The sequence below is a fragment of the Peromyscus leucopus genome, chromosome 3 (assembly GCF_004664715.2).
Source record: "Peromyscus leucopus breed LL Stock chromosome 3, UCI_PerLeu_2.1, whole genome shotgun sequence".
Classification (NCBI taxonomy): Eukaryota; Metazoa; Chordata; class Mammalia; order Rodentia; family Cricetidae; genus Peromyscus; species Peromyscus leucopus.
Window position 1 is genome coordinate 97,967,755 of NC_051065.1, and position 72,089 is coordinate 98,039,843.

Genomic DNA, 72,089 nt, shown 5'->3' on the forward strand with positions numbered 1-72,089 from the left:
CACCCATAGGGTAGCCAGCTCAGCCTAGGACTTCCACCTAGCTTCCTCTAGATCCCCGCTGGTCTTCCCTGAGACTCCAGGATCTCTAAGGTTTAGGATTTTTAGTTTCCTTTTGGATTTCTTAGACTCCTTATATGTATGTTTTGTATGTTTTGGTTTTCACAAGGAGTGTGTCTTGATTTATTCTTTGACAATTTCATGCATATATATATATATATATATATATATATATATATATATATATATATATTGATCATATATGCAGTCCATTGCCTTCCCAACCCCAGGGAACCCATTCCTCTTCGCAGCAGGTTCCCCCTCTACTTGTGACTTTCCTTTTGTTTCTTGTGACCCTCTGAGTTTAATTAGGGCTGTTTGCATGAGTATGGGCAGGGCCTTATTTCCTGACACTGCTCCATCAACTTTACAGTGGCTGCCCTCCTGAAGAAGGTGAATCTGACCGACACAGCGGCCATTAACTGCCAACAGCCCCTTGGGCTGGAGTGGGCATAGGCTGGGGTGGTTCACGAGCCCTCCACATCCACGCTATGTTCTGTTTTAGCCACAATAGTGTCCTTACAAGTCATGTTAGGGACTGTGAGGTCAATGCAGCAGAGAGTGTGATCAGCAGGAAAGTAGCCTTTGTGTGTGTGTGTGTGTGTGTGTGTGTGTGTGTGTGTGTGTGTGTGTGTTTGTCTGCTGTTTTTTTGTCATCTGCAGATGCCTGGGATACATCCGTCTCAGGAGGCCTGCAGTAGAAGAGGAAGGTTTTGTGGATGAAGCCGGGATAGGAATAAAACAGTGGCTAGTGGACCACATGTTTTAACAGGTGTCCTGAATTAAGGAGCCAGGGATCTGCCAGCATGTCCTTCCCATGCCGCCCGCAATGCTGGAAAGGTTGGATGGGGTTCGGTTGGGATTTTTCAGACATGTGGTGGTGAGGCTGGAAATCTTTCCATGCCCATTGTGGTATGGATTTTGTGGTTGTCTTCAATTCCATACAACTGTTTCCTGCCATTCTCTCTCTCTCTCTCTCTCTCTCTCTCTCTCTCTCTCTCTCTCTCTCTCTCTCTCTGTGTGTGTGTGTGTGTGTGTGTGTGTTCCGTCAGGGAGAAGAGAGGTTAGCGTTGGGTGACTTTCTCAATCATACTATGTCTTCTTATAAGACACAGGGCCTCTTGTGTCTAAACTGAACCTGGAGTTTACTGGTTTCCGCTAGGCTTGCTGGCTAATAAGCCCAGGAACTTCCTGTCTCTGCCTCCCCGGTGCTGGGATTACAGGTGCATACTGCCATGCTGACTGTTTCTTTTAGTATTTATTTATTTTTATTTTATGCATATTAGAGTTTGTCTGTATTAATGTATGTGCATGCAGTGCCCACAGAAGCCAGAAGAGGGGATCGGATCTGTTGGAACTGGAGTTCCTCACCCGGTCTCAGTGTCTTGACTTCTTTTTCATCTTCAACACATTCTGCTTTCTCTGCCTGCTTCTTCTTCCAGCCCAAACTGGTCCCCTTTGTAGTCAAGGATTTTCTAACCTGAGGCGTGTGTGTGTGTGTGTGTGTGTGTGTGTGTGTGTGTGTGTGTGTGCGCGCGCGCGCGTGTGCAGTGGGTGTAGAGATTAGGATCTCGGTCTTGCTAGCAGCACTTCTAAGTGAGCACACTAAGATCTTCAACTTCTTATCCTCTCGCCTCCTTCTCCAAAGTGCGGGACCAAGAGCACCATCTTGCCCAGTTTATATGGTGCTGGCAACCGAACCAGGGATTCATACGTGCCAGGCAAGCGTTCTACCAACTGAGCTAGATCCCAAGCAGGTCATTCATGATGTGAACATCTTGGTAATGATTTCCAGCATGTGAGCTCCCTTTCACAGTACCAGATGTGAATATTTTTGGAAATTCTCACTCCCTTTCTGATGCTGTGCCTCACTCATATAGGCCCTACTGGAATGGAAATATCTGCCCTCAGGCTGGTTCCAGGAACCTTATGTCCATGGACAGAGCCCAGAGGTGGTGGAAAGCCTGGGTGTTCCACTGGTTTATCAGACAGATTGTAGCTTCTGGTCTTCAGTTTGTTTCGGGGGAAGGGACATGGTCTCAAGTAGCCCATGCTGGCCTTGAACTTGCTATGTAGCCAGGGATAACTTTGAACTTTGCTCCTCCTGCCTCTACTTCCTGAGTGCTGGGACTATAGGTGTGTGCTACCACGCTTGGTTAGTGCTGTGTTGGAAGTAGAGCCTGGAGCTTTCTGTGTATGAGGCAAGCATAATTACAGTTATGAAGTGTCAATGAAAATAATTTTATGGCCGGGGGTCATCACAACATGATGAACTGGATTAGAGGGTCACAGTATTAGGGAGGTTGAGAACCACTGCTCTCGGTACTCATCTCCGGTTGTGGGAACCTATGACTAGATATCTGCTCTCCACACTTACACTGGAGGTCTTTGGATTGCTGGTTCTGGTGTCTCCTTCTTGGCTCTTCCGGCTGATGATTGTGTCTTGGGTGTGACAGTGCCATGTGAGCTGCCTGTGTGTTATGTTTCGGGGCCTGCAGAAATAAACCGAAGCCAAAGAGAAGTCTGGGACCCTCCAGCGCCTCGGTGGAGGGTTACATCAAACATCTTCAGTCACTTTCTTCCCATTCTGGAGACTTCACATAATTAAAAACATCCCCAGCCAAACACTAAATAAATTTTACACATGCTGCTTGAATTACTTCGCACTCTCATCCCAGGGTGGCTTTCTCGGAGATTAATTTTTCATTGAAATGATTCCTTGGGGTAGGCTGAAGCCAGAAATTGTGGAAACTCAAACATTTGCTTTATACGCCGAAACTTCAGGGTAGGGCTGCTTTGTGAATCTTTTGGGGATGGGCGGAGAGGATGCTCACTTGGAAAAAGTAGAAGCACTCTTAACAGAGCCCGTGCGGCATGAGCCCCGGACTGTGTTTCTATCGGTTCAGATATAAAACTGGGGGAATGTGGCTCTAGATGCTATATCGTATGACGTGGGGACATAGCAGTTATAATTTTTGCTTATTGAGCAGTGCTGTGGTTTGGATGTGGCGTGCTCCCCGAAGGCTAATGTGTCGGAGCATTGGCCTGCAGTGTGGGAATGGGGGAGGTGATGGCACCCTTGGGAGGGGGGCCTTGTGTGTGTGTGGGGCTTTACATCATTGGTGGTGAGCATTCATGGTCTTTCCTGTTGCTGTGACAAACACCCGATACAAACAACTGAGGGAAGGGAACGTTGGTTTTACGTCACACTCTGAGGGTGTGATCCATCATGGCGGGGACAGCATGGAGGCAGGGGAATAAGATGGCATGGCACCACCGTCAGGAAGGAGAGAGAGGTGAACTCCGGTGCTCAGCTCTCTCTCCCTTTTGTCCAGGCTAGACTCCAGCCCATGCTCACACCGAGAGTGGGTCGCCCCTCCTCAGGTAAGCCTTTCTGTCAGCATTCTCATAGACACACCCAGAGGTGTTTCCTATGTGACTCCAAATCCCGTCAAGTTGATGAAGATTGATCATTACAAGGTGTGACTTTGGAAGAGTTTAATGTCGTTCTCGGGGGACCCCATTCAGTTCCAAGAAGCTCTTCAGCTTTCTGTCTGGCCATGTGACCTCTTCCACGGGTCTGTTCCTCCCCTGTAGTGCCATCCTCCATGAAGTGACTTAGCTAAGAGGACCCCACTAGGGTTGGTCACATACTCTTTTGGCTTTCATTCTCCAAAACTATGAGCACCAGCCTTGTGAATATGGTAGATCACATTAATTGGATTTTCAATAGCAAACAAGTCTTGCATCTTTAGAATAAGCCCCACACTATCATGTCATAAAAAGTCATGAGAAAAACCCCTCAGTTGCTGTTAATCCTGTTTGCTGATACTGTGTTAAGGACCTTTATGTTTCTATGCTCTAGGTTTTTGTTTGTTTGTTTGTTTTCTGTTTTATCTTTCTTCAGGTTGGATATTAGGATCATGCCAGTTTGGTGAAATGCACTGGGGAGTAGACTCCTCTCTTTTTACTTAGAATATATATTAATTATTCTGGAAGTGGTAGAATATTAGAGCAAAACAATCTGGATCTGAAGATCAGAGGGTGGGGCTGGGGTTAGTTAAACTAGTAATTCACTTTTTTTCTTTTCTTTTTCTCAAGTGTGTGTGTGTGTGTGTGTGTGTGTGTGTGTGTGTGTGTGTGTGTGTGTGTTTCTGGGCTTTGAACATAGGACCCCACACATGGTAGGAAAATATTATCCCATTGAACTATATCTTTGTTTTTTCACTTTTTATTCTGAGATGGGGTCTCACTTAGCTGCCCGAAATGACTGCCCAGACTGTGGCTTAGGCAGGCCTTGAACATCCCATGCTGCTGCCCCCAGCCTCTTGAGTAACTGGGAATATCGGCCCACCGTGGAATTCAGTTTATTCAGTTACAGCATTGCTTGAATCATCTCTGTCTCGATGCGGGAGCTGAGATGGGAGTCTGTGCTTTACTCTGGGGGCAATAGCCCAGAAGTTCAGAGCCCTGGGGTTGACCTGCAGCCTCTGTTACTTTTCCACTGGTCTTCGTGGAAGAACTTTCTCCATGCCTTGATTTTCCTGTTTGAAAAATAGCAACAATCACGCCTACATCATGGGCAGAAACATTCAGCCAATTCAAGGGAAGGCCTTGGCGATGCCTGCTGAGAACATAATTAGTAATTGGTACCCTGAGCACTGCCTCTAATGGAGCCTTTATGGCTTTCCCTACTGCTACTCCATTGTTGGAATTAATTACTCTTCCCCACTGCCCCTCTAGCACTTAATTTACATTGCTCTTATGCTTCTTTCTTGTTGTGTCTCAGGCAGTTAGACTGAAGATTTCTCCCCAGGCCACATTCATTCAGTCCATCATTCGTTCAGAGGAAGTCCTCCGAGTTGGGCAAAGAGGTGAACAAATGTGGACCGTTCCTCGGCATTCTCAGTCCCTGGGAGCAGCAAACTGCTTAGCTAAATAAACGGTTCCATGGGCCTTTATTAATATTTACTGACATAAGATTGGCAGGCTATCTACCTTGGGACAGGAAGGCAGTCTGCTCCCTTTTAGGCTGAAAGGCATTTGGATTAGAAACTTCAGTGAGCTCTTCCTATTGGAGACCCCTATCTAGTCCCAGGTGAAGCATCAGGCTGTTAGATCCCTGTCAGAGTGGCACTGGAACTTCTGAGCGTGGGGGGCCATCATGTTGAGTCTGCCTTGAGCCAGACCAGGTCAAGCCAGTTCTGTTAACTCAGAGCTTTCGTTTCGAAGTCCTCTTCAGTCTCTCAGGGGTTACAGACATGCTCCTGAGGGTCCAGACAGTGTCTATTCTGCTTGTAAGCCTGGAAATCTTGCCCCGCCCCACATTTTGTTTCCAGTCATGTGACAGCATTTGTGGTCAAGTGCTAGGCACTATGATCACCACTGTTGGGAAATGGTGAGGCTTGAGACCCTGACAGTCAATCTCCTTCCTCAACAGTCTCTGGCAACACAGACTTGATGGTGTCACCAAGGCTGCCTAAGGATACTTGCAAGATACGCTGGTCATAAAGCCAACTTTCATGGGCCGCGAATTGCATGTGGAAATCAATGGAAAGTGTAAATGTTTGTGAAGATGCTTGTCCGGGAACGTGTGATGGTTTATGTTGACTGTCAAGGAGACAATGTCTAGAGTCACCCAAGGGATAAGCTTCCAGATGCACAGATTAGATTAGGCTGTGGGTATGCCTGTGTGGGGGCATCTAGATTAAATAAAGCGGGGACACCCATCCTAAATGTGTGTGGCACCATTCCTGCGGGCTGGAGTCCTAGAACTGAAGGAAAAAGAGAACATGACAGCCCTGGTGCTCACGGCTGTCTGCATCCTGACTGCAAGCTGCTGAACAGCTGCCCCAGGCTGCCGCCGCCGAGGGCTCCCACCATGCTGGACCGCACCCACAAACCATGAGCCGGAACCTCCAGCTGTTTTTGTCACAGCAACAGGAACCAAGGTAGAAAGGAAGAAGAGCAGGTGCCAAGGATCTGTAGGGGAGGTGGACCAGAGACAGGGCCAGTTACGTGTGAGGGCAATTAAGTAAGTTTGTAGCAGATAAGGGAAATAGATGAAAAGATGGATAGAGGGAGTGAATGACTGGAAAGAACAGGAAAACGTTGGAGAAAGACGTACATATGCCCATGCAAATAGATACGTCCACATACATTTGCGTATGTGAGTACTCACATCTGTGCGTCATGTACATATACATACATGTCTCTGCATTTACATACACATACACACATGTACAGGTGGAAGAAAGTATGATGGGAGAGAGTGGGGAAGTCTGAGAGAGAATTATGTACACATACGTCATTTCTCTCTATTATTCCAGCCTTCTGCCTGTGTGTCCACCTGTTGTTAATATGTAAAGATGAAGAGGCGTGAAAAGAGGGAAAATAAGAGTGAGTCATTGTGGGAGTGTGACCCATAGGAAGGAGGAAGTGATCGGATAGACAGTGCTGGTGTCAGTTCTCTAGGCCAGCAGGAAGGCTGGGGTGCCACCAGGAGTCGGGGAGGAGGGTGGGACTATGGGGTGTATGGGAGCTCAAGTGTCAGGGAGTTGTCCCTGCTTCCTCAGGAGAGCTGGGAGGATGATACAGACTGCAGATGCTTTTGTTTTTGTAAGTGCTGAGTGTTAGACAGGAGACCCGGCAGGTGCGGGGAGAGAGGGGGGGGTCAGATAGGTCCTGGTGAGAACTGTGGGGTACAGTTGTAGTAGCCAGGCTGTGTGGAGAGAATCGCTGAGCCTGGGATGATGTGCCAGATGAAGACAAAGAAGAAAGGGGGCGGGGCGGGGGCGGGGCGGGGGCGGGGCTCCCTGAGAGGTTGGTGAACACAGGCGCTTTGACTCCGTCCTGGGGAAGCAGGTTCCCGTGGAAAAATGTGATTTCCCAGGGAATCTCTCATCCAGCAGCCACTGAGCGTCAGCTCTGCTCAGTTATGGGTGACTCTGGGGGATGAAGACACTTCTCTGCCCCTAAGTGTTTCACAGCACAGGACTCAGGGCTGAGGAAGCCCCTCAAGGGACGGGCGGGGTCCGGGAGTGTCACTGGGAATGACGACTTGCTGCTGGAGGGGCAGAGGTCAGCAGATGGTATGTCTCATGGGTCACCGCGAGGGCTCATGAGTGCTACAGAGAAAGTTCAGATTTCTGTTGGCTTGGTTATTTCTCTGGGACCATGAGCATCTCCCACAGCCAAGGTCTGGGGACTGTGCCCCAGCTCCAAGTGCTGACCCTGTGTGTGTGTGTGTGTGTGTGTGTGTGTGTGTGTGTGTGTGTGTGTGTATGTGAGCTGAGTTGCAATCACTGACCAAACAATGCAAGGAAGGAATCCCCATCTTGACTCACTGTTTCAGAGGTTTTGGTCCAGGCGTGGCTGGCCTCTTGCACCTGGCAGATGAGAAATCTAGCTGAGAACCACCAATGCAAGTGACCCCGTGTGCCTGGACAGAGCATCATGGTGGCAGGGGTGTGCGGTGGAGGCTGCTTTCCTCCTGGTAGGCAGGAATCAAAGAAAGTAATATAGGAAAGGCCAGGGGGCAAGATAAAACCCCAAGGACAGGTCCCCAATGATCTGCATCCTCCAACTAGGATCCACTTTTTACGTTCTCCCACCTCCAAGCGGTCTACTTAGATTTTGAATCTATCGGGATTAATCCGTGTACCAGTCAGAGTTCTCAATAGGAGCAGACTCACTGGGGTGGATGTATATGTGTATATGAACTTAAGTCAGTTACTGTGAAAATAGTAACAGTAGCTGAGTCATACCTGAGAGCTGTAACCCTCTCTGTGTTTACTCAGTCCTCGAGCGTGGTGTGGCCCCTGGACTGACTGCCTCACACTGGGGAGGCCAACAACCTGTAGTCATTCAGTCCCCAAGGCTGGGTGCCTTAGCAACCCCAGTTTGTCACTGAAAACCTGAAAGGTTCCTGGAGAAGCTGTTGGTCCTTAAGACTTATCACGGAAGGCTGGAAACGCTGGTTCTGGTATCATCGGCAGCAATAACAGGGTAAATTAATTCAGTAGCCAGAGGGATCCTGTCTTAGGGTTTCTATTGTAAGGAGAAACCACGGCCACTGCAACTCTTATAAAGGAAAACATTGAATTGGGTGGCTCTCTTATAGGTTCAGAGGTTCAGTCCATTAACATCATGGTGGCACATGGTGGCATGCAGGCAGACATGGTGCTGGCTGCATCTTGATCAGAAGGCAACAGGAAGTAGACTAAGACACTGGGTGGTATCTTGAGCATATGAGACATCAAAGCCCACCTCTACAGTGACACACTTCTTCCAAGTAATGCCATTCCCTATGAGCTTATGGGGGCCAACTACATTCAAACTACCACAGTGCCTAAGTGAGCCCAAGGGGAAATCTCTTCCTTCTGCCACACCCTCAATCTGCACTGCTATCAGAAGATACTGTTTACAGTCAGGGCAGGTCTTCCCAAGTCAACTAAGGCAATCGGGATAATCCACCAGTTGAGGCTCCCTACTCAGGTGATTCTAGAGTTGACATTAAAACCAACCACAATAATCCACTTGTGAAGACAGGGATCTCATTATCAAACCATTTCCTAAAAGCCCATGGCAACCGAACTGCTTTACCATGAGCCTATGGGATCTTTTATATTCAGACCATAATGGCCAGTCCTTGATTGTTTTCATGAGTGTGGACCCGTGAACCTTACAGACCTGCTTTTGCATGTAGCTACAGGAATTCATGCAGAATTACTGATCCACAGGTGGAAGGGGGTTATTGCACACTGCCAGCAAGAATGTAAGCCAGTTGGGCCACTGAAGAAATCACTGTGGAGGTTTCTCAAAAACTAGACAGAGAGCCAGGTGCTGGTGGCGCCCGCCTTTAATCTCAGCACTCAGGAGGCAGAGGCAGGTGAATTTCAGTGAGTTTGAGGCCAGCCTGGTCTACAGAGTGAGTTCCAGGATAGCCAGAACTGTTACACAGAGAAACCCTGCCCCCCCTCTCAAAACAAACAAACAAACAAACAAAAAACAACTAGACATAGATCTTCATATGACCCATCTATATCATTCCTGGTGGTTTAGATGAAAGCCTCCAAGTCCATAAATCACAGAGGTACTTGCATGCCAGTGTTTATTATAGCAACATTCACACAGTTAAATTATAGAACCAATCTAGGTGTCCAGTGACAGAGGAACAGATAAGGAATGTCACACACACACACACACACACACACACACACACACACACACACACACACACAAAGAAGAGTGAGCTTATTTCATTTGTAGGAAAATGGATGCAACTGCAAAGAATCATACAAAGTGAATTAAGCCAGTCCCAGAAACACAGATATCACATATGTTTTCTCTCATTGAGTTCCCAGATGTCAGATAGATACGTAAATTATGTTTGTACATGACATGAAAGTAGAAATGAAACTGTCTAAGGGACAAGGGGGAGGAACTGTTGGGAGAGGGCAGGGTGAGAAAATGGAGGGTGTCTCAGTTTGCTTTTCTGTTGCTGTGACAAAATGCTGACCCAGCCAACTTCGGGAGGAAAAGGCTAGCTTGGTTTAACGCTCTCACTCAGGATTCATCACTGAGGGAAGCCGGGGGCAGGAACCTGGAGACAGGACCCGAAGCAGAGGTCATGGTGGAATGGCACTTTCTGGCTTGCTCAGCCTGCTTTCTTGTATAACCCAGGTCCATCTGCCCAAGCCTCACACCACCCACAGTGGACTGTGCCCTCACAGCACCGATCATTAACGAACACAATGTCCCACTGACTTGCCTGCAGTCCAACTGGACAGAGGTGATTCCTCATTTGAGGTTTCTTCATCCCAAGGGACTCTAGTTTACATCAGTTTGATATAAATAAAATAACAAACAACAAAACAAAAAACCCCAACTAGCATAGAGGTTAAGGGAATAGGGCTGGGATATGCTCACTATGCAATATATAGGTATGAAAACTTTAAAAATTAAGAAAACAAAACAAAATGACAGCAAAGGAATTGCCAGTTGGAGAATCCAAATTCAAATGCTAGCTGCATGCCTGTGAGCCTAGAGCTCAGAAGGCTGCGCCAGGAAGATCTAGAGTTTGAGGCTAGCCTGGGCTAAAAGAGAGACCATGTGTTCAAAACAAACAAAACAAAACATAAATAAAACGGACAAAGAAAAGGACTAAAGATCCTGTGCTTCAAGTTTCCTGTTCTTCTTTAATTATAGTTTCTTTGTGTGTGAATGCTTTACCTGCCTGCCCACATGTATGTGCACCTTGTGCCCACAGAGGTCAGAAGAGGGAGTTACAGGCAGTTGTGTGAGCCACCGTGTGGTTGCTGGGAATCAAACCTGGACCATCTGCCAGAGCAGCCAGTGCTCCTAACCACTGAGCTGCCTCTCCAGCCAGGGCTTCCTCTTCATTCTCATTTGCATCCCTGTAGAGAGAAACAGACATAGAAGGGTGCTGCAGCATCCTTTGTGAGGGGAAGCCTTGCCATAAAATCTACAAAACATGCAGGAGGCTGTGTGCACAGGGAGCAGGACACTTACCAGTCCAGGAGCTCCACCACTGGTCCTGTTTATTCCTCCTACTCACGCAAAAGAAGCCGGTGACAAAGCGCCCCTATTCTGGGCTGAAGAGAGAGGCTTCCTGTGCGGCAGGAGCAGGCTGTGGGAACAGATGTGTCAGAATTTACTGGGTTGTAGCTCCACACAGAGCTGCATGAGATTTTTTATTTGTTTGTTTCATGGTGCATCTGGGCATTGCTATCTGGGAACTGAATTCCCTTCCTTCCTGTTCCACGGAAGTGGCTTGCAGGCTTCACTGATGTGGGGCCAGACAGACTGGTCCCTCACTAGCTGGGTTGTGAGTTTTGGCTGAAGAGAAGGAAGAGGAAGCCGGTGTCTCTGATCATCTGTCTTTTGCTTCCTTTCTGTTAGGAACACACGAGGCTGGATTCTCCAACTGGGTAGCCCATATTTGAGATGAAATCCCAATCCATGGTGACTGGAGAGATGTCTCTGTAGTTCAGAGCCTTGGCTGCTCCTGTAGAGGACCTAGGTTTGTTTCTCAGCATGTGCATGGTGGCTCACAACTATCTGTAATTCTGTTTCCAGGAGATCTGATGCCTTCTTCTGGCTCTGGCAAGCATATGCATGAGGTACACATAAATGCCTGCAGGCAAATACTCGTGCACATAAAATACCTTATCCATGGACTTTTTCTTGTAAGAGAATGTTATCCAATGTTCCAAGGACCCAGACCCCCCCCCAAGACCTCTCTGTTGGACTCATGATGGCACCAGGTCTAAGGTACAAGATGATCTCCAAGACTTGTGGTGTGTGTGTGTGTGTGTGTGTGTGTGTGTGTGTGTGTGTGTGTGTGTCCCTTTTCTTTTTCCCTTTCAGTATCTGAGAAGTCAACTGAGGCCAAGCAGGGTTAGAACTCTGAAACCAACCTCACTGAGGAGGACCAGTTCTTACCAGATATGTCTCTGTTCCTGGCAGCCCACCTCTCCTCAGCTAGCTAAAACAACAGTTACCTAGCCCTGAGAGTTACCTGCACAGGAGTGGAGGGGGGCTTACTTCCTAGGGAGGGCACACTGCTTCTGAGTATAAGGTGCAATGCACTCTCATCAGGTACATTTCATTTCTGTGATTATACTTTGTGTACATGGTCGGACTCAAGGCTGCAGAGAATGTGCATTTGTAACTGAGAGAATGAGGTTACTTGTAAAGTAGAAGCCAGTGAAAACAGCACACCATGTATCCAATTAACCATTCAATCTAGGGTCTCGCAAGATGGGGCATGTTGATGTCTTGTCTTCATCAGGAAGCTGAGGCACCGGGATGAATGTGTTAGAAGGAGATTGTTTCTTTCCATTACTTTGCAGTTAGTCTCCAGTTAGAAGAAGCTGTGGATGGATGCAAGAAAGAAAGCCATTGTGGAGTTAAGAATTGGGGGCCTGGGAAGTTAGCTCAGTGGGTAAGAGCACTTGGTGCACAAGCCTGAGGACCTGAGTTTGAATCCCTGGCACCCACTTAAAAAGCCTGTAATCCCAGGACTGTGTGTGCCTTAGAAACATTGTTGGCTGATAGCCTAGCTCCAGGTTCAGTGAGACCCTGACTCAAGAAATGAGGTGGAATGATACAGCAGAATATCTGAGCTCTTCTGGTTTTCAGGTGTGCTCATGGACACATGCTGCTGTATACTCGTGTGTACACTCTCTCATTCACACAAGAACAGGTAGATGCTGGATTGCTAGGTGAGTGTTGACAGAGTGTTCTCTAGAAGGATGTATAATTAACCCAATAGGTTATCATTTGAGGAAAGCCCTGGTTTAAAAATATCCAACTCCCTTATAATTCTTCCTTTCCCAGCATAATTCCCATCATTCCTAGCATCAGTGTGCTAGAGGACTGAATCCCAGTCTTGGCATGGACCTTGTACCCTGTGAACCAAGAAAATACTTCTTTGGAGGTTCCCATGTAGGATGGGCCATTCTAAGCCAGGGGCTCTCTGCTTACAGATTAATAAACCACTGTGGTATCTTTGGAGGATTTTGCTATTGTAACTTATTCTCCAAGAACCTGGTCACTTCTGGTCACCAAGAACACTGCATTGTTGGACCAGAGTTTGGAGCAGTGCTCTCATAGACAAGGCACTGGTAGCTTCTCTCTGCCACCTTCCTGTCTTGGACAAGGCACATGGGATTCCTAAACCCGAGGTTGGCTTAGGCTGGACTCTGAAGAAATGATACTTGATCACCTAGAACCCTGTGAACACTTTTGGGCCAGATTGCTTTTTGTGTCAGAAGCCTGTCCTGTATATTATGGAAGATTTAGCAGCATCTCTAACCTCAACCCTAGACACCAGTGTCACCTTGTGTTGTAGCTATGACAACCAGAAATGATGCTAAATACTGTCAAATATGTGCTAGCAGGCAAAGCCACCTGGACTGAGAACCAGTCCTCACAGAGCTAAGAAGGGACAGAGAGCTTCCTGGAGGAACATGGCATAACCCTGTACATAGGAGTGGCTGAATGTTTCTGTCCTGTATCTCTATGCTAGTGTGTCAATTCACAGTGTGCTGGCCACATGAGCCCACAGGGTCATATACTACAACACTTTTCAAACAACTCAACTGGGTGTCTTAGAAACAGATTTGGATTTATTAGGTCTGGGGTGGTGCCTAAGATTATGTAGACCTAACAAGCTGCCAATCAGTGTTGATGCTGCTGATTCTCAGATGATGGCCTGGGCGGTGAGGATGTAGGCCAGGGATCTACATGATACAGTACCTGGACCAACTTGAGATCACTATGTTTTTTAATGATGTGTATGGCTGTGGGGATATTTGTCTGTGAGTGCGGGTACCCGAGGAAGCCAGACAAGGGTGTTGAATTCCTTGAAGCCGGAGGTGCGGGTGGTTGTGAGTTGCCCATCATGGGTGCTGGGAAACAAACTCAACTCCTCTGTAAGAGCAGTAGGTGCCGAGTGAAGAGCGCAGTCAAATGCATGTACAGATGAAGGAGCTTGGCGTCCCTGGGAACTAAAGACAATCTGGCATTGTCGGAGTAGCACTCGGTGAGCTTGTATCTGCGTCTGTGGGTGTGTGGCCTGCGGAGGAGGTTCCCTAGGAACCAAGGTTAGAGTCATAGAAGTACCTGTGTTTGTTATTAAAGTGAGTGGAGACTGGCTGTGGGCTTCGGCTGCAGCTGTGCGATCAAATCTATGTTGTTGAAATATGTCCCTGCTGGTGAGTGGGTACTCGCTTGAGTCAGGAAAGAAGAGGCATCCAAATGAGCATGTGGGAGATAGTTGCAACCCTCAGAAGAGAGTGACGTGGCCTGCATCATGGAACATCGGTGAGAACAGGTGGGAGGGGATGGCTCTGAACTGAAGAGTCCAGCAGCTTCTTCCTCTGCCCGGATCCTGGGCTCCTGGAACCTGCTAAGCCCACACGTGGTGGCGAGGAGCTGGCCAGTGGCCTGGTCTCCCGTTATTTTTCTGTATCCTTCAGTGTTCACCTTCTAGGAATGTTAATGGCTCGTGAAGGACATACACTGCTGTGGCTCAGAGGCTAGGGGGAGGGGAGTCACCCTCCAGCAGACAGCACCCCCCCAGGCACCTCTTTTCAGAGCCCCTTAGCTCCCACTCTTCATTCTGAAATTCTGAGTTTAAAAAAAAAAAGTAATAAAAAAGTATCGGAGGGTGCCTGAACTGACCTGGCTTGCCCCAGAGATCGGACCGGTGAATACCCTAACCGTCACCACAGAACTTTTCTCCAATAATTAATTGATGGAAGCAGATGCAGAGATCCACAGCCATTCACTAGACAGAGCTCCAGGAGTCCAGTCAAAGAGAGAGAAGAGGAATTCTATGAGCAAGTGCATCAGGATCATGATGGGGAAACCTGCAAAGATGACCAAACCAAACTAGTGGGAACTCATGAAAGTTGTATCAATGGCTGTGGAGCCTGCATGGGACTGGACTAGGCCCTTTGCACGGTGAGACAGTTGTGTAGCTTGATCTGCTTGGGGGCCCCCCTCTGGCCGTAGGTTCAGAATCCATCCCTGGTGCATGAGGGGGCTTTGTGGAGCCCACTACCTATGATGGGACACCTCGTGCAGCCTTGAGCCAGAGGGGAAGGGCTTGGACTTGCCTCTACTGAATGTGCCTCCCCATGAGAGGCCTTGCCTTCTTGTGGGAGGGAGTGGGGATGGATTGGGAAGGGGAGGCTGGGAGAGGGTGGGAGGAGGGAAGAGGGAGATCTTTGATTGGTGTGTAAAATGAATGAAAAAATTGTCTTAAAAAATAAAGATTGGGTACTTTTTCAGGGCAGTCCACCTACTACCATGTCTGAAACAACTTTACTGTGCCATCCCCCTGCCTGCTACTCTGCTTTATTGTTTTGTTTTGTTTTGTTTTTTTTAAACTTCTCTCTCACTTCTGGATTCTGAGATTCCCCCCATCCTTATTCTAATCCCTGACACATTGTTGCCGTGGAGTCAGGAAGCTGGGATCCAGGAGCAGACTGAGCTCCCAGGTCTTTATGGGCATTTTAGGACTGGACACAGGGTGGCAGCTGTGGGATGAACGTCGCTGACCCATCTCCAAGGGTGGCATATTTTGACCCGAGGGACAGGGCACCTGATCAAAGTACATGCGTGTCATCGGTGTGGGCTTCCAGCAAGGCACGGGAGCAGAGCCGTCACCGAGGTGATGACGTGGCTCCGATGAACTGTCCCTCAAAGATGAACCAGGGAGAATGCAGTGAAGCCTCTGAGGAACGGCCTGAGGGAGGGCCGCAGCAGGGCAGAGAAAGGAGAAAAGTCAGGAACAGCACGTAACAGCAGTGTTACCGCCTCCTGAAAACCAGGCGCCTCACCCCTGCCTGGGAAAGGTAGCTGGCTTCCTTTGGGACCCCGGCTTTTTGTTACTGAGCATAGGCTGCTGGAAACACAACCCAGGAAAGCAGACTGTGTGTGCCTCACTGCTCACCTTATGTCTCCACACAGGAGAAGAGAGGGAGGGGGCCACGCGGATCCGGAAGTGTCCAGGAGCTCTCCTCCCCATGCCATATGAGGCTGCCCCTCAGCCCCAGCACGGAGCCAGTGGCCAAGGAGCCCTTGGAGATGGCTTTGCTCAGCAGCATCCTGGCAGCCTGTTCCTATATCTCAGGTGGGTGCTGGTGTCTGCCGGCCAGGGCTGCGACCCTGGACTGAGTCCTGGGCTGCTTCCTGCTGGCCGGGTCTGGTCTTGTACCAGGAGAGAAGTGAGTGGTCATCACGGGGAGGCTCTGTTCCACTGGGTTTGGGATGAAAGTTTTTCAGGTTCTTATTTAAAAATGTGTGATATCCTCTAATTTGGCAGGTGAATACTCCCGACAGCTTTGTCTTTCTGGAGAAATGTTTAGCAGCCTTTTGGCCAGGGGCTGCTGCTGGCTTCTGTCCTCAGCACATCAACTAATAAGCAAGGTACTGAGGAGTCCACCAGCCTGAGGATTTTTGTAGGTTCTCAACCCCACACAGGTTTCTCTGTCTGTGAGTGTGTGTGAGTGTGTCTGTGTGTGAGGGAGAGTGTGTGTATATGCATATGTGTGTGTGTGTGAGAGAGAGAGTATGTTTATTCATGTGAGTGTGTGTGTGTGTGTGTGTGTGTGTGTGTGTGTGTGTGTGTGTTGTGTTGTGTTTCAGGGGCCATCTAAGGTGTTTGAGAGCCTTCAGGAGGAGAGGGAGACAGAAGGTACGTGACTCTCAGAGACCTGATGTTAACCTCTTCTTGATTCAAAGTCATGCTCTTCAGCAAGATGGCTGACTTTCTTTTTCTTTTTCTTTTTTTTGTTCTGGAGACTAGACACTGTTCATATAAAAAGGTGCTATTTAATGTCACATGGAAATGCTCTTTCGTTTGAATGATCAGACTTGTGTTGCTGGAGTGAGTGTTTTAATTTTTCATGTTTTGATAACTTGCTTGTATTTTGTTTTGTTTTGCCTGGAGTTGTATGGCTACTGTATGAAGAAGGGCCTGATGTTCTGATTCCACTCCCCTTGGGGGAAGAATTTTATTTTCTGATTTTTCTAGCCAGAGTTCATATTGGTAACTTAAGAATTCAAAGTAAAAGCCCAATGCTTCTATTTACAATGGCTCAGCCACTGTAAGGGAGCTTCTGAGGGCTGCTAACCCATCTGGCTCATTTGTGGTTGGCAAGACAAGGCATGTCTTAGTTACTTTCCTGCTGCTGTGACATGCATTTCGACGAAGCAGCTTAAGAGAGAGAAGGTATACCTTAGCTGATAGTTCAAGGTTACCCCATTATGTCGGTAAGTCAAGGCAGCAGGAGCTTGAAGCAGCCGACTCTATGGTCTCACAACCAGGAACAGAAAGCAGTGAGCACAGGCATGTTGTTATCTGGGTCTTGCTCTCTGTGTACATAGCCAAGATCCTCTGCTCTGCCTAGGGGATGGCTCCACCTTTCCCAACTGAGATTGATTTTCTCACATTAATTAGCATAATAAATATAATCTCCCAAAGGACATGAAGTTGGGAGGGGGTAAAAGTGAGTCTCGGAGGAGCTGGGGGAAGAGGGTGGGTGAATATGATCAAAATACATTGTATGAAAGTATGAAATTCTCAAAGAATTAAATATATATATTGAAAAAGATAACCTCTCCCAGATGCTCTCAGAGGCTCACCTTAGTCTCGACAACCCCTCACAGGTGCACTGAAGTCTGTCAGTTGACCATTAACACTGACCATCACCGGGCATCTAGGCCACGGCTGCCATATGTCCTGGTTCTTCTTTCGTGATGCAGAGAATGCAATCCTTTGCCTCATTTAAGGAAATCTGGTAGCTGCTCCCTCCTTCCTGGGCATCCACACAACAGAGAGATTTCACTCTTTTTTTTTTTTTTTTAAATGGAGACAGAGTCCCACAGGCTGTCTCCAAATGTCCCGTGAACTTGTGCCGCCGCCTGTGGTTTGTGCTGGAGACTGAACCCAGGGCTTCATGCAGACTAAGTTAGCACTCCACACGCTGAGCCACACACTTCCAGCCCCTTTGCGGTTCCTTTGAGCTGTGCTGGGGATAAAGGACACTGAAGCTGGAGAAGGGAACTCGGGGGCTGTGACAACATGTTTGCACAGTGACTGGAGCAGGCTGTACTGACTCTGTCCTGAATACTTCCCCACGGCGAGGTCGTGGACAGCTGGGGGTCTGGGATTCCCACAATCTGAGGGGCACCTGCAAACCAGCTCTTGGATGGAAATGCCTCTGGTGAAAGCAAACAGAGCGCTGGACTTTGGCTCTCTGCTCAGCACAGGAGGCACTTGGCGAGTTTCCATTTTGACCAGCCTGACCCTGAGTTGTGACCACTGAATGTGGTAATTCATGGAATTGGCTGCTGTTTACTGGGTGTCTTGTGATCGTGTTGAGGCTGAAAAAGCCCATGGCCCCATTTTTCTGTCTCCTCCAACCTCCATTTCCCCTACCCCATTACACTGGAATTAGTTATTATGTGGGATACAGTAAAACTTTTCCTTCTTTTAGGGAAGCGTGTGTGTGTGTGTGTGTGTGTGTGTGTGTGTGTGTGTGTGTGTGTGAGAGAGAGAGAGAGAGAGAGAGAGAGAGAGAGAGAGAGAGAGAGGCAGGGGAGGGCGGGATGCTGAGGAGATGGCTCAGCAGGTGAAGGTACGTGCTACCAAGCCTGGCAACCTGAATTTGGATCCCAGGATCCACACGGCAGAAAGACAGTACCAACTCCAGGAAGTTGTCTTCTGACCTCCACATTCATGCCATGGAGCAAGTGCCCCCCCAATAAATAAATACATGTGAACAGTTTTTAAATTAAATAAGCATGGGCTAAGATTTAAAATGAATGCCAGAAAATAAAATTTCTTTTTTTGTTTGTTTTATTTTATTTTATTTTTATTTATTTATTTTACAATACCATTCAGTTCTACATATCAGCCACGGGTTCCCTTATTCTCCCCCCTCCCACACCCTCCCCTTACCCCCAGCCTACCCCCCATTCCCACCTCCTCCAGGACAAGTCCTCCCCCGAGGATTGCGATCAACCTGGTAGACTCAGTCCAGGCAGGTCCAGTCCCTTCCTCCCAGACTGAGCCAAGTGTCCCTGCATAAGCTCCAGGTTTCAAACAGCCAACTCATGCAATGAGCACAGGACTCGGTCCCACTGCCTAGATGCCTCCCAAACAGATCAAGCCAATCAACTGTCACACCTATTCAGAGGGCCTGATCCAGCTGGGGGCCCCTCAGCCTTTGGTTCATAGTTCATGTGTTTCCATTCATTTGGCTATTTTTTTTCAATAATTGAGTAGAACTGAAATTTATTATAAGCCACAGTCGTCCTAGGGACCTCCCTACTATATATATAGCCTCTATGGTTCTATGGGCTGTGGTCTGAAAAATTTCTTATGTGTAATGAAAAGACAATGATTAAAATTGATTCTGAGTGCCTAAACAGGTGGCTCGGCAGTTAAGAGTGAATACTACTCTTGTAGAGGAACCCCAAGTTCGGTTCCCCTCGCCCACACTTGACAGCTCACAACCTCCTGTAATTTCAGCATTAGGAGATCTTGTATCCTCTTCTGGCCTCCACAGGCACCTGCATGCAGGCGCACATTCCCACACACAAATATACAAATACATAGGTGCACATACCCACACACAGATACGTAATTTCCTTTTATTCTGACATCAGGACACTCCTCAATTATAACGGCAATGAAAAAAAATCTAAATGCAAAGATGAATACAATAGATAAAAATATTATTGTCCTTAAAGAAAATGCAGTAATAGATTAAGCCAGGATGTAAAACATGGCAGGAGAACTTGGAATATCTTGACCTTGCCTTGCCTCTCTCCCATGTCCTTTCTCCTCTAGCTGGTTGGTAGTTTCAGTGGGGCCCAACACCTCCTGCTTACTCCCAGGGTTTCAGTTGTGTGCTGGTTGGTCTTCGTTGTCAATCTGAACGGATTGAGAGGTGCCTAGAGCTTTGGCACATGTCTGGGTTTGTCTAATAGGTTTTTTGGAGATTGGCACAGGACAGTGAACCGCGTGGGGAAGACTAATCTTGAGTGTGGGTGTCTCCATTCCCGGGCTGAGGGTCTAAGTGGAACAAAAATGAGGAAGAAGTGTACCATACTTGTACACAGGGTGGTGTCTTACTGGTGTTTTCTGCCACTGCCATAAAAACCCTGACAAAAACAACCTAGGTGAGAGAGAAAGAAAGAGTTCACCTTAGCTCACAATTCCAGGTTAGAGTCCAGAACTACAGGAGAGTTAAAGTGGCTTGAATTTGAAATGACTAGTCATTTCCACAGTCAAGAACAAAGAGAATGAATGCATGCATGCTTGTACTCAGCTCACTTTCCTCACTCTTCTACAGTATAGGATCCCCTACATAGGGAATGGTGCTGCCCATCGTGGGCTGGGTCTTCTCACCCCGATGAACTCAATCAGGACAGTTTCCCACAGACCTGCAAACAGGCTAACTTGATCTAGACAACTATCACTGAGATTCTCTCCCCATAAGATTCAAGATTGTGTTAAGTTGGTAATTACAGCAAACTGTCACAGGTAAGTGTGACTCTCTCTGAGTGGTGCTTTTCTTGCTGCTGGCATTGATCGTTGACATCAGATTCTGGGTTAGTCCATCTTTCAACGGGGACTTCTACCAGCATAAAATCATTCCAGCCCTTCAGCCTGATTTCTGGTCCCTCTTATTCTGGGGCTTTCAGCTGTTCCAACAACTGAGCAGTGGTTTCTTCCTCAGTTCTCCAGCCTGCAGACTGTAGGACTCTATAGCCTCTGATCATGAATCTAACAATGTCTACCCCCTTATTCATTCTGTTCCTTAGAAGAATCCTGACTGATACAAGTTGCTTCTTGTCCAACCCATGAAGCCCATTTTTTTTGGCAACACACTTGCTACTTCTAAAGCGCACAACTGTCTTAGTCCTTTGTCTGACGAATCTCCCCCCCCCCCCGGGTGTGTGTGTGTGTGTGTGTGTGTGTGTGTGTGTGTGTGTGTGTGTGAGTTTTAGGGGTCATATGAGGTGTTTGAACCTCCCGGGAGGGAGGGAGGGAGGGAGGGAGGGAGGGAGAGAGAAAGAGAGAGACAGAGAGACAGAGAGACAGAGACAGAGAGAGACTCAAAGTTGTGCTTTTCTGTAAGATGACTGACTTCTTGAGGTTGTTTCTGTGGACCAGACATTTTTATATAGTAGCAGCTCTTTGATTACATGTGGAAACCCTCCAGCCCGCTTGAGTGAGTTTTTCATCTTTTGGTAGCTGGCTTTTGTTTTGTGTCTGTTAGCTGCCATTTCTGGGTGTTGTTTGAAGAGGAAGGGACTGGGTTTTGTTTTTTTGTTTTTTATTAAGTTTCCTTTGTGGGAGGGCTGGCTTTGCTTTCTGATTCTCTAGGTAGGGTTGATGTGTGTGCATGTGGAAGCCAGCAGACCCACATGGCCTCTGATCCCAGCTGAGCCTGTGACATGCTACTGTGATCTTGCTGTTTGCTTCTGGATAAATCTTGTCCAGTGTGTGTGTGACATGACTCTTACACCGTAACTGTTGTAAAGTGTCACCATTCTTAGTACAGCCTCAACATTGAATATTCTAATAATTAACAGTACCAGTTCAACAAAACACTCCTTGAAAAGAAGTGATAAACTGCATTGCATAGGCTGTCCTCTAACTTGTGGTGATGCCCCTGCCTCAGCTTCACAAGTCCTGGGATTACGATTGCAATCACTATACTAGACAGACTCTTTCTTTAAGAAAAAAAAAAGTTACTAATGATAAACTGTTGAAATATGTAACATAAAATTCCACAAATTTAATAAGAGTCCCAAAAGGAAAGGCCACAAAGGACCAGAATTGTCGGTTTGCAGAAGGAAAAAATGCAAATGGCTGATAAAACCGAACCATTTAAAATTCTAGCAAGTACATGAAAAATGAGGACAGGATGGAAGTGCAGGGAGGCCAGTGTTTGCATGCGGAGCTGATGGAGTCACAGACTGATGGACGTTCTCTAGGGAATAGTTTTGCAATATCTGCCCAAAGCCTTACATGTGCATATATTATGTACTTAGGAATCCACTGCTAGGAATTTCTTCGAAGGGCATAATTAGAGATGTAGGCAGCCACACTGTTATGAGGACAAGAACTCTCAGAATAATTTTGATGGGAAAAATCTAAAAATGTGCTGAATATGAAATGAAATAGAAATATGTAACTGGTGTGCTATGAAGGGGATAGAGAACATGCATGTATGATGTGTGGTACGTGTACTCCTGCTACTGTCCGTTTTAAATGTACTGCATTCTACTGTGATTTGTATGCGGGTGCTGAGATCAAGTGGGTGTCTGTGTACTTTTAATATTATTTTGATTACTTCTGTTTTTTGTGTGTTGTGTCTGTGTGGTACTGGGTGTGCTGGGGCATGTACATACATGTGCACATGGAGGCCAGAGGACGACCTCAGCTGTCATTCTGCGGGGTTCTATTTGTTTTTTTGAAACAGGGCTGCTCTGTGGTCTGAAATTGGCAAAGGAGGGCCAAGCTGGCCAGTGTGCCCCAGGAATCGGCCTGCCTCCGCATCTCAGCGCTGGGGTTACGAGCAAGCACACCCGGATTTTTTTTTTTTTTTTTTAATATGGGTTCTGGTTACCAAACTCAGATCCTTGTGCTTGCAGGACAAATGCTTTACTGACTGAGCCACACCCCCTTCCCAGCCTGCTTAGCTCTATCCTGTAACTCATGGGTGGCACCTTATAAGAATAATATTTGACTAGACTATTAATTTCTACTTGTGTCATACGTACATTAGAAAATTCCCGTTTCTCTGTCTTCTTGAGCTCCATAGCTTCTAGACCAGACTGTTCTTTATACCTACTCAGAAATAAGATTCTTTCCTGTGTCTTCTTTGTAGACCACATCTCATTGGTTAGGTCAGTCTGTTCACCCCTTCCGGTTCTTCCGTTGTGTCCCCCTTCATGGCCTCTGGCACTGAGTTAGTTTGAACTTCATCTTGCGTTTGCCCAAATTACCACAATGGTATTGTCCACCATCTTCCTGCCTCTAGTCCATAATTTGTATTTCTAGAGCAGAACGGTCCGTCTAAAGCGCATAAAATGCACTTTATTTTGTTGATGAAATTCGCTTTATTTTGTTGCTATCTTGAGCTTGCTGTGCAAGCAAGTGTGAGGATTAGAGTTCAGATCCCCATCACCCACATAAATGCCAGTGAGTGTGGTGTCCTGCCTGCAATCCCGGAACACGGGAGGTGGAGGCAGGAGATCCTGGAGCAAGCCGGCTGGCTAGACTAGCCAAATGGGTGAGTTCGGCGCCCAAGGGAGAGACGCTGCCTCAGCGTGAAAGTGTCAAGGAAGACACCAGATGTTAACCTCTGGCTTCTACGTGTATGTGTGCGCACACATGTAAGCATGCATACACATAGGCACACATCACAGGCACATACACATACCAAAATAATCCAGATGCTTTGTATGCTTTAACTGTTAATGCTTTTTGTTAGCTACAGGTAGTGTAAAATCTTAACTTGGTTGTCTAATGAGGCTGGAGAGTTCTCTCGCGGGTGGAGTTCTCTCACTCATCCACATTTCCTTGATTTGTATTTTAGTCCTTCTCTCCCAGCACTTGTATTTGAGAGAATTAACATTTCCCATCTTAACTATTGCAAGCAACTCATGAACCAGAATATAATGCTTTATAAAGAGGATAATAATGTCATTAATAATAATAGCCTCATTAATAATTCCTAATAGGGTCATTAGAAAGAATAAATGGAATAATTACTCATTTTAACTTAATGATTGGGCTCTTTAGTGTATATGCCTGGCTCAGGACTCCATTCTTTCAGGGTTTTCTTTTAACGTTACCTTTTCTGTGAGTTTCTTGCTGGTCACTGTCTCCCATCAACATACATTGAGCACGTCCTGTCCTCTCTTTCTCCTTATCACCCTGTGAAAAGACATAGAAAGAAGTCTAATCTCACGGCTGGCCCTCCACCCAGTTCCGCTCCTGGGCTTTGGTGTACCCTTCTTGTCACCTTTCCCCTATTTCATAGATGAGTAGTGAATCGAATACACTGTCTGTGCTTGCTTGTCCCACTAAGCATTATGTCCTGGAGACACTCGGGTTAGCAGAGAGTAACCGTCCTTGTCCTGTTAGACAGTTGCCTAGTTCTCCATTGCACAGATGGCCCCAAGCTTAGCCAGCCCTGTGCAGATGCCAGTGGGAATGGCTCAGACCTTTCTCAAACAGAGCAGTGATAAGTAACCACAGCATACGCGTTCAAGTGCATTTCCAGACTTGGTTTCCCAAAGTACACTGGCTGGATCACGTCCCATACACATTCAAAGGAAAAATGTCACCAAGTTGCTGCCGAAAGAGCTTTACTAATCTTTTTAAAGAGAACTATGCAAAGCCCCAGAACAGCGTTTTCAGTTGTTTTTGGAGTTTTGACAATCTGATAGATGGAAAAGGCTCCCTAAATGTAATTTAATTTCTGTTGGCCAGGGGTCAGCAAACTTTGTTTTCCTATAAAATGCCAGAGAGTGTTTTCAGCTTTATGGTCCAGCTTATGTCCTACCAATTAAACTCCACTGGAACACAAAAGCAGACAAAGGCTATATAACTGAACAGATATGGCTGCCTTTCAGTAAAACTTTGTTTATAAGTGCAGGAGTCACATCAGACGTAGTTTATGGCCTACAGTGTCCCAGTCCCTGTTAGGGGACATCTTTCATATGCTGAGACCCATACCAATTGCTTTTTTCCCTGTGAATTTCTCAGATCCACCCCAAAATTTATTTATTAATTGTTACTTACTTTGTTTAAAAATATTTATTTCTTTATTTTATGTGTACGGGTGTTTTGCCTGCATGTATATGTACCAGCTTTGAGGTCAGAGCAGGGCATCAGATCCCCTGGAACTGAAGCTACAGATGGTTGTGAGATGCCATGTGGGTGCTGGGAATTGAACCCTGGTCCTCTGGAAGAGCAGCCAGTGCTCGTAACTGCTGAGCCATCTCTCCAGCCCTGTTGCTGTCTTTCTTAATGCTGTTTCTAGGTATTCTTTATATATTAATCCCATGTCTCTGCTAATATAACAAATATTCTAATTTGCCATTTGATTTTGTGTATAGTAGTATCTTAGTGAAGAGGTTTGGTGGATCACTAAAGGTGTGTGTGTGTGTGTGTGTGTGTGTGTGTGTGTGTGTGTGCAATATTTAAACTCTTATTGTTTATTGAGACAGGGTCTCATGTAGCTGTGGAAGGCCTTGAACGCCTGATCTTTCCAATTGCTAAGATTGCAGGCAATCTCCACTACTTAGCTTATATGTTTTTCCTATTACATATGTGTGTGTGGTGTAAGTACATGTTTGTATTGGTGTGTGTGTGTGTGTGTGTGTGTGTGTGTGTGTGTGTGCGTGCGTGTGTGTGTGTGTGTGTGTGTGTGTATGTGTGTGTGTGTGTTATGCACGTGTGGAGGCCAGGTGTCAATGTCAGGTGTCTTCCACTATTGCTCTCCACCTGGTTATCTGAGACAGGGTCTCTCATTGAATCTGGAGCTCACTGATTGGCTGGAAGAACTCCAAGTGTCTGCCTGTCTCTACCACTCCAGCACTGAGATTATAGGTAGAAGCCACATGCCCAGCTTCTTATTATTACATGGATGCTGGAGATTGAATTCAGGTCCGCATGCTTACACAGCAAGGACTTTATCAGCTGAGCCAGCCCTGTAGCCCCCGGCTTGCAGTTTTTGTTTAACTGATAACCTGCAGATCCAGCTGTCCTGATGGTGCAGGAGTTTGTTGGAATCTGGCTGGAGTTTCTCACGAGCTTGGTGTGAAGGAGGTGGGGCTTTCAGCAGTAGAAGGCCTTAGACTTCCGCAGCGCACTGAGCGGGTCACACATTCGAACGCGGGAGAAAGTGTTAAAATTTCAGGCTTCTGTTACTGTCTGAGAGCTGAGGACTTTGTGCCCTTAGCTGCTGAGAGGTTCCAAAGCACTTGGCTCACAGTGAGACTGTGGCATGAAGCAAGTCCCCTTTAACTGAACGGTGTGCTTTATTAAGTTTCTCAAAAATTCGTTATTATTTATGTATTTTTAAACTTTAAAGGAATTTGTGTGTGTGTGTGTGTGTGCGTGTGTGTGTGTGTGTGTGCGTGCGCGCGCGCACGCGCGCGCGCGCGCCAGAGGAGCCCAGATGATGATGTTGGATCCCCTGGAGCTGGAGTTGCAGGCAGTTATGAGCAACCTGAAAGGGGTTCTGGGAACTGAACCTGAGTCCTCTGCAAGAGCAGCAGGTGCTCTTAGCTACCAACCCATCTCCTCAGCTCCCCAAAATTTTTTACAGTTGGGGTCTCCCTTGCTAGGATGAGTTTGATAAAAGAGGGTTCGTTTTCATGTGAGGCTGAGGGCCAACTTTGAGAGAACACTTGGCAATACATATGAGGAGCTATTGTGATGTACAGCCTGTTTGATGCAGATTTCTTTCTGAGAATCCCTGAAAGGCAGTAAACAATAAATAAGCAAAAAAGAAGCAGTATTCGACACAAAATACTCCTGTTCTTATTTGATTTGATTTTATGTGTATAGGTGTTTCGCCTGCATACATGCATGTGTACCATGTGCATGCCTGGTGCCTGAGGTGGCCATGAGAGGGTGTCAGATCCCTTGGAACTGGAGTTACAGATGGTTGTAAGCTACCATGAGGGTGCTGGGAATTGAACCTGGGTCCCCTGGAAGAGTAACCAGTGCTCTTAACTACTGAGAAATCTGTCCAGGACTCACTACTTTTTAAATATTTATTTTAGCCATGGTAAACATGTAGAGGTCAGACCACAGCCTGTAACGGTTGGTTCCCTCCTTCCACCATGTTGGTTTTGGGGATCCAACTCAGGTTTCAGGCTTGGCAGAGAGCACCTTTTCCCACTGAGATACCTTGCTGGCCCCGTTTCCTATTCTTCTGAAGTTATTTCATCATATGTGCATACATCTACATACACACACACATTTATGATACAACACACACACTGTTCAGATGTAAAGTGTCTCTCACAAGGCTGTGTGGCTGGGGGTGTTGTTGTAGCAGTTTCTGGAAACTTTAGGAAGCAGAGCCCAGTTGGAGGAGTATGTCACCCAGGGGTCCTTGTAGACACTTTTTCCCTGGCCTCTTCCTGTCTTCCCATCTACTTTTGTGCCACGAGGTGAGGTAACCTGCTGTCCTCTGCCACGCACCAACGCTGCCATGATATCTGTCCACACCACCATGGATCAAACCCGCTGTGCCTCAGTTTCTGTTGCTGTGATACCATCCCCTGACTAACGTGACTTTAAAGAACAAAGGCTCCATTGCGTGGACAGTTGCAGATGACAGGCAGTCATTGCAGGAAGCCGAGGCAGTGATTTGAGCAGCTAGCATCTATCATCTCCACTGTCGAGAGCAGAGAGAAATGAAGACACCCATACCTACTGCTCTGCTTTCTTCCGTTACACAGTCCAGGACCCACCCCCAGGGAATGGCGCTGCCCACAGTGGGCTTGGATTTTACACGTCCATTAAGATCAGCAGGACAGTCAGTCCTTCACAGGCAGATCTGATCTAGACAGATCCCCTTTGTGACTCTCTTTTCAGGTAATTCTACATGGTGTCAAGATGACAGTTGAAACTTTGGTTCTGAAACTGTGAACCAAAATAAATCCTTAAATTGTTTATCTTAGGTATTTTGGTGACAGAGACGAAAAGCTAACTGATAGTACACATCCATACCCATAGACACATTCACACACCCAGACATGTGCTACGCTTATGAACATATAATAAATGTATTAACTGAACTTTTAGAATTTGTATTCATGATTTAATTTAAATGTCATTCATGATTTAAAGTATTCACCATATTTATGATAAACACACAGATTGGGTTCTGAGAACCCATAGTGACTCATAGTTTCTGCCCTCAAATTTCTCACTGTCATGTGGAGAAGGTAATGGCCAGATAGATAATTATAGCAGAAGTCCATAACGTGCTACCTAGCCTGGAGAGACTGATTAAACTCAGACAAACATTGGGCCGGAGTCTCCAGCAGTGGAAAAATCGGAGTCAGGTATGCATCTCAGCCTTCCTTCCCCTTCCTTTCTCGGGCCCCAGGGAAGCCAGTTTGCTTTCTGTTGCTGTGATGAAACACCGTGACCAAAAGCAACTAGGAGGAGGAGGAGGGTTTATTACGTCTTAGAGGTCACAGTCCATCATCAAAGGAATCCAGGGTCAGGACCTGCAGACGGGAGCTGAAGCAGGTATGGAGGAATGCTGCTTGCTGGCTTGCTTCCCTTGGCTTGCTCAGCCTCCTTTTTGACATAGCCCAGGCCCACCTACCCGGGCTCGGCACCTTCCACTGTGGGCTGGACCCTCCTCCATCAAATAGCAATTTAGACAATGCCTCAGAGAAATGGCCCGAGGCCAGTCTGATACAAGCAATTCTTCAGGTGAAGTTCTCTCTTCCCAGGTGACTGCTTTATGTCGAGTTGACAAAAAACCACTGAGTGGGCTAAGGGGAGAGAAAGTTAGCCATGGGCTGGATAAGAACTCGGGGTGTGGAGTTTCCTGGTAGGGTGTTTACTGTCTAGGAGGAGGGAGGAAAAGGTGAACAGGAGGACCAAAAGAGCAGAAGTCAGGGCTGGCCTGGCAGGGACAGATTCTGCGTGCCGTATTCCTCAGTCCTGAGCAGGACAAGCTAGAAGTGGAAGAGACTGAGGGAGCCTCCCTTGACATTTCAAAGAGGCCTGGAGTGTTGGTGGAAGACTTCCCTTCCCTATGGTGTGGGACAGAATCCCACAAAGACCATCTATATAATGATGGAGAACTCAGTGAAGACATTCTGCCAAGTCTTGCCTGATTCCACACAACCCTGCTACTCTCGCTAAAGTCCATTTTCAGAAGTGTGTTTCCTTCCCCCTTAAAGACTGAAAACTTTGAGGACAAGAAACCTCAGGCAGAGAACATGGTATGCTGGCCTGGAGACCAGCTGACCGGGTCTGATCTGGGCCTGGCCTGGTGTGGCTGCTCCTTCCTACAGTTTCCTGGGCATGATCTGACTTCCCAGCATGCAAATGAAATTGGCCTCAGAACCTCCACAAAGGGCCTCTTCCTGCTCGTGAAAACAATGACCCTACAGGAAGCAAGATAGAGTAATACATTTATTTTTATTTATTGAAGGAAAACAGCCAACAAAAGCCCTCTTCCCCCTGCTTCCTGGCTAATTCACAGATCTCTGAATGTGGTCAAGACCAGGGTGGGTCGTTGGCCAAGAGGGAAGTGACCTGGAGCGGGAAGTATTAGAGGAGAATGAAAACAAACAGACCAGAACTGGAGTTGGACGGCGTCAGAAAAGTGAGTTAGCATGATTCGAATTACACCAGCTCAGAAAACCTGCCTTGATGCGTCCATCAGCTTGGGGACATCTGGGATGCTGTATGTCAAAGAAAGTGTTTTCTGACGTGAGAGAAAAATTAGTTAGGCTAGAAAGAGAATAGCAGGTTCCAAAGTGAGGCCCACTGAGTAGGCATGGTGGTCCATGGCTATAATCCCAGCACTCAGGAATCGGATGTAAGAAGAACAAGATTTTAAGGCCAGCCCAGGCAACATAACAAAATCCTGTCTCACAAACAGACAGACAAACAGCCTAACAACAGCAAAAGTTAGGCCTGTGTAGCAGGTCTGTGAAGACAGGGTATGGAGGTCAGAATGATTGCTTTCCTACTACCTGTCTCAAGTATGGCTTTCCATCTCATGCAAGTAAGGGCTTGGGTCACCCCGGTCTTACTGTTTTAACCATGGGTACCAGTACTTACTATCATAAATTGTGCTACTTTTTAAAGATAAAAGACTAGCATAAAGACATTTTCCCAGACCCTGGCAAAGGTTAAGTAAACGAGAGCCCCCTCTGTCTGTCTATCCATCTATTTTCTTTTTCTTTTCTTTTTCTTTTTTTTTTTTTTTTGGTTTTTCGAGACAGGGTTTCTCTGTGTAGCTTTGCGCCTTTCCCGGAACAAACTTGGTAGCCCAGGCAGGCCTTGAACTCACAGAGATCCGCCTGCCTCTGCCTCCCGAGTGCTGGGATTAAAGGCGTGCACCACCACCGCCCGGCCACTCATCCATTTTCTTATCTTTGTTCTATCTTCTATCTACCCATCTGTCTTTCTTCCAATCTATCTATCTATTATCTATCTTCTATCACCTGTCAATCACCTATCAAACTTCCTCTTTGCCTTTTTTCCACTTTTCCTTCCTGTTTTCATCCCTCTCTCTCATCCCTGAGAGTCTATGTGCATGCATATACAGTATGATGTATTTCTGTCTATGTCTGTGAACATTCTTCGGGTCCTATGTTGGACTATCTTAGTTTCTTTCTGTTTTCTGTGATCAAATGCCTGGTAAGAAGCAACAGAAGAGAGGAAGGATTTGTTTTGGTTCATATTTGAAGGATAAAGTTTATCATGGCAGTGGGAACCTGTGGCTGACTCACCACATCTTGATGGATTAGGAAGAGGACAGGATGTGGGACAGGGCTGTCCATCTGCAGGCCCACCCATCCAGTGACCCGCTTCTTTCCACTGAGCCCACCTCCTAAAGGTCCCATAACTCCTCCAAACAGCACGACCAACTGGGAACTAGGTGTTCAGACATAAGCCTGGAGGAACAGTTCACAGTCGGACTATAACAAAGGGATACAAAGTGATTCTGCTTGTGATGGGACTGGGAAATGAAGAACTTGTGTCTGATCCGTGGTGGAGTATGTGATCAATGTGACTGTGTAAAAACTCATGGTCTGAGACCATGATATTGTAGTGAGTGGAGGTAAGTCTCCAAGACATGGAGAGAGGAGCTTTAGCAGAAGTAATCCGTTGACTACATTAGTGGCCTGAACTCTCCAGGGATCTTTAAAGGTAGTCTACTCCAAGTTTATTTCTGACCCATCAGTGTGGCTGTTTGAATCAGAGCTCTGTGTTCAGATCCCCCTCACCCTTTTAAATGCCAGGTGGACACGGCAGCCTGTACTCTCAGTGCTGGGAAAGGGGAGACAGGGGTGCCAGCAGCAAGCTCCACTAGCCAGAAGAGCAAACTCTGGGTTGAGAGACCCTGCCTCGAAAGTAAAGTGGACAGCAGCTGAGGAAGACCTCCAATGTCAGCTGTGGACCTCCACTTAAACACGTACATACGTGTAGATTCACTACACACAAGCACACAGGAAACTAAGAGCTGGAGATGACTTGGAAAAGGACGTGTTAGTAGCTCTTGCCTCCCGACTGTCAGTGTTTTATTTCACACCCTGGCCATGTCTGTGCTTGATGATAGCCCACTGTGATATACACAGTTCATGTGTGGAAGGGCATCTTTAGGGAGAGTCTTGGGGGCCGGTGGGGGTGGGGGCAAGTGAACACATTGTCAACCGCAAGTGCCTTCTCAGTTACATACAGTATGGAAAGAACCATGAAAATGTCTGTCAGAGTCATTGAAAGTGGCTTTGTTAAAGCCATCCATGAGGCTGGCATGGTGCATGCCTGTGATCTCAGTTCTTAGGAGCTGGAGGCAAGAGGATCAGGAGTTCAAAGCTGGCCTGGGCTACGTGAGACCCTATTTTGAAAATACAAAATAAAAACTTTAAAAAATCATCTACTACCCTTCCCCTCTTACGCACACTTTCCACCGTGAAGACAGCTCACCCTGGAGTAAAGCTCACAGCCCGAGCCCAGGCTTTCTTAGACTCAGCAATACAGGCAGGATCAGTGGCCTAAAGGGCCCTGGTGGCTGTGTAGTAGAGGAAGGACTCTAGGCTTCCTGACAAGCTGTCACCTCAGGTACAATGACCTTATTTCTGTCCTGTGCAGATGGTGGCAGGAAAATCAATGGTGGTAGCACCTGGGGATGGGTGTTTGAGGCTGAGTCCAGCCTGCTTTAGAGAGAATGGAGTTGTTGGATCTTTCCACACAGAGCAGCCAAGCCAGGACATGGCCCCTGGGAGAGGTTTGATTCTGGTAAACAGCAGAACTCATTTTCCAGCAAATAGGTTTTCATTTTGCTTTTTTTCCCAGCGATACATTTCTGAATTATCACTGGAATGAGGTCTGATAGGGCCACCCAGACCGAGCCTCCCTTGCCTTTCAGAGATCTATCCCCTGAGCCCTGACTCAACCCTGCCTGGTCTCTCTCTGCATCTGCTCTAGTGTGGGGCACACACCACCCATTCACTCCATTTCAGTTCTCTCTCTCTCTCTCTCTCTCTCTCTCTCTCTCTCTCTCTCTCTCTCTCCCTCTCTCCCTCTCCCTCTCCCCCCTCCTCTCTCTCTCTCTCGTGTGTGTGTGTGTGTGTGTGTGTGTGTGTGTATGTGTGTGTTGCACTCACCTGTGAGGCCGTATGTGAAGGCCAGAGACTGAAGTCAGTTGTCCTCCTCTCCCAGACTCTCCCCCTTAGCTTTTAGGACAGGGTCTCTTGTTGAACTCACTGATTTGGCTCAGCTGTCTGGCAAGTGAGTCCCTGGGAACTACTCGTCTTTGCCTCTCCAGAGCTGGGCTTATGGCAATGTGCCCACATCTCAACTGTTAATGGGTAGCGGGAATACGAACCCAGATCCTTATGTTGGTGCAGCAGCTGACGCTTTACCCATTGAACCAGCTCTCCAGCCCCCTCCATCTGTATTTTATCATGTGCGATGGGACTTGAGGTTCTAGGAGGCTGAGATGGACCCAGGCTGAAGTGACTGATAGGACTGCCCTCCTCCTGCTGCACAACAGAAAGACGGTTCATGGGCTTTAATCTCATAGAAGGTTCTTTTTTGGTTTTTCAAGACAGGGTTTCTCCATGTAGTTTTGGTTCCTGTCCTGGATCTTGCTCTGTAGACCAGACTGGCCTTGAACTCACAGAGATCTGCCTGGCTCTGCCTCCCGAGTGCTGGGAATAAAGACATGTGCCACCGCTGCCCGGCTCATGGAAGGTTCTTAATTGCCTAAGTCACATCCCATGTATCTGAGAGCTTACTGACTTTCTACTTTTGCTCAGGCCCAGGATCAATGAGTCACCGAGTCAGACTTATCTCAAGCTGACATTATTAGATAGCATATTGTCCTCAGGTGAGCGTGAACTAGTCTTAGATGTGCCTGCTAGTTTGGTCAACTTGACACAAACCTAGACATATCTGGTGGAGGAATTGCCTCCATCCGACTAACCTGTAGGCCAGTCTATGGAACATTTTCTTGATTGATTGTGGCTGGTGCCTCCCCTGGGTAGGTGGTCCTAGGTTATGTAAGAAAGAAAGCTGAGTAGTCTGGAGGTAAGGGGATGTCTGCAAGCCAGAGAATAGCATTCCTCCATGGCTTTGGCTCAAGTTCCTGCCTTCAGGTTCCTGCCCTACTTGAATTCCTGCCCCGACTTCCCTTAGTGATGCACTATTATTATTGGGACAGGTAAGCCAGACAAACCCTCCCCTCATCAAGTTTCTTTTGGTCACTTATTGTTTTGTTTTATTTATCACAGCAATAGAAAGGAGGATTTGCAAAACCCAGAGACCACGAACTTCACCCCTCTTTTTAAGATTCACATCTCATGCTTTCCCGTAGAGCGGCACATCTTTCACGCCTGTGTACCCGCTGGAACATTTCTCTCGATCTCCACATGGCTATAACTCATCACAGCCATCAACTCGTAGCTCAGAAATTTTTTTTTATAGGAAGCTTTCTCAGATCCGATGATATTCATTTATCATTGCTATGACCAAACACAGGAAATAATTTAAAGGCTGGAGGATATCTTTTGGCTCATTATTTCAAAGATTTCAGTCAACCATTGTGGGACACTGTGGCAGAACATGGCCACTTACCTTGCAGAATCCAGGAAGGAGAGTACACCGTGCTCTAGGGTCCTGTTTTCTGTTTTCGTTCCTTTACGTGGGTTCCAGGGATTGAAGGCGAGGCTTGCTCAGCAAGCGCTCCTATCTGCTGAGCCATTTTGTCAGCTCCATCTTTAAATCATTAATGTGTAAAAATGTGAGAAACAGCTTACAGGCTATCAATACACAATTTAATGAACTTTATGGGTCTGTTCCACAGAGTACTCTTCTATCACCATAAACACACAAATCTGAAAATCTCACTAAGAACCCCCTCCCCCCCCCACACACACACAGGCAGGGTCCTCATGTAGCTCAGGCTGGCCTTGAACTCAGTAGCTGGGGATGAACTTAACCTCCTGGTCCTCCTACCTCCACTCCCAGAGTGCTGGCATTACAGGTCTGTGCCACCATGCCTAACTTTAAGTTTACAAAACAATTCCATGTCATCTGTGATCTCATTTCTCTTGTTTGAATCTACAAAAATAACATGTTGATTCATTTTCCAAGTGACTACAGAATGTGGAAAAATTGATTTGCTGATGTGTATGTAAATCTTGTCCATCTAACCATGCCCTGTGACCTGGGCCAGGCATATCTTCATGAAAAGGACTCTGTTCATCCTAATGGTTCTCATCTGTTGAGTGTACACCACACGGGTCACTGAGAGCCCTGCTGAGTGTACACCTCATCTACAGAACAATTAGAGTTTTCTCTGGCGGAACCCCCAGGCCCGCCTTCTCTTTTAGTGAACTTGATGAGGTCATTCCTCAATGCCTATCCTGTTTTTAGATGTGTGATTGATTGCATGAGTGATCCATGACTAATTATCCCAAACTTAGTGTCTTAAACAGCATAGATGGCTTAGTAATTAAGAGCAGGTACTGCCTTGGTGGAGGACCCGAGTTCAGTTCTCAGCACCCACAGCGAGCAGTTCATGACCACCTCTAACTTCAGCTCTCAGAGACCTGATGGCCTCTGGCCTTCTAAAGTGCTTACACCCACATGCACATGATCCCCCACATAAACATAAATGTAGATATGAATAAATATTAAAAGTTGCACACACCTCTAAGTTTCTGTGGCTGTGAAAGCTGTGTGTGGCTTAACTGGGCTCTCTAGTTCAAAGCCCCTCGGAAGGCTGCTGGAAAGCCAGGCTTGGATCACCTCACCTCAGTCTTTTTCTGAGGATGATTCATTTCCAAACTCACCCACATGGCTGTTGGCAACATTCAGTCCTTTGAAGGCTGTGAGCTAGAGGCCATTGTTGGCTCCATGATACTTGGACCTCTATATAAACAACTTACCCACAGTGGCTGACTTCATCTTCCTGAGCAAAGAGAGGGAGGGAGGGGGAGGTGGGGAGAGAGGAAGAGAATGAGAATGTGAGGGATGAGTATTGAAGCTTTGTTCGACCTCATCTTAGAATCACATATTGCTTTTGCCATATTGTGTGGAAATAAGTTAGTAGGACCTGGGAAGGCAGCTCCTTCAGTGAAGCGCATGCCTTGCAAGTGTGAGGGTCTGAGTTTGATCCCTAGAATCCACATTTAAGAAGCCAGGCATGGGGCTGGAGAGATGGCTCAGAGGTTAAGAGCACCGACTGCTCTTCCAGAGGTCCTGAGTTCAATTCCCAGCACCCACATGGTCGCTCATAACCATCTGTAATGAGATCTGGCACCCTCTTCTGTATACATAATAAATAAATCTTAAGAAAATATTAAAAAAAAAAAGAAGCCAGGCATGGCGGCATGCACTTGTAATCCCAGCATCAGATGGATGGTTGGAGACGCTGGGTGGCTCACTGGTTGGCTCATCTCGTTTGCTTGACATGTTCCAGGTCAGCAAGGGACCCTGTCTCAAAAGAGCAAGGCAGCTGGTGCTTGAAGAGTACCCAGGATTGACCTCTGAGTTCCATATGCATGTGCACACACACTCACACATGCACACACTCTCGAACACACACTCAGGTTCATCCACTTGCTAGCTCCAGACTTTGAGAAGAGGTTGATTGACCAAGGGCATGGATACCGGAAGGTGGGTTCACCTCATGGTGATTAGCAGTAATTTAGAGGCTTGTGTGAGTGAGTTGGCGGACAGAAACCTCAGGCACTCAGGAAGACCGTCTTCATAAAGACTCATTGCTTAAACTGAACACAGTTGCTCCATGAGGGAAGGGCTGAATTATAGTTTTTCTATCTTTTAATTTCTTGGGTCTTTTAACTTTAAAAATTCTTCTAAACTTTAGTATAAAAAAGTTGTACACACATGCACACACACACACACAACACCAAAATTAACCAGACCCAGAGACTATACATAAGTTCATTTTGAAAATAATTTCAAAGTTAAAGTTGAAAATAGTGATAATCTCACATACCTTTGCCTCTAACAGATGTGTTGTTGGTCAGTTGTCAATACCAATCTATCTATCTATCTATCCACCCACCCACCCACCCATCCATCCATCCTGCCTTTTTCATTCTTTTTCATTTTATTACATTTCCTTGTGTGTGTGTTTTCCAGTGCACTCTCCCATGACACACCTGTGGGGCTCAGAGGACAACTTGAGGGAATCCATCCATTCTTTCTTTCCCACAATGTGGATTCCTGGGATAGAATTCAGGTCTTCAGGCTTGTAGTTAAAAATCTGTGTAGCAGGAATCTTAGAAGGTCTTATTAATAAGATCAAACCCAGGAGCCAGGTATTGGGGTGAATGATGGAAGATCAGAGAAGCAGAACAAGCCACAGCCACCTCATCTTACCAGTTCCTCAGCTGATCCTGTTTCCTCAGACTGGAAGCCTCTGAGTCCTCATCCAAATGGATCTCAGCTGAACTGCTTCTCGAAAGCCTGAATGCATAACCAGCTGAGTTCCTGGTTTTCACGCCTTATATACCTTTCTGCTTTCTGCCCTCACTTCCTGGGATTAAAGACTCACTTCCTGGAATTAAAGGCACGAGTCACCATGCCTGGCTGTTTCCAATGTGGCCTTGAACTCACAGAGATCCAAACAGATTTCTGCCTCTGGAATGCTAGGATTAAAGGCGTGAGTGCCACCATTTTCTAGCCTCTGTTTTTAGTGGCTGTTCTGTTCTCTGACCCGAGATAAGTTTAGGGTACACAATATTTTGGGGAACACAATACCACCACATTTCCTCCTTTTTCTGTCTAAAATTAAAAAAAGCTTATAACTAATACAAGAAAAACAACCCAATAAGTATATACAATATATACAGTCAAGAATTACATTAACGATGTCTAGTCCATTAACATTTGACAGATTCAGATAAAAACTCCATTATATATATTAACAATGTCCAGTCCAGTAACATTTGATGAACTCAGACAAAAAAATTTCATTACTTATCTTATTTAAAACAAATAGTTCCTTTTTAAAAGTAGATTTAATAATCTCCCTTTTTATCTTATTATATCTATATTCTCTTTTTTTCTTTTCATAATAGATTCGGTAATGTACCTTTTGTGATTTTTATATCTTCCCCTTTTTCTTTTTAGAGTAGATTCTATGATCTACCCTTTTATCCTATTATTTCTTTATCTTTTTTCTCAGAGTAGATTCAGTGATCTACCTCAAATCTGTATTCACTGAGCCATCTTGCCACCCTCTGTTGTCTGTTTGAGATAGTCTCACTCCGGCCTTGAATTCCCAGCAATCCTCCTGTCTCAGTCTCTCAAATGCTGGGATAATTTATAGGCACAAGCCATACTATTTGTAAACATTATGACATTTGTTCCTGGGAAGGCTGGTACTGGTTGCCATCCAAGCTCAGTGCCTGATGAGAGCATGGGCCAGCGTCCCTGACCCTGCATGGAGACATGGCTCCTGTCCAAAGCATTCTCTTTCCTCTCCCTGCAGAAAACCCTGAGCGAGCCGCTCTGTACTTCGTCTCTGGTGTGTGCATCGGCCTCTTCCTGACCTTGGCCGCCTTGGTGATGAGGATCTCCTGCCACACTGACTGCCAGCGGGGTCCACGGAGGAGGTGCTTGCAGGACCACGAGAGCAGCAGCGACAGCAGCGACAGTGAGGATGGCAGCGAGGACACAGCCTCGGACCTGTCGGTGCGCAGACACCGCCGATTCGAGAGGACTCTGAACAAGAACGTGTTCACCTCTGCAGAGGAGCTGGAGCGCGCACAGCGGTTGGAGGAGCGCGAGCGCATCATCAGGGAGATCTGGATGAATGGGCAGCCCGAGGTGCCTGGCACCAGGAGCCTAAACCGCTACTACTAGGACCCCAGAACCTCTGCAGGCTGCCAGGAAAAGAGTGGGTTCTGCAGGCAGGGACGGTGTGCGTAACGGAAGCCAGCTCTGCTAATGTGTCTGGAGAGAAGCACAGGGCCAGCCTGCTTTCCCAAGGGCATGGGGGTTTGCTTTAGACTCTTACCTCTGGAGATATAGACAATCCAAGCAGGGGCATCTGCCTTTCCAGGTCTTGACACCCACATGGGCACACAAGCCCAACCTTTCCAGGTCTTGGAATGGTGCTGAGGTTTCCTCTTTAACCACTTGACAGCAATGTGATAAGCTGAAAGGATGGATGGACCTTCACACTTTCTGAGGCGCTCAGAAGTTTGCGCAGACTTACCACTGTGCAATTCCTTTACAAAAGGAAAAAAAAAAATCTCATAGCTAGAGAGCTGAGGATATCAGGGTGAACTTAACCCAGAAAATGCAATTTTCTAAAGGATTCCGGGCAGTGGAAGTGGTTTTGATTGAGATAGCATGATCTATGCTAATTATTTAAAGCTAATTTTTAAGACAAAAATTATCTTGGCAACCTCTGCATTTTAACTGACACCTCAGGGATTAAAATGCTCTTTTTTAGTCTAGTTCCCACCTCCATCGTGAAAATGAATAGAAGTTACTGTATTGTGAGATGTGTTGGTGACTTAGGGTACATCAATAACCTCAAAGGATAAAGGGTTTTATGTTTTAGTAGTCTATAAAATACATATTGACATGTGTATTTGAAAATGCTGCATAACAATAGAAGCCGTGTGTCCTTCCCATTTGGAGAGAAGAAAAGTCTCTCATGACTTCAGAGACTCATATTTAAATAATATTTTGTTTAAAAGAAACAGTTTGGAATTCCCAGAAAAGAATGGAAAGCAGAGGTGAGGATTAAAGCCCAAATGAAAATGGCATCTAAAATAAACATTCCATGAGACTCTCCTTTTGCTTCATGTCTGTCTGTGTGGTCACACATAACCCTTGCTTATGGGCAAGTATGGCCTCTACAGGACCCCTGAAGAATTAAGAATTTAAAAAGGATCCCTTGTGATAAGGGTTCTTTATGTAGGATATATGTTGTGGTTGAGTTATTGTTAAGCAGATAGAAGAACTGAAGATTTACCGAAAGCAAGAGGTAAGAGAGTGACCCCATCCCAGCCCCTCCTGGAGAGAAGTTGGTAGGGAGGGAAAGTGGGCAGGCCCTAGAGAAGGATGGGAGGATGATTACCATATTGGAAACTGGGTGACAGGCTGAGGCAGCAGCTTCTAGGGCAGTGGTTCTCCACCTGTGGATCTCAACCCCTTTGGGGGTCACATATCAAATATCCTGCATATCAGATATTTATATTATGATAATGATTCATAACAGTAGCAAATTTGTAATTATGAAGTAGCAATGAAATAATTTTTATGGTCTGGGTCACCATAACATGAGGAACTGTATTAAGGGTCACAGAATCAGGAACCTAGAGGTCTGTCAGGGGGCTCCTCTCTCTTGCCGTGGACTAGGACCCTTATTGAGTCCAGCTGCATGATCCAGAGCCTTTTTACTGGGAGGGGCTCCTCCTCTGCCCATTGCCTTATCACCGTGCCGAAGAGGTGAGCAGGAAGCTTGCCATGGAGTATGTAGCATTTTGGGAATTCATTCTTAGTCACAGGGGCTAAGAACTAACTGCACACTCACAATATCCAGCTGCCAAGGGCCTGTACATTTGCCTGAAATCTCCTGTGGCTAGTCTGAGTATAAATACCATTGAGATTTGCTTCCTTTGGTCAATATGGAGTGCTAAAGGTCGTAGTAAGTCAGCCTCTCTGGATCATTATGTGCATCATTGTCATTTGAGTCCCCTGGGACCAATCACAGGGAGAGTTCTGTTTCCTGGGATTGAGATTTACATCTTTAGTCTTGGTCTCCATCTTTTAGAAAAATGGAAGTCAGTATCTACCTTCATCTCCAGGGATAGCCCACACTGATCACAGGGGAGGCTCTGACCCTCACTAAACACAGGCTGCAGAGGTGGATGTGCTTGACAAGACTCTAGGCCACAGAGCTATGCCAGTGCAAGATGAATTGTCATCATACAGTTTCACCATGTCCGTGATGTTTCCATGTCTGGGGTGGTGGAGGCACTATCTAACGCACGAGAGGTACTGGTAACCAGCGGTTTCATTTTCATATAACAAGAATTCCAGGTTGCTGTTTTTTTTTTTAAACTATCCAGTTTCATATTTTAGGTTTAGATTTATAGCACAATTCCTGGTTTTAGTTTCTGTACAAGATCTCTCTGTTTATAATAGAGAGATACCCAACTTAAGAGAATGTATTGATGTCTAGAACTCAAAGGGATGGCTGGGTTCAGAGGCTCACATACTACCAAGAAGGTGGGTTTTTTTTCCTAGCTCTGCTCACTTTTGTTCCTTTCTTTGTTTCTGCTGCGGATGCAACTGTACTGCACTTGTGTTGACTTGAATGCTAAACTTCTGTACAGCACATAGGGAATGGTTGTGTGTGAATGTGTGTGGGGGTGGGAGGTGGGGAGAGGCAGGGAGGGGGAGAGAGAGAGATCATAGAAAGGTTGTGTTGGCTACAAGGATAGATCTCTGATCTAGAATTCCACTGAGAAGTACCGGCTGACGAAAGTGCTTCAGGTGCCCAAGAAAGCGTCTCTGGATGTAAGGCATCGCCCACCCACTCCCCTTAGGTGCCTCTTTCTGAGCTGAGCAGCAGAAGTAGCTACTGTCCAACTCACAACACAGCCACACCCACTCTCCTGAATCACTGCCATTGTCAGAGTGTGCTGTGGGCACTTCCAGATTTACAACATTCCAGTGTAGGATACAGGATACTGCATGTAGGGAAGGATGGTGGAGCCTAGCTGTATAATGTACCCACCAGTGGGATTCCATAGAATCCATGAGCTTCATGGTACTGTTTTCTGTCATTAGGTTTTGAGGGATTTGGCGATAAAACAGACAACTGTGTAATCCCATGCTATGGATCAATGTCCCTTCTAAATTCAAGTTGAAATTTAATTGCTATGGAAACAGTGCTGGGAGGAGGGACCCATGTGAGGTATTAGGTCATGAGGGTCCTCTCACCGAGGCAGTGAGTTCCTGATAAAAGTCCCCCGAGGCAGGACTGATGTCTGTCTCTTGTGAGGGCTTGCCTTTCTACCATGTTACAATGCACTGAGAATAAACTGGTGGTGTAGCTCAGGGGATGTCTCCTCACCCTTGGACTTCCAAGTCTTGTTTAAGTGACCAAAAAAAAAAAAAAAAAAAAAAAAAATCATGGCATTGCACTTGCCTTCCTTGAGGGAATACCCTACCTATACTTTAGCTAGTGATAAATGGCCCCTTAGCCAAAAGCAGGCACTGTGGTAAATCTTGGTTGTCAACTTGACTAGATAGATAGACTCTTAGAAACCCTGAGTCGTTGGTGGAGTACATTGCTGGGTAAGTCTGAGAAGGTGTTTTCCGAGAGGATTGGCGGGGGTCGGCAGCCTGAGTGGGGAAGACCCAGCTTGAATGTGGGAGGTCCATCTATTACATCTCGACCCCAGATGGAACAAAGCCTGCCGGTTCTCACCCATACACCTACTTGCTCAGCTGTTTCTGAGTGGCGCATGCTTTCCTGATCTCATCTCGCACAGACATCAGGCTGCAGACCTCTCAGCCTTCAGTGTGGACTGGAAGTAGTAGCTCTCCAGTGGCCTCCAGTCCTTCAATCTCACAAGGAGGCCTTCTCGTTCTGAGCCTTCTGGGTTCTTACGTTAACAGCTATTGGGTTTTAAGCTTTCATGCTTCAGTTGAAGTTACCTGATGTTTATAAGAGATTTTTATCTTTTTTTTAAAACAAGAACTCACATTAGATTCAAAGTCTACTTGCTTTGACGGTCATCTCTCTGTGAGGAATATTTTCTAATTTATTTCTGTGTTTATCACGATGTCTCTCTCCTCGCATTCTCTCATTTATCTGCATGTGCACTTACCTTGGATTCAACGGTGCTGAAATAATCTGCATCCAGCCACTCTGCCCCTTTCACCATGGCTATGCGCTTCACCCAGCATGCACTCATCAGAACGGCAGTTCTGAACATCTCAACTTGGTTTTCTTAGTCTGCCTTGGGCAGAGCAAAACTAGCTTTGTGTCTTAAGTATTTCTTCATCTTCGCAGTCCATGCTGCCATTGCACAAATTGAAAATGAAACCTCTGAAGAGTTCTGGGTAAACAAGGGGTTCATCTTACCATTTGCCAGCCTAAATCAGCCTTGCTAGGTCAGAATATATCATTTCCTTGCTCTAAATATTGAGTTTAATACCTCAAAGGCTAGTATTGAGCCTATCAGCCTTTATGGGGTAGATGGTCTCTCCAGGTCTCTTGTAAAATTCACATCACAACTTTATGCTTTTAGTAAGTGTAAATTTGAAAATTGACAACTATAAGTTAAAAGGTATAAGTTGCTTTTCTTTTAAAACTTTTGTATGGAAATATCTTCCTTCCTCTAGATAAAGTCACATGTTCCCATTGCTTCCCCATGGTTTCCAGAACATTCTCGCTGTGTGTGATTTTTATGAACGTGTCTTACTATTCTGTACTCTGAGCCCCTGACAAAGAACCATACTGCCGTGTGGATGCAAGAGCACATCTCCCATTGCAAAGAGGATAAAGGATGGTTTATTCTGGAACCAAATTTGAGGGACCACGGCCTGGAAACACAGACTTAGGTTACCCCAACGTGGAAGCAGTTTCATGAAGTTTTAGAGTAGCAGGAAAAAAAAAAAAGGAAAGCCATCCATCAAGGCTGTGCTGCCCAGTTCTTACGTCACCTTCACACAAGCCAGAGTCATCTGGGAAAAAGGAACCTCAGCTGAGAAAATGCCCTCACTAGATTGACCCTTGGGTAAGCCTGGGCTGTGATTTCTTGATTGGTGGTTGATGTGGAAAGCCCCGTTCATTGTGGGTGCTGTTACCCCTGGGCTGGTGGTCCTGAGTTCTATTAGAAAGCCTCCTGAGGATGCCACGAGGAGAAAGTCAGTAAGCAGCATTCCTCTATGGTCTCTGTATCAGTTCCAGCCTCCAGGTTCCCACTGTCCTTGAGTTCCTGCCCTGTCTTCCTCATCAGTGAACAGTGATGTGGAACTGTAAGCTGAACTAAGCGCCCCCCACCCCACCTTTGGGCAGCTGTTTATGATCACAGTGTTTCATCACAGCAGTAGAAACTCTTAAGACAAAGACAATTGAAATTCCACACCGGTGGATGCATTAAGTGGCAGTTACAGCACAGCAGAGAAATCTCAGCTACAGGCTTCAGATGCTATCTGATGACTCAGCAGTTTGGTGGATGGAAACTTAGGGTTTGGTCAAGTTAGTACATTTCCAACGGTTTTTATCTGTAGTTAGGATGCTGGGTCTTGCTAGGAGCAAGCTGTTAGGTGACACATAGGTGAGACAATAACTATTCAGTAGGCTAAAGATTGAGCAAGATACATTGTAATTGGGCTCTGGTTCTGCAACATTCCAATCTCTCCACAGTTATTGACGTTTTAATCAGTCAGTCAGCCTTGACAGGCAACTTCTGTTCAGTAATTCTCATTCACAATACTCAACTCTGTGTTCTCAGTGCACGCATAGGACCCACCTCAGAGTAGTACCTCCTTCAATATTGCTCCTGTGCGTGCATGCGTGCATGAGGGTGTGTGTGTGTGTGTGTGTGTGTGTGTGTGTGTGTGTGTGTGTGTTGAGACAAGGTTTCTCTGTGCTGCTCAGGTTGACTTGGCACTCCCAAGTGGCTGGAGACACAGGTGCACACCACCTCACCTGACTAAATATTTTTGAACTACTAAAGGGACGAGTAAAATCTCGGAGTACATGAGCTACAATCTTCTGCGGCGTGCTGTTCCGAGAGCCAGCCCTGCCTGTGACGGGGCTTGTTTCCTGAGGTCCTGGACATTGGTTTTATCCGGCCTTTCACGGTTAACAGTTCCGCATGTTGTTCACTTTCTGATGCCCCTCGTCTTCCTCTACATTTACCGAGATGCCCATGTGGTGGGGCTGTCCAATTTCAGTTGTCTCTGAAATTTCTTCAGAGCTTAATTAATAACCCATCAAGTCCAATCAGTGCTGACCATATGCTAAGGGGTGTGAGGCCATCCACTAGGAATGGACAGCCCCCCAACAGCCACAGCCCAAAGGAAACTGACTCTCCCTTCCCCAACAGCCTTCAATCACCGATAGCTCCTCAGCCGAGGAGGGGGGGTCTTCAGGAACCCGTGCCCCATCCCTGAGTTTTTGACTGGTTTGGTCTTGTGGAGATCACCACATCCACTGTGAACTCATGAGGGCAATGGTCCTATCATGTCTAGAAGACAGGATTTCACAGCGCTCCTCGTATCCCCGGGCTCTTCCATTCTTTCCATTCCCCTCTCCCTGAAGTCCCCTGTGACTTGGGTGGGGTTTAGAAACAAAAGGGAGAAGTCATCCTTCCACTACAGTGGTTGAAGGGTAACCTCACCGATGGCCGAGATTTAAGTTCTTTGACATCGAACAAAGAAAGGGAAAGGTCAAAGACTTGACTTCTGGGAGTCGTCCTGTGAATCTACGTAGTGGTCCTATCTGCCTACCTCCCTGACACGCCCGCTTTCAAGACCATCTGTCCTCCCTATCTAGTCTGACGCATTTGACCCCCAGACACATTTAGTAAATTTTTAACGAGAAGTAAACATTATTTGTCCCCCTGGAAGAAATCATGGGATTGAAGTCTTTTTTTTTTTTTTTTTCTATGATCCATTTCTTTTTTGTTTTCTGTGTTCAGTCATAGACAGACACTTGGGCCCCTGATGGAGCAGAGAAATGAAACACAGTCCTTCACTTTCAGCTCTCTTTAGACAAACCAGTAGGAGTCTCGGCGGGGGGTGGGGGGTCTAGGAAGAAAGATTTCTCTGCTTTAGAGGTCATGATAACAGGCAGTCAGTTCAGACTCACAATCATAAGGCCCCTCCATGGTAAACAACAACAACAAAAAGACCAGCTAGTAAACCAAAATCTTCCTTTATTGTCTTAAAACCAGGTGCTTATTGCTAGTCTTTTCATGGGTAGCATCTGCTGCAACATACCTTGTTATGACATCAAACCAGATACATGTTTTTAAAAATGAAAAATGGTGGTCACCACCCTGGCTGGTTGACCACCCTCCAGTGAATGGTTCTGCAGCCATGAGTATATGGGCAGCAGAAATTGGACTCTATGGCTTATTGTTTTTTTTTTAAAAAAGAGGACACAAATCTGGGGGTAGATCTTGGGGGAGTAGAGGTAGATCTGATGAACATACATTGTACGAACTTCCCAGGGAATTAATAAGAATATAATAGTAAAAATAACTTAGCAGGAGATGATCTCATTAAAGACAAAACAAACAAAATGTTAGCTATTGAGGTCAAGATTACACAGAAAGCAGGAGCTACTGAGAGCAGGTGGGATCCATGGAGGGCATTCCCTAGTGAACGTCTAGAATGGAAAGGGTGAATTTGTGAATCAGGAACTGTGGTAGTTTGAATGGAAAATGCCCCCCCCCCATAAGCTCAGGCATTTGAACACTTGGTCCCCAGTTGGTGGTGCTGGGTGGGGAGGCTTAGGAGATGTGGCCTTGCTAGAGGAAGTATATCACTGGGGGTATGCCTTGAGTGTTTAAAACGTCACCCCCCTTGCTGTTCACTCTCTCTGCTTCTTGATCTCCGCGCTTCCTGCTCTTACTCCCAGACCTGCTGCCTGGTGCCGTGCCTCCCCCCCATGAGGAACTCCTATCCCTCTGGAACTGTAAGCAGCAATGAACCATTTCTTCCGTAAGCCACTCTTGGTTGTTTGGCATTTATCACAGCAACAGAAAAGTAATGGATGCAGAACCTTTGGTAGGAAGGGGACTCATGAGCACAGACATTTTCTCTTCTGGATTCTGCCTTCACTTTGTAGGAGCAAGCTTTCACGTGTTTATTCTGGAGGGACAGAGGGAGGCCCCAGACAGATGTTCCCACCTTCTTGATGACTCCTCTTGAATGTGAGCCAGAAAGTAAACAAGGCATTCACAAGTGACAGGGGTGAGATGACAAAGACACTGAGGCGCTGAGCCACATCCTCCTTTCAGGCAGTATTTTGAGAAGCTGATGGAGCAGAATTCAGCAAACTTCAGTGCATGGACGGAACTCGATTGTCACCTGTTTGTGTGGCTTGCATTGGAAGAGTGGCGTTTGCATGTGTAAACAGTTACATTCCAGATGGTTGTACAAGGGGCTACATTTTGTAGATACACTCTATAGACATCTACAGGAAAGGTTTGGGGGCCTGGAAGAGGGCTCAGCAGGTAAAGGTGCTTACACGGCAAGCCTGATGACCTGAGTTCAATTCTCCAAATCCATGTGCAGGCACAAGGAGAAAATGACTCAGTAAAGTTGCCCTTTGATTTCCGTATGCACACTGTGACAAGAGTCCCCCATCATGCACACACACACACACACACACACACACACACACACACACACAATAATAGTGCATTTGAAAATTTCTGAAAAAGAAACAAGGCTTTTTGATGTCCATTGTAGAGTAACGGCCCAGGGACATGCATAGGAAATAAGACCAAAGCAGAACCTTGTACTACGCCCCCCGCGCCCCCCCCCCCAACTGCAGTGGGCTAAGAAATAACCCTCCCATATTTTCACAGCAGAATCTTTGGAATCTTTCCAACATATAAACCACGTGGTTTCCTTTCCAGGCAGACTCTTGATCTCCCACCTCTTGTGTGAAGACAATTTTTCCTGCAGCCAATCAAGAACTCATCTGCTCATTAACTTTTCTGCGATTTGCATGCAGTGGTATCCTTGGTAACAAGGACCTTTAGTAGGTACACGAAACTCAGGAAATTGAAATGGGGAGACGATCCCGTGTCCCATGGGTGGCTCCAGTATAAAACCCAAGAATCCTTATAAGAAGGATCAGGGTCAGAAAAAGACATGTGTGACAGTGTAAGCCAAGGTTGGAATGATGTAGTCATGAGCCAAGGAAGGCAGACAGATGTAGAAGGCTGGAAAAGGAGTCCTTCTTTCATGTCTCCAGAGATAATGGAATGGGGGTATCCCTATTTCAGTCTCCAAGACTCATTGCAGACCCTGATCGCCTGTAAACTGTAAATAACAAAGTTATTACAGCAATGCAATGAGGCCAATGCTTTCACCGGTGCTGTGCTTCTAGGGTTGGAGATGAACTGGAACATTTCCTCTCCTCTCACAAAGCGTGGTGAGTTCCTCTAGGCAAGCTGGGTGGGAGACTTTGGGAAAACTGCACAGGAAGCTCAGAGTATAGCAGATATCCCTAACCACAGAATGGTAGCTCTGAGAGCACTTAGAAAAAGTACCCAAAGAAGTGGAAAGGAGCTGTTTGGTAGACTGCTTTTCTAGCATGCCTGAAGCCATGAGTTCAACCCCCAGCACCACATAAACCAGGCAGCAGTGGGAGGAAGGAGGATCAGAAGTTCAAGGTCATTTTTGGCTACATGCCGAGTTTAAGGCTAGCCTGGGCTACACAAGACCCTTTCAGAGACAGAGGTGTGGGTGAGGGTAGGGGCCAGTTCTCCTGCTTTTATTCCCTCAGGGTGGGCTCTCTCACACCTCCACCCTCAGGGCCAGCTCTACCGTGTTGCCCAGGTGAGGATCAGGGGCCACTCTTCTGATGCAGCTGGCGAGGGGCAGGAGCAGCTGTCCAGCTCTTATGATCTCAGGACCAGCTCTCCCACCTGCCTCGGGCATAGATGGGTAGGGGGCATCTCTCCCCTACCCATGCCGTTATATGGCGGATAAGGAGCAGAAGGCCACACTTTTTAATCCTTCCCAAATAGTTCCACCAACCAGGGACCACGCATTTGAGTAAATGATCCTGTGGGGGGACTTTCTCACTCAAACCACTGCAAAAAGGAAGAGGTCACATGAGACATGAGAAACATGAAAAGAAATGTGGCTGTTGGGGCTGGAGAGACAGCTCAGCAGTTAGAGCACTGACTATTCTTCTAGAGGACCTGAGTTCTCTTCCCAGCACCCATCTCAGGCAACTCACACCTGACTGTGACTCCAACTCCAGGAGATCCGACACCTTCTCCTGACCTCCACAGTCACCTGAACTCAAGTGCACATACCAACCCCCCTCCCTTGCCACCCCAGTGCATATACATAATTAAAAAGAAATACATCTTTGAAAAAGTGTAGCTGAAAGCCAAAGGCAGGTAGATGACTGAAGAACTCAGGAGTAACTGAGGTTTCATTAGCGAGCCTCGTGTCTCCAAAGGCTTCCTCCCGTATGTCTAGTTGAAACGTAACAGCATCTTCATTGAAAGACAAACAGAAGCAGAAGGTACTTAATATTGTAAGTGTATGCATGTATGTCAGCCATATGAACAATGTGGCTTCCTCTCCATCAGAGCCTTTACCTTCTCCTGCCTCTTAAGTTCAGATGAATTTTCCTCCCCCTAACCATGAATCCATCTGCTCATTATATTTTCTGAAATTTGCACATAGTGGTATCCTTGGCAACCAATGATTTGCCACAAACACAACACTTGGAATTCAAAATCATGTACTCATTCTAAAAATTATTCTCCATACAGCCTAGTACCCCTTGAAACAACATTTCTCAAATTATGCTCTGGAGGTCACCAGCTACTGTGCCCTGCCTGACCCCCACCCCAGTCCATTTAAACTGAGTATGCGACATAGATTAAAACTGAAATTTGGGGTGGATTTCTATTTGTTCTAGGTCTTAGAAGAGAATCCAATGCAGAATTACCAATTCACAGAAGATTAGGTCCATAATAATACAAACCTTCAAATTATTTATCAATACACACACACACACACACACACACACACACACACACACACACACACACACACGAAATCCTCTGGGGAGTAGATGAAGCTTGAGTGAAGGTGTATTGTTGACCTGAGCACCGCCATGTTAAGGACTCCGCTGGCTTAGACCCACAGGAAGAGCGAGGCCTTCCCTAGTCAGGTTCAGAGGAAGGTCAAGGCCCTTCCCTGGTTGGAGGACAGATGTTGACAGTGTGCAGAAACTGCCAACGTAGGCTTCCCCCTCCCAGACCCCTCATGAGACCTCCTACCCAGACTGGCTAGCCCTTCTCCGTTTCCTATCATGCTGTCTATGACAAATGATGCTATATAATAAAGGTGTGGAATTTCTAGGCTTCTGTTGGTCCATCTCCATCAGAGAGCATGGTCCATTTGATTGCAGCTTTTCTGTATGTGTGTCTGGCATTTCTTCAGTCTCCATTGTCCCAGTCAGGTCAGTACTAAAGCCATGTTGCAAAATCCAAAGCTTTGAGTAGTCTCCCTCCCTCCTTCTCTCTCTCTCTCTCTCTCTCTCTCTCTCTCTCTCTCTCTCTCTCTCTCTCTCTGTGTGTGTGTGTGTGTGTGCTCATGCATGTGTGTACACAGGTGTGTGCTGAAGTTTATGCACACATGTGTGTGGCTGTGAGAGATTGGCATTACCCTATTACTTATCCATCTTATTTTATTTATTCATTCAAAATTTATTATTTATTTATTTTTTTAGGAGATGTCTTTCACTGATCCTGGAGCTCACAGATTCAGCGAGGCTGCCTGGGCAGTGAGCCCCATGGATCCTCCTGTCTCCACTTCCCCTCGGTTACAGATGCATGCCATAGTGCCTAGGTTTTACATGGATGCTGAAGATGCAGCTCAGAGTCTCATGCTTGTGGCAGCAAGCACTCTGTCCACTGAGACAGCTCCCCAAGCCTTCTTGACTAGTTTTTGAAACTGAGAATTAAGTTACATGTGGGTCCAATGGCCTTCAGTGTCCCCTTTCCCAAGATGTCTGCAGCCACCATCACCAGCTCCTTGTAGGTGACAAGGGCAGTATGAAGTCCCTGAGTTCTTCAGGGACCGGAAAGGAAGCAGGTATTACTAAAGACTCCCTTGACATGTATGATGCTGGATTCGATCTCCTTCCCTGCCTGTAAAAGTATGAAGACTTACAGGGTTGCTGGTACATCCTGGTTAAAGGGGAAGCTGGCCGCTCGAGACTCAGCCCCGTCTTTTTGCAAATGAAAAGGCCAATGATTTATTACCTGAGCGGCCCTATTCCTTTACAAGCAGTGCCTAAAAGGTGTTTGTGTGATAACATCTTGATTGTCTCCTCCATTACAGTCTAGTTTTGATGAACTTGATAAATCATATTCACATCACAAAGCCATGCCTGTGGTTCCCCATCACCCGGAAGGAGATAGTGATCGTGGCTGCTGCCATTTTGGGAAATGGGACACTGAAGCTCACTGCAACCACATGTAATTCAGTTCCCAAAGCTCAAAAACTGCTCGAGAGTTTTGGGAGAACTTTCCAAAGTAGCTTTGAATCTGAGTCTTTTATGTGGATTTTCATGTCAAATGCTGTTTGGGCAGAAAGTGCTGTGGAGACTTGCAGGCGATTCTGGTGGGGTTGCTATGGCTGCGTGCATCGGTTCCTTTTCTGTTGCTGTGATAAAACACTATAACCAAGGCAACTTCTCGAAGTAAGCGTTTATTTGGGGTTTATGGTTCCCGAGGACAAGAGTTTGTAATGGTGGGGGCAGCAGGCGGCAGGCAGCTGAAGTTGCAAACTAAGAGCTCGCATCTCAAACCGAAAGCACCACACAGAGCAAACAAACTCAAAATCGAAATGGTGTGAGTCTTTTGAAACCTCAAAGGCCGCCTCCAGTAATACCCTTCCTCTAGCAAGTCCACACCTTCCAAGCACCCCAAAAAGTGTCACCAAATAGAGAGCAATTTTTCAAATGCCCAAGAGTAGAAGGGGGCACCTCAATAGAACCAGACATTGAGGGAGGTATGAATTGTTAAAGCACTACACTGAGTTATTCTTTGCAAGGCTAGTAGAAGTTACTAGTGAAAGCAACCTGTCTTCTGTGGCAGAAAATTAAACAAGAAGATAACTTACGGTACTACTTGAAGATTATGTTATTTAACTTGAGAAAAAAAATGAAAATGTTGAATGTTTATAAAGAAGTGATACTTTAATACTTCTGAAGTCCCTTGGCACCGATTCTGGAATTTTTGCTGGCATCATTTCAACCATTATTTGCTGAGTGCTCACTGCATTGAGACTCCGAGAGGAGATAAGAATGTCTTTGGTCGCCACTTTGCCAGAGTACGGTATGGTAATTGTAAGACTGACAGATTGGCGGGATGAGAGCCTCTGTGGCGGGGAAGAAAGCCAGTAGCTTGGAAAAATGGCCAGGGAGTCATCTCTAGTCCCCTGACATATCAATTCTTAGGAAAAACTAAACTCTGTGACACAAGAAAATGCACATGCTTTAGCTTTTGTTAACCAAGCGGAACAGCTCCTGCGCATCTGGAGACTAATGTGCTCACAACCTTTGCACTAGTCCAGAACTTACTGGTACCTTCCAGTTTCTGGCACATGAGGCTGTTTCTTGTTTATTAATGTCCTCTGTAACAAACAATACATTTATATTAACATAAATGTAAATAATATATCCGTATTTAAGAGGAAACCTCAAGTGTGTGTGTGTACATGTGTGTGCACATACATGGGAATGGAGTCAGCTGTCATTCCTGGGGGCTTTCCACCTTGCATTTAAAAATAAAGATTTACTTATTTGTTTATTTGTGTGTGTGTGTGTGTGTGTGTGTGTGTGTGTGTGTGTTGTGTCTGAGTGTATGTCTGTGTACTGTGTATGTAGGGCCACACCCTCAGAGGGCAGAAGAGGGTGTCAGATAGCCTGAAACTAGAGTCACAGACGGTTGTGAGCTGTCTGATGTGGGGACTGGGAACCAAACTCAGGTCCTCTGGAAAAGCTGCAAGTGTTCCTAATTGCTGAACCATCATGCCTTCAGCCTGACCTTGAACTTCTTGAGTTAGGGTTGGACCTAGCTATGTAAGCTAATCTGGCTGGCCACTCAGGCCCAGGAATCTGCCTGTCTTCACCTTCCCAGAGCTGGGCTTATCAGTGCATACCCCCACACTCAGTTTTTAATATGCGGACTCTGAGGGATCAAAATCGGGTCCTCCTGCTTTTATGGCAGGCACTTTGTTGACTGAGCCAACCTCCCAGTCTCCAAGGGAATCTTATAAATGGATATCTACCATTCTAGATTAGGAGAAAAAAAAAAAGTCTCTGTGATGCAGGCTTTCAGTTTATTCAAAAACAAAATGATTGATGACCTAACAATCCTCTTATGAAATATCCAAAAGGTTCTGGAGTTGGGCCCAGAGAAAGATGAGGACACTGAAAGAGGTGAGGAGGATGAGCCTCGGCTGGAGGGAACAAAGGAGAAGCTTTGGAACTGGAGAGATCTGGGGACAGTGAGTAGTCCCCACTGGTTAGAAGCAGAGCACTGTGAACAAATCTGGAAAGCCATTTGGAGCGCTTTCCAAGAACCTTAAGAACCCAGAGAATAGGTTGGGAAGGATGGCATTTGTCCTCCAGTGTGGTGGCCCAGAGGTTCATCCTCTGGTTGGGAAGGATGGCATTTGTCCTCCAGTGTGGTAGCCCAGAGGCTCTTGCTCTGTTTGGCAAGGATGGCCATTTGTTATTCTGTGTGGTAGCACAGAGGATCATGCTCTGGCTTCTTTTCTCATTGCTGTGATCAGAGAAATAGCTTTAAAGAGGAGGGATTCATTTTCCTCATGCTTACAGAGCTTCTGTGCCTAGGCAGGGGAGGCTCAGTGAGCTTCAAAGCAGGGGGAGCATGGGACTCGGGCTCTTCCCATTTCCATGGCAGGGAAAAACCAGAGAGCCTTCTGGCTGAAGCAGGCCTATGTCGTAACCCTCAAGGCAGGCCCCTGACATCCTGTAGTAGCCAGCTAGATCTCCCCTGTCTCAAAGGTTTCACAGCCTCCAAATATAGCAGCGGCGCCAGCTGGAACTAAGTGTCCAAACATGAGTCTGTGGTGGACACACACACAGAGATGCCAGCGTGGTGTCTCAAGAAAGAGTCCGCCTGGATGGGGAAGGCTGGAGTCTGGAAGGAAGGGTTTAGTCAGAAGACTTTACCAATAGCGTTGGTTCAAGATGGTCAGTAACTGATTAAATGTTGATAAGGGACAAGAAGAGAAAGGAGACTCTGGAGGGTGGCACTGAAATTGCTGACATTTGAGTTACCCTTAAATTTAGTGGTAAATAAAGAGACCGATGTCTACACAAATATCTCTCTTCCTTTCCTCAGAGGTTGTATTTGGAACTAACTGGCAAGACCACCCACAGAGTCGGAGGCTCGGTACAGTGTGTGTGTGTGTGTGTGTGTGTGTGTGTGTGTGTCCTTAATGGAGAAGCTGTTTAAAAGAAACAACCACGGTCTTGAGAGAGTTTGAGCAATAAATTATAACAATGTCGTGACAGTAATCTAAGATTCAAAGGGCTTGGGAGACCCAACTGTCAAACAGTCGGGTGACGGCGCCTTAGCTCTGAATGAGCAAGCACACGTCTACCCAACAGCAGGATCTCAAGGTTATGCATAAATGCCGTGGGGGTTGCAAAGATCCCTGAACTGAACTCCGCTTAAGCGGCCTCCCTCCTCTGTGAGCACTTCCCTGGAGACTCTGGTGAGAAGATGACACTAATCCCACTCAGGCAGAGTGGGTCCTTCTGTGGCAGTGACCTGGGAGACAGGGGAACCTCAGAGTTAGGGAAACGCAGGGAACACAGCGTTAGGTAGAGGTGATGAGAAGGGAATGGAGGAAGTCTGCAGCTGTCTCAGCATCTGCAGTGAGTCAGAACGGCGGATTATCAGGGAGGGTGGGGCAGCGCCAGGGAAAGAGGAATCCTCTGCTGAGCCACAGCAGCCCCGAGAGAAAATGGTCATTCGCCTTATCACAGTCTTAACGTTTTATGAGTGTGTGTGTGTGTGTGTGTGTGCGCGCGCGCGCGCGCGCGCGCGCGCGCGTGTGCATATTTGAGTGTGAGAGTGCATGTGTGCATTGGGGGGGCATTAATGTGTGTACATATACACATGAGGCCAGAGGTCGAACATGGGTGTGATTCCTTAGGCCCATCTTGCTGTTTGAAACAGGGTCTCTTACGGGTTTGGGGCTTGACATTCCAGTAGGCTGGCTGACCAATGAACCCCTGGATTTGCCAGTGTCTGCCTCCTTAAAGCTGGGATTTAAGCAGGTACCACCATGCCTGACTGGTTTGTTTGTTTGTTTGTTTGTTTTCATTTTACGTGTATGGGTATTTTGCCCTCATATGTGACTGTGCAACATGTATATGCCTGGTGCCCACAGAGACCAGAAGAGGCTGTTGGGGCCTCTTGAACTGGACTTACAGACAGTCGTGCGCTACCATGGCGGTGCTGGGAATTGAACCCAGGTCCTCCGGAAGAGCAGTCAGCTTTCTTGATCTGAGTTATATCTCCTGATCCCTGGCGTTTAAAATTTGGGTTCTGGGGAGGGAACACAGGTCCTCCATGCTTATTCAGGAAGCAGTTTACCAACTGAGCCATGTCTCCAGCCCTAAAAGTCACACTTTATATATGAAGATATAAACTTACCCTAAAATTATGACAGCTCCCAAGGATAAAAGCAACCAGAGTGCAGCTGGCTGAATAAAAAGAATTGTTTTATTTATTTATTTTTAAACAAGATGGAGCAAGATACAAATAGGAAAATTTCATCATTGTAGTTTTGAATTTCCTAGTAGCCTTGTGGGGAAAAGGAGGGAAATTTTGACAATCAAGCAGTTCAATTAAAGAAAGACAAGCCAGGCATGGTGTGACTCATACCTGATGATTCACTTCCTTGGGAGGGTAAAGCAGGAGGGTTTACCGAGAGTTCAAGGCCAGCCTGGACTGAATAATGAGACCTGGCTACAGAAGAACAGCATCAAAGTGGGTTTAAACTTTCCTCTTTAAATTCCAAATAAAGAGAGTTGAATCTGCTTGTGAGAAGACACACGTGTTTAAAGGGAGGGTCTGAGTATGGAGAGGACGGAGGGGAAAGCTGAGGTGTGCCGTCCAGGCCACACAGCTCTACAATTTGTGCTTTCTCTTCCTCCTAAAATTTGCCCATCACATGCCATGGTTTCTGGCATGGCTGCTAGCTTTGTAAATGTACTTTTTGTTGTTATTTGCATGTGCATGTATGTGTCTGTGTGTGCACGCATGTGTGCGTGCCTGTGTTGGGATCCATGTGCTCATGAGAGTACACATGCAGGTGCACGTGTGTGATGGTTAGAGGGCAATCTCTGACGTGGTCCACTTGGATTTTTGAGACCATTGGCCTGGAGCTTGTCTCATAGGCCAGGCTAGCTGGCCGCAAGCTCCAGAGATCTGCCCATCTCTGCCTCCTCCATGCTGGGATTGTAAGCACACATCAACATGCCTGGTTATTTATTTCTTTAGTATGGGAGCTACGGGTCAAACTTGGATCATCATGCTTGCATGACCAGTACTTTTCTGACTGAGCCCCAGGCAGCGATTCCCAGAATTTCCACATGCTCCTCTGGATAAAACCACACCGACTGGGACACTTGTCCTCCTGAGACTCCTGTCCTGGCCTCCTCCCTGTGCTGAGAGTAGAACAGAGCACTTAGAGCCACTGCTTTGCACTCCTTAGAGTGGTAAAGATGCACACCAGGGTGGGTCCCCAAGCTGGAATGTGCCCCAGAGCTTTGGGGGAACTTGAAAAGTAAAAGTGGGTCACGGGCAGGATCTCCCTCCTGTGGACTAGTCTTCAGACCACACTGCCTTCCACCATGCCCAGCCCTCAAGACTGCTGCTGGGGAAAGCCAGAAAGCCGGGAGGAATATTGATGAATGGGAGTCAGGTTTCAGGTTCAGGTTCAGTGGGGGTGACCTGCAAAGTCGTGCAACCATTAAAGAAAGCGTGGAAGGAGACCGAACCCAAACAGATGAGGCTGCTTCCTGTCAACCGGAAGAGGCTGGGGTTGACCTGAGGAATTAGGTACCATCAGACCCTCACCCCTGCTGGCTGACGTCACCTAACATCTGCTAATCAGACTGGCCACCGTGGAGAGGATCAGGAAAGAGGCCCACTCTGAGGGAGAGGCCTCAAGACCACAGCTGCTTCAGGTTCGGATCTTCTGCTCCCCCCACCCCCACACCTACAGCAGTGCGCATAGAGCCAGTCTGTTTTCCTGCTGCTCATAATCTTTGTGACTTGAGGTGTGGCCGTGGGTGGGTGGAAGTCGCCGTCTCCTGAAAGCTTCCTCACCCCGCACAGCTTTCCTCTCTCACTCTCCATTCCAGGGTGATGTGTGAATGCGGGAAAGAGGGAACATTGGAAATTAGAGAGAGGAGCAATTCTCTCAGCCCCAGACGGCTCCCTGAATGCCAGCACCCCTGTACTCAGTCTGTGTTCCCTAGGGTCCAGGGTGAACTGTAGGGTGACTGCCCACCTTCCCCCATGCCTCTAACACCCTCTGATGGTCTGGGCTCTCCCAAACTCTCAGCCCTGCTGTCTTTCCTCGCTAGCTTGCAGTCACTGTGGTTTGGATGTGTCTTTTCTCAAACTCGTGTGTTGACAATGTGATGGCATTCAGAGGTAGCACCCCCCCCAGGGGGTGATGAAGCCACATGGTCCTCCTTTCTCACTGGGGTTGAGTCCTTGGTGAAGGAGGCTTCCTCCAGTGCTTGGCTGGCTACATACTCTCAAGAGGTTTTGGTTCAGGACTCAAGGGGAATGCCGAGACATGCTATGCTTTGAGCAAGATATTGATTAGATGTCCTGTTAATGCTGTGGACAACAGACAGACAGACAGAAGTATGACTAGGGTTCTAATAAGAGTTCAGGTTGCTGTGGCCAGGTGAAGGTCTTTTATAGGTCTCAGGGAAAGGGGAGGGTCTTCATGCCATCAGTCTGTTTTTATTCCAGGGTGTGTGTGTGCTGAGGAGGAATTCTGGAAAGAATGCTTTACTCTGAGGATGGGGGGGGGGAATACATCTGGTTAAGGGGTACCGATTATATGTGTGGAGGATGTGCCACCACCCACAGCCTCTTGCTAGTCTGGCAGCTTGAGCCTGGGAACTTCCTTGGGGAAAGCGAGAATGGTCTTTGTCACTCTCTTGGAACTGGGACACCAGGGGAGTCTCTTAGGCAGTTAAGGACTCATACATAGACCGGCTCTGGGTGGGTGGGCGGGGGCTTGCTATTTCCTCTACGGTAGCTTAATGCAGTATACACTTAGCAGAACAGCACCAGCCTTAGCTGAGGTGCTACTGGCAAATGATGGCTGCTACAGGAGGGAGAGTCCGATTTCCTCAGCGATGACAGACGTGACAGGCTACCCACGCTCCCGTGGGTGGCACTGCATGACGCCCATACAGGGAGCACCAATGGACTCCATTGGGGTTTTTGTTTGTTTGCTTATTTTTGTTTGTTTTGTTTTGTTCCATTTTTTTTGAGGCAGGGTCTCACTATGTAGCCTTGGCTGTCCTGAAACTCATTATGTAGACCAGGCTGGCCTCAAACTCACAGAGATCCACCTGCTTTTGCTTTCTGAGTGCTAGGACTAAAGGCATGCATGACTGCACCCAGCTGGACTTAGTGCATTTTAAAGCAGAGTACATGATGCTGAGAGGGACAAGTGATGGTGGGCGTGGGGGAGGAACTGCAGGGGATGGAGGTGGATCTGCTCAAAACATGCATGCAGCTCTGAAATTCTCCAACACTAACAAAAAGGAGAAGAAAAGAAAGCCACTTAGGACTCATCATGGAAAGGACATACACTAGGGACACCTCATCCAGAACTTGCTGGCTTTTGGCAGGAACTACAGTTTCCCAGGAGGCTTTGGTCCACATGAATCCCATTTTCCCTGATGTGGAGTTGTTTTCTGTGTACTTTGTGAACATCTTACTGTCAGGCTCCTTGTAGGAATCTTGACTAGTATTCTCCTTATCCATCATCCCAGCATTGTCTTGATCTGAATATGACACACCCATCCATTTTGACCCATTTACGATAAAGGGATGGCTGCAAGCCTTCTGCAAGGCTGGAAAAGACTATGTTAAGGCAAGAAGTGAAGATAGGTGATGTCAGATATCTGATGATTATAGTTTAATATGCAAGACCGTGGTGCTCACTCCTGAGTCGCCACTTGAAATCACACAACTGTTGGAGCACTAATATTTATTCCACGATTCCACACATTCAGGCATTGGAGTAGCTTAGAGAGTAGAAAGTAATTTTATAACACCATGGACACGCTATGGCAGAAACATAGACACATTTGTTTCTTTCCATGATGTCAGAATTTACTGAATAACAGTAAATTCACAAGTTTACCTCTTTAGTCGGCTATAACTTCCAAGCATACCTGATTTCCCTTCATTGTTGATGCTGGCAAACAAGGTTGTTTTAAAAAAACTCTTATCTTTATTAACGTTAACTCGCAGATCACACATCACACATCAGCGTAGGTTATAGGATGTCTACAGAAGGCATAAAGAGGATGGAGATCTCAAGGTGGCCTTGCTGGAGGTAGAGGCAGGCCAACTCAGAGACAAAGAAGATACTGATGGACTGGGATGGAGGTTTGCAGAGCCGCTGCCAGGGCCCAGACACAGCAGATCTGAGGACCTGATTGTGCTGTAGGGGTGTAAAGGTAAAGCACAGGGAACAGCCAGGTCAGATGATCATCTGGACCAAAGGACTGCAATTTGAATGGGCTGCCTCAAGCAGTGGTGACCAGGAACAGTTAGGAGTTCTCTGTCAATCTCTTGACTGAAATAGCAGAGGACAGATGGGATGTTGGTGGAGACCATGACCGCAGCAGTGGGGTGTCTTCTTCTTCATGGGTCCAGATGAGGATGTTATACTCTGCTTGGGTCTAGTGTGTCCCAAAGGTTTTTAGAGCTGTTTTTTTTTTTTTCTGGTATCATTTCAATGTGCCCATGTATGTTCCTAATCTACTCCATACATTTATAGGTGGTAGGTACCTTTTTATTTTTACAAATAAGTTATCCGTCTGTGGCCCATGGAGCTGCTGGATAGGTGGGGGTATTTAGGTGCACAAGGAGACGCTGTCATTCTTTCCCAGCATTTGTGCTCACAGTGGAACCAAAGGCTGGCTGGAAAAACGGCATTACCCAGGGCAAGGCACAGCCCGAAAGCCACTCACAGGACTTGGGATAACACAGGGAATGGCCAGGTCAGATTCACACATCACCCAGGAATGAAGAGTAAGTTACTTGGGGTAACTCAGAGCAGGGCACAGCTTGCTCTCTTCAGTGGCCACCAACTCTACAGTTTTAAATCAGTCACCTAGCGTTGTGACCCAAGAATTTTTGTCTTTCAATTCCCACCTCCCTGGGTGGTTTTTGTCAGGTCTGTGAACCTCACTTTGACATCTTTTGCTTCATCGGTTCTATCTCTGAGAGGATTAATAGAAGCAGATCTATGTTATAATCGACATGACTCTAGAAAAAAGGCAAAGCGCCCAGGAGTCTTTGGTTTCCAGATAAAATGACCATTAAAGACCGGTGATTCTGGCTGCTCTTTTGAAGTTCCCTTTATTTAACACTTCATGCATCTAATGAACCCTCTGGTTTCAGCAAATCCAGGGATTCGGTCCCCTTAGCTCCCTCATCAGGCACAAGAGCAGAAGGTGCTGTATGGCCAGGAGACCTCATCATTGATTTTCCCAACTAGGGAAATGTTGAGAATGGAAAGGGGAACTGTTAATGATCGTATCAGGAAATAGATACAAATTTAACTGTGCGGGCCAAGCAGGACATGCACAGATCCCGGCGTTTCTCTCGAAGCTTTACCTCTCTTGAGGCAGCCCTTGAGTTACTTGAATGTATTGGCTATAACAGGGTCTGTCCAAACCGTCCTCCCCTCACAGCCTTACAAAAGCTGTAGTCTGTTCTGGTATTTGATTGAATGTTTGTGACCTTATTATGACTCCATTTTCTTTTATAGTCTGCTTTCTTACTCTCTATGTGTATACATACAGTAATAATAATAATAATAATAATAATAATAATAATAATAAATCATACTGAAAAGCACAAAGAATTGCATACCAAATAATATGAGGTAAGGGTGATAAATGATGGCTCAGTGGTTAAGAGTGTCTGACGCTCTTGCCGAGGTCCTGGGTTCTGCTCCCACGTTAGGCTGTTCACAACTGCCTGTAACTCCAGAGAATCCAACGCCCTTTTCTGTTCTCAAGCTGTGAGCCAAAACAGAGCCGACATTTCTCACGTTGCTCTTGTCCTGTCTCCACTAAGAAAAGCAACACGTACAGGGAGACATTCACAGGCTCACTGTGTCCGCTCACTTGTATTCTGTCACACAAGCAAGAACTAGACGATTTCAGTGAGCTTCGAATCCCTTGGAAGAAAAGAGTGGGGAAGCGACTGGTCTGCTTTGGTTCGAAACCCTGGTAGGGGCCGCTAAGGTAAGTTTTCACCAGGTAAGACTTCATGGGGAGTCTCTGTGCTACGCAAGCTTTGTGACTGAAGCGGCAAAGTGAGCGTCTGTGTGTGGCACCTTCTGCCAGCTGATCATGTTGCTCTGAGCTTGAGGGCGTTCAAAATTCCAGGTTCTGGCTGACACGTCGCTCAGAAGGCTCTTTTACAGCGTGCATTCTGTGCTATCTTCTCCCTGGCTGGAACTGCTTAGAGTGCTAAGCCTGGGTCTTTCTGCAGACACCTTGCCCTGGGCAGGGCACAGACTCCTTTCTGCCCTGTAGGCAGTCCCAACCACAGTAAGCTTTGTGGGGGGAACTCCAGGGGATTAACCACTCTTTGCTGTGTGTCTGTCATTGTGGGTGTGCTCCAAGCCACTAATCATAACCTCAGGTGGCACAATTTCATACTGAACCACTTTCGTTTTCATGGCTTCTTTTTCCTCCATAAATTTGAGAATGCTGTAAGGACCTGAATAAACGGTTTCTTTATAAGCAGATGAGAGCTCGCCCTCTACTGGACAGACTCACAACTGCTGCCCTACTCAAGAAAACTCAGCTCCCACATTCTACATGAGGAAGAAAATCTTCATCTTTGTTTTAGAAAGGCTTTATTTTACAAGAGCTCTTTTCTTAGGATGAGCTCTTTCCGAGCCTCCTCCACTTCTCTGCTTTCCTTTATCCTTTACAGAGGAGTCAGCTGAGTGTTGACATTCCATTACGGCAGCAGGCTGTCGTCAGCTTTCTCGGTGCGGTGATGTGGTGATGTTACACACTGATGGAGAGCCGCCGGGCAGGGCGGGGAGCTCTTTCTTTGGTTCCTTAGTGGACAAGTTTTTTGTTTTGTTTTGTTTTGTTTTGTTTTGTTTTGTTTTGTTTTTCGAGACAGGGTTTCTCTGTGTAGCTTTGTGCCTTTTCCTGGAACCCACTTGGTAGCCCAGGCTGGCCTCGAACTCACAGAGATCCGCCTGGCTCTGCCTCCCGAGTGCTGGGATTAAAGGCGTGCGCCCCCACGGAGAAGTTTATTCTATGGTACATTCAGGCTCTGCACAGCATCAGTGCAGACGGGTGCTGCTTTCTTTGAGTTCCTACTGTAACACTGTTTTTTTTTTAAAGTCATTTTATTTCTTTATTGTTTATTTACATGTATGTGTGTGAATATGTGCATGTGTGAGTGCAGTGCCCGTCGAGGCCAAAAGAGGGCATCAGATGTCAGGAACTGGAGTTGTAGGTGGTTGTGAGTCCCTTGGGAGGGGTGCTGGAGCTAGGTTGCCGTGCTCTGCAAGAGCAGCAAGCATTCTTCACCCCTGAGGCATCTCTCCAGACCCAGACTTTCTATAATTGTTTTAAAGTTTCATGTGTGTGTGTGTGTGTGTGTGTGTGTGTGTGTGTACTATGATTGCCTGCATGTATGCATGGTGTGCACTTGCCTGTGAACACACATGCAGAGGCCAGAGGAAAGATGGTAAATGTCTTCCTCTACCACTCTCTGCCACATCGCCTGGAGGCAGGGTCTCTCACTGAACCAGAGCTCTCCATTTTGCCTAGACCAGCTGGCCCCCAAGCTGCTGGGACCCACTCTATCCCCTGACAATGCTGGGCTTGCAGCACTGACAGCCAAGCACGGCTTTTTCAAGGGCTCCGAGGATGCCAACTCAGGTCTTCATGTCTTCAGAGGTAGCACTCTTACCCAGTGGGCCATCTCCCTAGCTCCAGGGCTGTCTTTCTAACCCCCTGTTGGTTGAGAAACCCTGTAGATTTTCAATAGCTCACTCTCCCCAAACTAATTTTTTTTTAAGAACCTTAAAAGCAGTTGTTGGTGTGACGGTGAAACAGTGTGTTCATGGGGTGGAGACACAGGAGCAAGCTTTCATTCTGGGGAACTAGAATCCTAGGCTACAGAAGAGGTGGTGTGGAGATGGGAACTGAGCACAGGCTAGTTATATAGGTCCTCCAGGGTAAGCGTAAACTATCCTAAGGTAGAGAACCATTGACCGTAAATGCCAAAGCAGGCAGTGTGTGACTGAAACATTGGGAAAGGAGAGACTTCAGCTCTTCAAAGGGGGAAACGGGTTTTACTCAGCCAGCGGTTACTATGTGTGAATGCCTTTTCTTTTTCCTCTCTAAAGAAATCTGTACTTTTGGATTCGGGCAACATATTTTAAGAATCTGTTTAGACTACTTTGTGACACAACTTAGAAAGTTCTTGAAATAGATGAGTGATGGCGATCAAGATTAGGATCCAGCCAATGACAATTCACAGATCTCTACTGCTTTATCCCTGGGGTCATCATCACCGTGTGTGTGTGTGTGTGTGTGTGTGTGTGTGTGTGTGTGTGTGTGTGTGTGTGACAGGCTCAGATGTCATTCCTTAGGTGATCCATCTTATTTTTGTTTTGTTTTGTTTAAGACTGTGTTTCTCATTGGCCTAGAACTTGCCTAGTAGATTAGGTAGCTGGCCAGTGAGCTCCAGGGAGCCACCTGTTTGTTTCCTCAGTGCTGAGATTACAAATGTCACCCTTTCATCCTGTGGGTTCTATGGATTCTGTGGATTGCTCCGGTCCTCATGATTGCAAGGCAATGGAGCCATCGCCCAGTCCCTTGATCAGCACTCTTTATGGTGAATTTTCAGAATGAGTTTCTAGTCTGAGAGAAGACTGTCCAGCTTCTTCTCAGTGTGCCTTACAAGTCAATCAAGAGCTCATGTTGGGCCTCTTTTTGTCTGGGAACTCAAGGATGCATACAGTACACACTTTGTAAGTGCAAAAAAGAAATGAAAAAAAAAAAAAAAGAAAAGGAAAGACAGGACTGCTCCTAGATATGGTGGAGGAGAAGGTTTATTGTAGACATGAGGGAGGGCAGAGACAGAGACATCTGGGAGAGTCCAGACTGAACATGACTAGACTGAGCTGGGCCACATGAGGAGAGGGAGGAGGGGAGAGGGGCCACTGACCACAAGAGGTGGCCTGGGTCAAGAGAGTAAAGAGTAGACCAAAGAGAGCCAGGTAACCAAAATGGCTGAATTATATAGGGAAGGGCAGCCTAGCCCCTGGGCTGGAGTTTAGGGTAGGGGGCGGGGTATGCCAGCCATACCCTGTAACAAGTAGGGACTGAGGGATCCAGAGAGACCTGGCAGCCAGCATCCGCTTTGATATGTTAATGGGCACCTTGGTTAGCCATTTGTATGGGTTTGAGACCTGACACTTTGTACACGCCAAATTAATTAATTAACAAATGCAAGAATGTCTGACTTCCTCTTGTAGAAAACAGTCTTTTGAATTAGATGAAATCCTGCTGATACCAGAGAGTTTTATTATTGGGCAATATGTATACAAAAAAAGGTAGCTTAGGAACGGCCTGATTCTATGCCAAGAGGATGCCAAGATGTTCTTTATGTGGGAGGAAGCAGATCCTGGGGAGAAATTCTAGGATCGGACCCTTCTGTGACTCCCGTGGAGCAGTGAGAGTCTTGGCAGCAGAGATGAGAGTCCTTCAACTAACAGCATAAAAAGCAAAACTTCCAGGGAAGGTAAAAAGACTGTCAGAAAAAAAAAAAAAAAAAAAAAAAGAGGTTCCATTTAGGCACGGCCGCATAGAAGGACTCCTTCAACCACTCGTTCAGTATGCATAGAGGAAGAGGCCACTTTCGGTGAAGCACTGGGGCGCAGCAGACAGGACATCACCTTTGTCTTTAAAAGCAAATAACAGTGCAGAGAGATGGATGCTGCAGAGTTCAAGTTGCAGGGTATTTCAGAGACCCTCAGAAGGGCACCAATGTTATCCTGGTGGCATGGGGCTCCTGCCTATGCTCTGTGAAAGCAGTGACCCAGTAGAGCATCGCAGGATGGGTGGGAGGAATCCAGAAGTAGGTACTTTATCTTTGGTGGAAGAATGGGAACGACATGGCAGGTACCAAGAAGGACAATGTGTGAGGTTTTTTTTTTTTTTTTCCCCCCTGGGGAGATGTCAGGTAGGGAACCAGGAAAGACCAAAAAATGACCTCATGGAAGTCAACCTTGGTGAACCAATAAGTTTTATTGGGGATTACTTTTAGGAACATGCACGACTCAGACCCAGCTGCACGAAAGTCCATCCCAACATAGGTAACAATTCATAAAAGCTGTAACCCTGGAGTTTTCTTCATGACTTGAAGACAGCTCAACATGTCTAAGAGTCTCCTCTCAGGACTCAGCTGGTTAGCATCTCCCCTCCCAGCAGATGTTTTCTGTTTGATAATCCTGGAGAGAGGTGTATGTACGTACGTACAGGTTAGTGTTTTGTCAACTCTACACAAGCTAGAGTCATCTAAGGAGAGGGAACTCAGCTGAGGAAATGCCTCATCTGAGTAGCCTGTAGACAAGACTGTGGGGCCTTTTCTTGATTAATTATTGATGTAGATGGGCCCAGCCCACTGAGGATGTTACCATCCCTGGGCAGGTCATTCTTGATGGGCTAAGAGAGCAGGCTGAGCAAGCCATGGGGAGCAAGGTCAGCAGTGTTCCTCCATGGTCTCTGCTCTGGGTTCCTGTCCTGAGTTCTTGCCTTGAGTTCCTGCCCTGACTTCCTTCCATGGTTGACTGTGATTGGGACATGTCAGTGAATGAACCCTCTCTTCCTTAAGTTGCTTTGGTCATGGTGTTTTACAACCTCCATAGAAAGCAAGGTTTCATTGGGGGTTACTTACAGGAGCATGCACAACTCAAATCCAGCTGCACAAAAAAAAAAGTTTAGGGGGCCTCAAGAGTCTTGCAAGTTTCAGTTTTTCCAGACAGGTAAAGTTAGTTTACTTTTGAGTCTCATGCGTGTTCCCTCTCTAGCTGGAGGGACTGTCTCTCTTCAGAAGAAAGTCCTATACAACAACAGATGAGTGCACTCCAAGGCCAGGAGTCAGGAGAGAATCCAGTGTACCCGGACGAGGGAATGTTTATTCCAGCTGGAATCTATAGTGTAAGAGGAAGCTAGTTCTTCTTAGGTGGGACCCACAATCAGATAGCTCCTGCAGGGCCTGGGGAACCCCGTGGAGGAGTTTGCATGTTAGTGTAAGGCACAGGGAAAAACCTGGACTCTCAAGGGACTAACAGCATCACATGTGTGTTTTAGAAAAGTCACTTCATGGTCAGAATGACTGGCGGGCTCCATTAGGAGCTGGTGGGAATGCAGGCAAGCTGGCTGCTCAAGTTGAGAAAGGGGACAGTGTACTTAGAACTGAACAGAGCTGAAGAGTTCTCAGGAAATGAGAATCCATACTCCTCAGCGCTTGATTATGTGCAGGGGCTCTGGGGGGAGAAGTCAGGGGTGAGCCTCAGTGTGGGAGGAACTGTTCTTAGAGGGGCCCTAAGTGCTGAAAGGGTAGCAGGCTTAGGGCGGGGAATGGAGAGATGAAGACAGTGTTGCATGTGAGTCTAGATTTATTTTTGTAGTTTTAGGTGGAATTACCCAATAACCAGTTTGATCTTGAATTAGGAGAGCTATCTCCTAATTCTCCTACAGACAGAGATTTGGAATACATAAGGAAGTCATTTATATTCAGACACTGGAGTTTTATCTCTATTGTTTAGATCATGCTTAGAAAATGCTGTCAGTGTGTGTGTGTGTGTGTGTGTGTGTGTGTGTGTGTGTGTGTGTGTGTGTTCATGTACCTGTGTATGGAGGCGAGAGGTTGATATCACATGTCTTCCTCAGTCACTCTCTGCCGTATTCAGGCGGGGTCTCTCTGAACTTGGAGCTCATCCACTGGCTATGCTGTCTGTTCAATGAGATCCGGGGATCTGTCTGTCTCTCCCCCTCCACTTCCCCAGCACTGAGGTCACAGGTGAGTGCCACCATGCTTGATGTCCTCTGTGGGTACTGAGATCTGAACTGTTATCCTGTGTGGCTTTATACACTTGACGCACTGAACCACCTCTCAGCCTCACAGTTTTTTAAGTGTTTGTTTCTATGAAGCAGAGACAGACCCAGAGGCATTAACGACAGCAGAACCCAAAGCCTTGGGGGGTCTATACCCCAGGTATATACTCTCTTTAGATGTTTTCTTTTCCTCTTGTGGTTGTCTCACTCAGTTTTTCAAAAGCAATTTGACTAAGGAGTCTTTATAAGTCATTCAGCTTTCTTTTGGAAGTTATACATTCTCAGCACTGAATATTTAACTACAGGGAACATAAGAGAACAAGTAAAGTTGGATGGGGAACAGTTATTTTCTTGTGTACAGTTCACCCAGGAGGTGCCTGGGGTCAGGGGCATTCTATAGAACTAACTGCAAAGCCAGAGTGTGGGTCTAGATTCTCATAGAAACGATGGAGACTATGGGTTTGCCAGCTGATTAATCAAGACTATATGAACAGAAGTTCTTCTTAAACAAACTTTTATTTATTTACTTAAGTTTGTGTGTACAGGCACGTGCCAGCCATACTGTGGAATGCACAGGAAAGCCACAGGACAACTCTCAGGAGCTGGCTCCTCCTGCCATCCTGTGGAATCCAGGCACGGTCTCTACCACCTGAGCCATTTTGCTCTCCCCAAATAATTTCCATAATGTAAATTTTTATGACTCCAAATTTAGCTTTCCTTCTAAATTCTGAATTCTGCTTTGCAACATCAATCATTAAGATAAAACAAAACAAGCTAACTTCCAAGACTATCAGAATTACTGTTTTGACTTTTTTATTGGTTAGTAAGGCACAAGAGAGCCTACTTAAAAAAAATGGAAGCCCATATTAAAATGGGGTTCTTAGTGTTACAGCAAATCTTGGTGACTCAGAACAAATCCCCTAGTCACAAGAACCTTGGCCTTTCTTGCTGTTTCTAAAGACTTTTGTTTGTTATTTATCTAACAGATGTGTGTGCAGGGACCACAACTTGTGCCTGGAGCTCAGGACAATTTTGGGGAGCTGGTTTTCTCCTTCCACTCTGTGGGTCCTGAGGATGGAACTCCCCAGTTTAGGCTGCAATCGCCTTTCCTCACTGAGCCAGCTCATGGGCCCTCAGAAGTTTTCAAACCTTTCCCAAACCTTGTGCATAGGTTATGCATGGCGATGAGGCTGCTGGTTTCTAAGCCAGGCCTTTGTGCAGGCTCAGCACCTCATCAGCCTTCATTCACACATGGGCAGCTCCGCCTTCCAGGTGGCTCTGCCTGTCCCACCCGCTGACGACTGTGTTTCAAGCAGAAAGCTGGTTCCATCTCCTAAAAACTCCCCCATTTCCTCATCCTGCCCCACTTGTTTCCTTTTCACAAACTAGAAGGGAAAAGAGGGCCAGGGAAATGGCCCAGCAAACGTGAAGCCCAGTGTTCAGTTCCCAGCACCCATGGAAAGCCAGGCAGATCCCAACACTTGGGAAGAAGGGATGGAGAATCCCAGAGCTCACTGTGGGTCAGTCTAGCCAAACTGATGAGTCCCAGGTCCAGCGAGAGATTCCGTTTCAACCTTTACACACACACACGCACACACACACACACACGGATACAGACACAGACACATGGACACACAGAGACACAGACATGGACAAACACACACACTGACAGGGAAACAGACACAGACATAGACACACACACACACAGGATAATATGCAGGTCGTTGCTACACTAAGTCAGATGCTTGTTCCAATGGGACCTGTCACCTGATGTCTTTGGTTTACTTAGTACTAGACCATTTTCCCCCTACAGTCACTTACATCTCCTCTATCTTCCTTCTGCCCCCCTCCCCACCCAGTTCCTTGACAGTATCATCCTACAAGGCACCCGTGACACCAAATGACAACTGTGAGTGACATCCTGCTCTCTTTCAATTCCACACCTAATTAGTCACCATTCCTAACACATTTTCTCTTAATTTGCTTTCTCATTGCTCCTTCAGCTTGGGGCTCCCAGTGTGTCTCCTTCCCTGTGGGTTTCACTCACCCCTGGGCAGGCATCCCTACCATGTCAGGGATGTTCCGGAGTGTGGATTTGTGTGTGTGCCGTCTATTTAACCTCCCCCAGTTGCTCATTTCCTAGTTGCTTTTTACCTTGTTCCTGCTTGCCTCCTTTGATGCAGTTCTAGACTCTTGCCAGCCCCTCAAATCCACAGCACAGCTCAATACCCTTTTGTGTTATGTGTTCCCCTTCAGTCTAGTGGGAGGCATGCGTGGCAAATCCTCGCTTGCTTTCCCTTTAAGCCCCACATGCCATTTTCCTTCCAAATAGCTGCCTGACGCTATCTGTAGCACAAGCTTTCCTTGGTATCATTTCTGCCATCAATCTGCCTTCCTTGGAGAACCTGCTTCCCTTGGTTGCTGTGCATGAGCTACTTTTCTTATCCCATCGTGGAAGGGCGGTGTGGCAGCGGAGAGCCAGGCTGCTTGCTCACATCTCCATGGACCAGAACACAGAGAAGGGGAGCACCAGGGCTCAGCTGGCTTTCTCTTTCCCCCTCTTTTCATGGACCCCCCATGCGGGATGGGTCTTTCCCCTCAATTAAACCTCCCTAGAAACACCCCCAAAGACACTCCCAAAGGAGTGACCCCTACTGCTTCAGGCATTTCTTAGTCCTGCCAGGTTGACAGCGAAGGTTATTCCCAGCTCCTTCACCTCACTGCTATTGCTTCATGGAAATTTATAATTATTGTATAAAGTAATAAACATACAAGCACATCTTGTGTGCTTTTATCTCTTATCCCCCGTACTAGTGAGAAAAGTGCCCTCCTGAATATGGGTCACAGTCCTGGAATTGGCTCTATATAGACAAAATCCCAATGAAGAATAGAATAAGCTTTTTAGATACCCCAGATATTTGTCATAGCTGGGGGGAAGTGCTTAACATCACTAATTACTAGGACAATGTGAATTAAAGCTGCAGTAAATAGCATCCTACATCTGTCAAATGACGTTTATCAAAGTAGCAAAAGACAGCAAGTGGTAGGAAGGCTATGAAGAGAAGGGAATGCTTGCATCGATTCAGTGTTGGGGGGTGCGCACATCAGGAGAGCCACTGTGGGAAATGGTATGATGCCTCCCAGAAAACACAGAATAGTCCCACTTACGGGCGTATAGACATATACCATATACACACTAGAATCAATATGTCCAATGCATTTGCACATCACAGAACAAGTGTGGCCACATACATGTCATACATTTACACAAAATAAATAAAAATAGAATAAATGTTTTAAAAAGATGTTTTTTATTGATGTGTATATATATATATATATGTGTGGGGGGGGGTTTGTATACTCGTGAGTGCAGTGACCCTGGAGGCCAGAAGAGGGCACAAGATCCGCCAAAGATGGAGTTAAAAGCATCTGTGGGCTGCTGAGCATAGGTGCTGGGAACTGAACTCTTGGGTTCTCTGGAGGAGTAGGACATACTCTTTGACTGATGAACCATCTTTTCAGCCCCACAAAATTAAAAAAATAAAGGAATAAATTTCTACCTTTTATGTTTTAGCAAAAAAAGACAGGTGAATGAGAAGATGTGTATGTTACCATGATTTGATCATCCTTTGACTTATAACACTAAAACAGCACATAATGCCTTAAGAATAGAGCTAAATATGAACTGTCAGAGAAAATTTCACATATACATATCTATCCATCTATATCTATACCTATATCTATCTATCTATCTATCTATCTATCTATCTATCTATCTATCTGGGGTATATCACTATGTAGCTCTGGCTGGCCTGGAGTTTGTTATAGCCTGTAGACCAGGCTGGCCTCAAACTCACAGAAATCTCCTGTTTCTACCTCTTGAGTGCTGGGATAAAAATCATGTGCCATTGTACCTGGAAATAATTTAAAAAAAAAAACACCAGAAAAAACAAATAGTCTAGAAATCTCCCTCACCCCACCCCTACCCTCGAAGGAACGTTCACTAGCAAACTAGTAACAAGGAACTTTTCCTGGCATGCTCTGTGGAAACAACCCTGTATGGTCTGCTGCACTGTGTATGCAGGAAATGTCACTTCAGAATGTCTTCGTGTAATGCACACTCACAGCCTTGTGTGGCAAATGCAGGCAGGCTTGGGGGTAGTCAGGACTTTGCACTCAGGAGCTTGGAATGTGTATTTTAGTGTTTGGTGTGGATGCCAGGGTGACACGTTCTGTGCAGAAGAGGGCTTCCCCTTATGACCAAGCAGCAAGCAACCTTAGGAAAGCCATCCACTCGGTGCAAGTCCGAATGACCTGGAGTCAATCTGTCCAAGGGATGTCTGCACATCTGGGTGCACGCTGCACTCTCCATAGCAGTCAAAGCCAGCCTTTCACTATGCTCTTGAAGGAAAGTTACCTCTGTACTCCAGAACTGTGAATGGAGCATTGAATGGGGCTTTTTTTTTTTTTTTTTTTTTTTTTTGGAGGCAGAGGCAGGTGGATCTCTGTGAGTTTGAGGCCAGCCTGGTCTACAGAGAGAATTCCAGGACAGCTAGGGTTGTTGCACAGAGAGACCCTGTTCAAAAAAAACAAAAAACAAACAAGCAAAACAGTTAGTTTTTGTAGTGCTGGAGATCGAACCTAGGGCCTTGTGCGTGCTACATAAGCACTCTACCACTGGCTTTAGCCTCAGTCAAGACAGATTTTTTTTTAAGTGGTGGCCGTGGTGGTGGTGGTGGTGGTGGTGGTGGTGGTGCTGGTGGTGGTGGTGGTGGTGGTGGAGACGGTGCAGCAATTAGGAGTGCTTACTGCTCTTTCAGAGCTTCCAAGTCTGTTTCCCCATCTGATAGTTCACAACACCTATAATTCTAACTCCAAGGGATCCAGCTCCCTCTTCTGTCCTACACACACACACACACACACACACACACACACAATTAAAACAAAAATAAAAAACCTGGTCCTCACTGAACTTCTTCTGGAATGCGCTTCCTGCTTTCACACTCACCAGACTACAGAGCCGGGTTTGGTGGGAGCAGACATGTTGTGCTCCTCCTATGTCTAAGTGCTGGCTAAGGAAGGGTCGTGATCGTCATGGGCATGGGCGTGAGCTCCCTCAGCGCGGTGACTGGCTTCATTTCCTCTGCCAGGACCTAGATTCAATGGGAGAGTGAATGCTCTTAGCTCAGTCCTGAGCCCTTTTGAGCATTTTTGCTGGCAGGTCATGCCTACTTCTCTCTTTTGTCTTTTCTTCTGTAGACACCAAAGCTTCCTTTTTCTTTCTCTCTCTCTGAATATTTCATTGTCCTGTCGAAGGCATCTTTCTGATCAGTGTAGGACTGAGGACTGCCTTCATAAGACACTCTCTTCCAGCCAGTGCACAGCGGTGGATTGAAGCCGGCTTCCCCTCCGCCCATTCTGTCAGGCACACATCAATCACATGCATCAAGCACAGCTTGCTGTGGCTGAAACCCCTAAAGCCAAGCAAATCAGGGAGAAGCAAAAGCATTGTGGAGCAGCCTCAGCTGTGCGCAGGCTTTGTTTCCTGAAAGGCGGGACTTGAGGGGGCCACCTTAGGCATGGGGACATCAGGTAGGGTGTGACCACAGCCTTCCACCATAGCAGAGACCTGTGATCTCTGCTATGCACAGACCTCTGTGGGGACTGTGTTGGAAGAAAGTATCTCAGTGTTGAAAATAAAACAGAACAAGGCTCTGCCACCATGGCCCAAGCCATAGATGGCTGCTGCTTCCAGTGTGGAGACTGCTTCGTGTGTGGCGGTTAGATCTTAGTGCTGTCGGGCTGTTTCGTTTTTATTTCAAGAATGCTTCTTATTTTGAAAGGTTTTATATCACTCCAGGATCTACTGTAAACACTCCTCCATATATACATATGTATATAAATATATATATTCATAGTGTGTATGTTAGTGTTCTAGACATGCATATATTTATATATCCCTAGATTATTATTCTTTTTTATACATTCAAGAAGATTTGTTTTTAGTTGTTAATTTGAACTGTTTCTTTTCTTTCATTCTTT

At 46.5% G+C, this 72,089-nt stretch overlaps 1 protein-coding gene across 1 annotated transcript; it reads left to right on the plus strand.

The window, feature by feature from the left end:
• The first annotated feature begins 15,602 nt into the window (after positions 1 to 15,602).
• On the plus strand, positions 15,603 to 38,680 carry Eva1a (eva-1 homolog A, regulator of programmed cell death). Its single transcript, XM_028871377.2, is given in 3 exon segments — positions 15,603 to 15,635; positions 15,637 to 15,724; positions 37,365 to 38,680. Coding segments are annotated over 3 exon segments (480 nt in total). The 5' UTR covers positions 15,603 to 15,617; the 3' UTR covers positions 37,739 to 38,680.
• Positions 38,681 to 72,089: the final 33,409 nt, after the last annotated feature.